We start from the raw sequence: 72089 nt of genomic DNA on the forward strand, positions 1-72089 counted from the left end.
CCTAAAATCCAGTAATCACTTCAATTTTCAGCCACCGAACCTAAATTTGTACCCTCCAAGCCCCTTTTAAGTGAGTTTATAAGTGTGGTTTCCATTCTTAAAATTTTGGTGAAGATCCAAGAAGGCGGTGTAGTGTTTTTGGTGCTTTTCGAGTGATGATTCTTGTAGTAGAGATCCAATCTCCCTTCCTCATTCTTTCTCCTAGAAATTCATCATATTTACAGAGGTATAAATGGTTTCTTTTACCATCCATCTCTATTTTTAAGTCCTTGTCTTTATCCTTGAAATATTTCGCGATGTTTGTCAAAAGTTAGAAATATGGATAGAACTGTTGATTTGTTTTGAGAGGGTCGTAGAGTGAAATCTGGTTGTTTTAGTACATGTATGATAACATCCTGTTTGGACATGTAGATTGTATTTTACACTCAAAACACTAAACAAGGGTCGGGTTGTGAAACTTCAAAAATATGAAACTTAGACTTTGTTTTCTGTTTTGATTGCTTGTTTCTAATTGGGCTTTTGTGCAACCTTTTAGGTTGCTTAGTGGTCTCTTGGAGAGTGTATTCCTCAATTAATTGTTTTCCATAACTTGTATTTGAGGTGATTCTTTCTTGTGGTTGTTTTAGTACATGTATGGAAAATTTGCATGCTTTTTTACAAGTGTATGGTCTAGATTATTGTATGTGATGTTATAATCTGAGTTTTATGTGATGTGTGGGTTATGGATTTGTGATGAATTGTAGTAACAGATAAATTAGATGAGCTTTTGTATGCTAGATCCCTTAATATGGTGTGCTTAAAAAGAGTGGTAGGTTCATGCTAACAGTTAGGATTTTATTTGATGTTAGAGTGTGAAGTTATGTATGTCATGATTATGTTATAACATGTTCCATGTGGAATTAGGGAATGCGTGATAGAAAGTATGATGCTAAAAGGTGTATCTCTTTACATGCTTATGTGTGTTGATATGTGGTGAATTTGAATATATGCCTTTGTAGTATGTCATGTGATGTAATATGGTTTGAATTAATAATTAGAATACAAAAATGATTAGATAATATGGAATAGAGAGGTGTGTGTATGACCCATGAGAGAGAAATTAATTAATCATAAAATTAATTAAAAAGGGGAATACATGTAGTAGGGCAAAAATGGTAGTAGCCTAAACTTAGGTGCATGCCCTATTAGATGTCGCGGTGTAAGGATATAGTTGGAGAAAAGAGCTTAATCCAAGTCGATGTCGAGTGGTTTTCTAGGTAACCATTTCGATACATGGTACCGGTGTATGTTAGTGTATAGGGACTAGAGTGATGTTGGCTACTTGGAGACGCCGGATCAAGTATCACGTTTGGGTAGTGGTATACGTATGGAAGTATGATTGTACCAACCTTGAATGATAATGCATCATGTTCGTACATGCAAAGTCGGAGTAGTTAACAAAGAGAACCATAGACAACGTACTGGTGGGACTCTTTTAGGTACAGGTAGCATGATTTGATGTCCTAGTGAGGTTGGGACTCTTTTGGGTGGTTACTTATAATATTACCTTAGTGATGATACCGGATTCAGACTTGTCGATGGGATTTCTTTCACACTTGTTTTGGTATCAGTTTTACAAACTTTAATTTTGATGGGTTGATTTTGAAAGATTTTAATTAAGCAACGTTGGTGTTTTTTTTCTAATGAATCAATTAATACTTTCATTTCTATAATATGTTAAATGATGTTAAACAAAAAAAATTGAAGTGAAAAATCACGACGTTACATCTCAAGTGTCAACCTTTTTTCCTTGCTCCAGACTTTTGTAAGTATTCAAGCTCAAAGATTTATGCTACATGCCTTGTATATCTAGTATTTGGAGCTTTTTTTTGGTCCCTTTAAGGGTTTTCTAATGGATTTTGGAGAACTCCAGGTTTAAAGGTTGGGGTTTTGGATCTTTTGGACCTATTGTTGTGTTATGAAGTGACCCTTACACTTCCTTTTAAACCATGTATGGTTTTGGTTATGATTTGCTACCACTTTGACCAATATTTGGGAGTTTAGAGTCGTAAAAATGGATAAAGTTGCAAACTTTATCCATTAGAATCATATTTTGTTGCATTGTGGAAGTTTTGAGCCTTGGTCTTAAAGGATTAATACTTGAGTGAAAAGTTGGTTGAGTCATCGAGAATCATGGCATGAGATTTAAGGTGCCGCAACGTAAGTCATGATGGCCAGTCGTGAGTGTTTTTTTTGTTTTTTTTTGTTGTTTTGTTAGCAGCGTGACCAAGAAGAGGGTTGCGACACATTGACCTTTGACAATTAACTTTGACCAACTTTGAATTTTGATCAAATATTGAAGAATGAGATTTAGTATGAGGGTTGTCCCTTTTTTATCTAGATGGTTCATGAGGCTGATCCTTGTGTGTTCGAGTGTGTAACTGTGTTTTCATCAGTTTTCAATTCTGGTGAGTTTTCTCACTATAGTGTGTAGGACACTAGGTGTTATGGTATATTAGATTGTGTTTGTGACCTTTTGTATGAAAGACTATAGGGGTCATAACACTTATATGAAAGACTATATGGGATATAGTACATACATGAAAGACTATGATGAGATCATACCATGAAAGACTGTAGTGAGACTGTAACAACGAAAGTGATTGTAAGACTATGGTGGATCATAACATTCACCTAGGTATATGGTATTTCGGGAAGTCACAAAGCTTTGCGCTTATTGGTTTAAGTTTAAACGTTTCAAGTTGTTTCAGCAACAAAGGGAAGGTAACAACATGATTTCATTGCATCCATGGATATATTTTGGATGCTTCAACACCTTTGATTTCACTATTTTTTATTACTCTTTTTTCTTATTATTGTTTGTGAAACTTGAACAAATGGTTATTTATCTATCTTTTGTGAATGAAATTGGAATGATTGTTTTTAATTAAAAATTAAAATATTTGTTTGAAATTTGGGACGTAAACCATTCTACAAAATGTATTACATACTTAATTTCCTTTCCACAAATTTGGAAATTTTAAGGGATACATATGTTGTTCGTGGTCGATAAAATCTCCTCTAATTACAACGTCTTCAAATTCTAATTACAACAACTTGAAGACGGTCATATTCTATCCAAAGACTATCAATCTCCATATTCGAACCTCAAATCCATTTCTCAACTTCTTTGATTTTTTCTATGTATCAAGCACCTATTTTTCTTTTTTCATTCACTTATTTTGCAAGAACAACTAAACATTGATTAAGTAACTGACTTATTTCTGAGTCCCTTTAATTGGCTTCTTCAGTGTCTATCATTGTATCAAAATTTTCATCATGCATTTTATATAGGAGTAGGAAATTTAGGTGTGACATCCCTCATTTTTCACCATTTTACTTTTAAAGAAAAGTGTCATAATGTATTATTTTCATAAAACAATTCACATCGAATAAAAGGCATATTGAATTAAATTAATGAAGATCTTTCTTGATAAAAAGTGGGAATTTTAAACTCTTTGGGATGTCCAACCATAAATATCAAATCATAAGCAAAGTCGAATATCATCGTACACCATCAAAAGATAACAAAGTGTGCGCATTACACCACAATAAGCACCAAACATCAAAATTTAAAATTAACAAACAACTTCCAAGCATCATCATATCACCAACTTCTTACACCTAAGACATATATCAAAATAATATGTAAGACTTGGGGCCTTGTGAGATATACATGTTTAAGACTCTTAATAAAATAAATTAAAGAAAATAAGCTTATCACACCATTAGTTTTAATGGGTTCATCTTTAGTACATATTTAATAGTCTTACATCTTTTATTCTCCCAAGTCCTCTTCCAATCGTAATTCTTACTCATTGGTTTTGGCGGTACATGGATGAATAAATCATTCACCTTGGCCTCTTGGTGGCATAACGGAGGATGAAAAAATCGGTCCGCTAATTGCCATCATGGTGGAAAAGAGCGACTTACATTATAGAATGTGCTACTTGCCTGAGTCACTAACAGATAATTATTTCATTTGTGGCCCAATGTGTGATCAATACCGAGTCTTTTTCATGTTAAGCTATGTGATAGGACCTCTCAAAGTCACCCATTCCCTTCCCATTAGTATACACATTTGTACTTTATTATTATAAATAACATTTTTTCAATCATTCAAAATACACATAAATATCATAATGTTCATAATGCATCATCATCACAGCATATATTAGGACATAAAACCATGGTATGATATCTCTGATGGGTTTTGAGCATTCTAACACTCTTATGGTGTATATGCAACCCTAGATGCTTTGGATCTATGTTTTCTCTATTATACATGCAAACTTTCATTTTTCCAAAGCATCATCCTAACTAGCATATTATGGAGTATATACAATGCAAAAAAACTAGTTGAATGACATACCTTTTGTTGTAGCTTTAAATCTTACACCTTTAAGAGCATAGCACCCCAAATGTGATGCCTCAAATACTTCACACAACAACACCAACAATGGAAGGACTTGAGTAGGATTATCTTGCACCAAATTTAACTATAGCTCTCCAAGAACACTTAGGTGCCGATTTTGGTAGCCTAGGGACTTCTTATATATTGTGGCCAAACTAGGGTTACACCATGCAAACCCTAATGTGCATGACCTTCCATATTCCTCATGCTCCATGGGTTTAAACCTCCATGGACCATCCATGGGTTATGACATTTGTTTAGCCCAACTTGAAGAACTATGGATCATTTGCCCACTTTATAAGAATCAATGATTTACCAAATCAATCCCTATATATTTAATTAGTCTCCTATGATCACAAAATTAATTCCAAACTAATTCTTGATCAATACTAATTAAATAATATGATTTCATATTAATATATTAGAACTTATAATATATTAATAAATGATAAGTAAATTCTTCTCAAAAATCCATCCTTCAGATTGTTCTGGTGCCATGCAACCCAAATGGACCATGCTACTCTCGAGTCAAGTACATACCAAATATAGTCATGGACTTCAACACCTTATCTAACAGTCTCCCACTTGGATAAGTCTAATAATTATAGTTGTAAGTATAACTTCAGGATCCGACTAGCAATCGTGGCTCTTAAATGCCTTTGTCGAACTTAGACATACCATTTTAGATAAGTAATCATATAATCCTTTGTTCTCAAGATATCCGCTAGAAAAATGCATGGAACAACGTCATACTTATTGTCCAACAATTTGTTCCCCGATTTCCGATTTGTTTGACATAGAACTTAATTGAACACATCAATTTAGTTCTAACCGGGCCCGACACATAAGTCAAAACAAAATCATCGAGGGGCCCAAGATATCGATTTTAATCCTCCAAGGACTAAAAGGAACATATAAACTTCGACTCATATGCTTGTACTAACTATTCGTTAAATTGTAAACAACAACACGTTTTATAGCATCAAGTTACTAAAGTGGTTTCGTACTATCAGTGCACAACCAATGCATAGTCAACAACTCATATCTCTTGGTTTGAAGACTTATATGATATTATCGTCTCATGATCACTCGAGATAAATTCCATGAAGTGATACAAGTGAGTATGGGCTTAATCTAATACTCAGACCTTATGAGCACTCATAAATGTTATGTCTAAACCATTCTGACATCTACAAGCCAGATTCATGACAGTCTTGCCTCAATACCTACTTCCAAAGTATGATCCACTACGGGTGGTTTGAATAATTTAATTATCCTGGAAGTCAAAACATGCAAAGTGAAATAATAGTAAACAATTGACATAAGACAGTACCATACTAGTAAATAAAAGCACCTTTTATTTAAGCCTCAAATGTCAACTACAGTCTATCTATTACAAGTTTTAAAACAACTATCTGATCATTAAAACTAATATCATCCTTCAGCCCAATGTGCTTCGCATGCTGTAAATGCTTAACCCTACTCAGTCCCTTCGTGAGGGGATCTTCCGGGTTCTCATCTGATGATACCCTCTTTGCCATGATGAGTCCTTCTTCTATTCAGTGTCTAATGAAGTGATATTTTCTGTTGATGTTTTTGGATCTGCCATGATCCCTTGGTTCCTTGGCTAAGGCAACCACACTTTCGCTGTCACAGAAAATCTACATAGGCTCCTTTATAGCTGGCACAACTCCAAGGTCTCTGATGAAGTTCTTCAGCCATATCGTCTCCTTCGTTGCCTCGCTTCACTGCTATGTACTATGATTCGCATGTTGAATCACCTACTGTCTCCTACTTGGAACTTTTCCAAGTTATTGCTCTTCCATTCAAGGTAGATACCTAGCTCGACTAAGAGCGAAAATTATCTATGTCAGTCTAAGAGCTGGCGTCACTATACCCCATCACTCTCAAGTCATCACTCCCTCCGAAGGTAAGGACCCAGTCCTTAGTCCTCTGCAGGTACTTGAGAATGTTCTTCACCTGGGTCCAGTGAGCTTTGCCAGGATTCCCTTGATATCTGCTGACCATGCTCAAAGAAAAGGCCACATCAGGGAGGGTACAAGTCATAGCATACATGATTGAGCCAACTGCGGAAGCATATGGTATTCAACTCATCTCAGCTATCTCAACCTGTATACTCGGACTCTGAGTTTTACTCTGTTTGGCATTGCTCTGGATCGGTAAGTCACGTTTCTTGGAATCCTGCATGATGAATCTTTTCAATAACTTATCTAAGTAGGTACTTTGACCAAGTCCAGTTAGTCTCTTACTCTTGTCTCTCAATATCCTTATTCCCAGAATATAGGCAGCTTCCCCAACGTCCTTCATAGCGAAACACTTCCCAAGCTAGGCCTTAACCTCTTGCAAAGTCGGGATGTCGTTTCCTATGAGAAGTATGTTTTCCACATACAACACCAGAAAGCTAACTATACTTCCACTAGCCTTGACATATACATAGGACTCATCCTTGCTTATCGAAAATCCAAACTCTTTGACTTGCTCATCGAAACAAAGATTCCATCTACGAGATGCTAGTTTCAACCCATAAATAGATTTCTCAAGTTTACACACTATTAGGCTACTTTGCATTGACAAAACCCTTTGGCTGATTCATCTAATAGACTTAATCTTCGCTACTGGTGAGAATGTATCAGAATAGTCAACTTGTAACGACCAAAAAATTCCAACCAATTTAAATTTTTCAAAAACAACCCGATTTCATTAAATTATTACAAAAACGTTTTCAATACAATTTATTTAGAGTATTCCCAGAATCACATCACAACATAAACATGAGGAACGGTACGATCACGCCTTTGCCTTGCCACGGTCTCCTGAAGAACCTGAAAAACATAAAACCACAACTGTAATCCCGAAAGCTTAGTGAGATATCCCCAAAATACCAACCACATATACCATACACGCATAACATGCCATATCATATCCGATCACAGAACAGCCATGCACTTCGGGTCTACTGTGTGACTGGTCCGCCGCACCGGCCAATAGTCCACCTGGTCCACCCTCCGAGTCTAGCCATATACATCGAGTCTACAGTGTGATTGGTCCGCCCGCACCGGGCCTTCAATCCACCTGGTCCACTATCTGAGTCTACAGTATGACTGGTCCGCCCGCACCGGGCCTTCAGTCGGCCTGGTCCACTCTCCGAGTCTCGGCACGTCTGGTCCGTCCTCTTGGGGCCTACAGCCTATCCAGACCGCTCGCTGGGTCTTCGGGACAACCGGTCTGCCCTGGGTATCTTGGCCTACAGCACAAAGCAGGACCCGCCTCAACCCAACTCCAGTCCAAACAACCATGTGCACATAAACAAACAATCATATAACAATTCGCAGTCAACAAGCCGATCAAACAGATCACATAGCATATCATCATTCTAATCAGGATACCAACCTAACCGATCACTAGCATAGCATCACCCTACATATCAGGTTAGCGACCTCAACCAGGTCTCTATCATACACCATCCTAGCTACCAGGATCCAAACATATCAAAGCAATAACATAACAACAATACCCGGATCTCAATCCGATAAAGGGTCGGCCTTGGTGCCTTAGACCCTGTTGATATAGTGAGGATAACTCACCTCGCACTGCTGAAACTCTGAACTGAAGAAGCAGATTCTCGAATCACCGACTCACCGAAAATCCCGAACTAGACAACATAGCACAAATAAACATTAGGCCAAGCACAATACTCTTCCAAGGGTAAATTGACCATTTTACCCCTAACTCAATCCGGCCCAACACTAGGTAAGGTCCCAAGCCCACCAATGGCCCAAAGTCCAAAAGTCCGAAGCAAAGCCCACTATTGGCCCAATTTACTAAATTGGGCCCACCTCACCAAATGGGCCTAGACTCATGATCCATAACAACCAATGGGCCCACAACACTCTAACCATAATGTCCAGTCACGACCCAAAATCCAGCAGCCCAAATAACAGCCCAAACCCTAAGGCCCAAAATGAAAACCCAACAGAGGGAGTTCGCTGGGCATACCCTCCTTGGTACGCTGGGCGTACACGCCGATTCGCAACAGGGGATCGGGGCACTGACTCGCTACGCGGGGCGTACTCACATGTTACACGGGGCGTAACTTCGCTACTCATTAAGTCCTCATAACTTCTTAATGGCTTAAGCTCTTAAGCCCAAACTTCAGATCCCTAGGCTAAATATGCCTAGGATTCATAAAGTCTCAAACTTTATCACTTGGGACGTCCATAAAGCTCTTAATCCATTAAGACCTACATATCTCACACATGGAACAACCACAGCCCTTGGGACCTCATTTTTCTCACTCAAGACCTCTCCAAAGGTCTGAAAGGACAGATAATCTTGGCCAACTCAAAGCATGCATCAAGATGAGGAATTTTGGGACAAAAATGGTGTCAAAGCTTCACAACACATAGATCTACACAATATGAATGTCAAGCAAGAAGCTTTTTACCTCAAATAGGCTCCAAAGGATGATGTCTTCCCAGATCTATAAGCTCCAGCCGTTCCTATCCTTCTTTGACAACTTCTTCTTTCCTCCTTTATGCTCTCCTTTGCTAATCCAAGCTTTCCAAAACCAAACACACCCAACCAAGGAGGTGGGACAGCTATCTTAGGGTTTCTGAGGTTAAGGGAGAGCTTATGGAGGCTAGGGTATGAACCAACATGTTCCTTATATAGTGGCTGACCCTAATTTTAGGGTTTTAGAACTCTGAGAGTACACTGGGCGTACTCAGCCTTGCACCCGCGTCCATATACGCCTTTACACTGGGCGTAATCCCAGCTTACGCTGGGCGTACTCGAAGAGTCCCCAAATTTCATACTTGTCCCTCATTTTCCACTTTTCCCACAAGATGACCAAAATACCATTTCTCTTAAATCCCGGGGACTCACAATTAGGTACTCTTAGGAACGGGGCGTTACAATTATCCCCCACTTAAATTAGGCTTCGCCCTCGAAGCCTGCGGCAACTCGACTCCAGAACTTCTCCCGCAACGCACCACCTGGCATTAACCAGACCAGGTTCCTCAAGACACAACCATCGAAACTCGAAACTCACTTTCTCCTTTCTCGCGGTGTCCTGACCACCGTCTCAAGCCGGCCACCGGCTTCACCCTCTGATAACCGAACCTATCAGGCTCCACACTTATCAACCGAGTACCACTCCATGGCACTTTTCTCGATCCTGATCACAACAATCACTTGGCTCTTACGAGCTAGATATAACCCTAAACCACCGGGTTCCCGATCCGAGTCCAACTCTATCTATCCCATGCTGACAGAATAACACATTCTTCGGCCTCAGAGCAACTCCCATGAGTTCTCCTCTTGCGATCGCATGCACATGCTGCACTAGCTCTAACACCCTCGTGTTAGGAAAACCCGCCACACTGACGACACCTCCAAACATCCCCCAGGATGAACCACGACTACATACACAATTCCTCGATCGGAATCAAACTGGGAGTCCAAGACTCCATCCCTGCATCCTTTCCGAGCCTCTTGGCTCTACACCCGCGGATTTCCTTCCGTGACCTCAGTATACATCCAAACCGGTTGTGATCCCATACCACTACCGCAATCACGCTGCTCAATGACCATAATTGGACCACTCCAATCATAACTCTGCACTGCTGCTTTCACTTCCGTGAATTTACACTCCCTCTCGGAGCTACATTCCTCTCTCTTTCCTTACCAAGGAAATCCACTTGGCCGCCTTGTCACTGCGAAAAGTGCCACGGTGCTCGCCCAACGCTACACCACTCCCTTATAGCATAAACGCTATCCATGCAACACACATGCTCTGAATCTGCTCGCAAGGACTCTCGAGTCCATGCACCATCTCCACTAATCAAGATCAATACCCGGGGCCATACCTTCTAATGCTAATACATCGCAACATACTCAATCCATTTCCTCGAACCGGTCTAACAATACCTGCATAGTCTTCAGCATGACTGGACCGCCTTACCAGGCCTTCAGCCAATCTGGACCACTCTCAGAACTTTCAGCCAATCCGGACCGCCCTCCAGGGCCTTCAGTCTGGCTGGACCGTTCTCCGAGCCTTCGGCCTGACTGGTATGCCTACCGGCCTTTAGTCTATCCGGACCGCTCAACCAGCATTCATCATTCCGAGTTATCTCTCCGGGAAATCCTTCCATGCATACTGTTCTAGCCCTCTAGGGGTTTCGAACTCTATCTCCATCATACATACTCAATCCGGCCTGATCCCAGGCCCTCCACAATCAAATACCCATGGTCTGTATCCCGCCCCGCATGCCTGCCACTTACTCATACCAGCCTATGCTCCTGGCTAACAGAACACTGCTGAATCCCAAACAGCTAAACAACCTCACATGCTCATCGATCTTCCGGAGAATCTTCCAATTCTCCCCCACTTATAGCATTGACTATCAATCACCGGTCGCCATCACCGACCTCCCTCAACAACCTTACACAACACAACACTTACACGCGAACTGTGTCCCGCAAGCATAAACAACCTTCACAAAATCACATATTAACATTGATCATCCCGAGCTCAAAAGAAATTCAATCTGCAGCTAACCACTCCTCAGAAAGAAGAGGCTACCCGGCATTCAGACCAACGGCATATTTCCACTAATAACCCTCATGAATGATAACCAACGAAATTCCCATCACTAACCCATAACCAAACCATAACCCTCAAAGAACAACGAATACCCACCACAAAACACACAATGAGACTAGCAGATAAACAATACTCCATAATAACCACAAGATAATCAAGACATCAAGAAAGAAACATACCCGCGGCTGCATCCGGCACTGCTCTGACCTCCTCTGCTGTAAGCTGAAAAGCACGACCCTGAGCCCTTAGGGGCTCCGCTCCACCCTGACCTCCACTCGTGATCCTCAAAGAGGCCGGTGCTGGAGCCTGCACCGGTCCTGCTGCAAGCTGTGGACAGTTGACCCTCAAGTGCCCAACCTGATGAAATTAATAACAAATCCTCAAAACCCGAACCGGCGCTGACTGCCGACAATCCCTCGCATAGTGCGCCTCCTTTCTGCACTTGCGGCATGCACCACCGGACCTACAAACTCCGATGTGACCCCTCCCACACTTCCCACAAGCGTGGCTGCTCTGATCTCCCACCCTAGAATCAACGGTCTTGGACCGTTTCGGCGCCGGCTGCGACTGCACCAGAGCCTGCCTCAGCTCACGCAACTGCAACTCAATCTCTAACTCACGCCGCCTGGCGGCCTCCTGCAACTCCAACAAAGTCTCGCACCTATGCGTAGACACAAACTGTCTGATATCCCTCTTGAGCATGCTCAGATATCGAGACATTTGAGCCTGCTCCGAAGCGAACTCAGGGCAGAACATCGCCCTCTCAATGAACATCCTGGTGATCTCAGTCACCGACTCCGAACCCTGCTTTAGCTCCAAGAACTCCCGAGCCAATCTCTCTCTCTCTCTCTCTCTCTCTCTCAACCCGCAGAACATAACGAGTGCTGAACATCTCTCTGAACTGATCCCATGAAACCGCAGCCCTCTGCGCATCCAAATATGAACCTGTGGTCAATCTCCACCAATCCTTCGCCCCGAGCCTCAACAGGTTTAGAGCACACCTCACCCTCTGATCAACAGGGCATGAACACGTGAAAAAACACCCCTCCATGTCCGATAACCATCTCATAGCAACAATCAGGTCCTGAACTCCATCAAAGGTGGGAGGCTTCATATTATCGAAGTCCCGATACTGAAAACCCCGACCAGCTCCACCCCCTGCTGCTGCTACAGCTGCTGTAGCCGCCGCGGCAGCCGTCTCTGTGAGAGCTGCATAACGCTCATCAAAATACTCAACCATAGCGGTCTTGATCGACCCAAACAGTTCCGACAACTCAGCCCGGAACAACGCAACAATCTCATCATGCAGGATCTCACGAATCCTCGCATCCAACTCGCACGTGCTCATCTGACCAATAACCTCGGGCGGTACTGACCCGCCTGGAACTCCCTCTCCTGCTCCCGATCCTGACCCGGATCCACTCCCAGCATGCCTCGGAATCTCCATACTGAAAAACACCATAAAATCTCAGACACTTCCCACCAACCGGGGAACCAACTCTCAACCTAACCCTAGAGGTCATGGTTTCCCTGATTCGCGTATAGGTCCTGTGCTTTCAGTAGTACGGGCCCATACTACCTTCCACACCTACCCATATTTGTATGAAGTACTACCACAACACCCTAGTGAAAATATACAAAACAAGCGCTCAACCCTCACTACTAGAGGAACACTGGAAATCTCCCACAAGGAAACCCTAGGCTAACAGGCATCATAAATCAGGCAACATTATCATGAATTCCTGAAGATCCCTAGCCTAACACTAGCATGCTGTTCTATCAATGCTCAAAACAAATATCATGTATGGTATTTTGAGGTTACTTACTGGCTCCGGCTGATCGTACCTCCGCGTCCTCCTTTACTCATTTTGAAAACCATTTTAAATTCTCTTTTGAAAACCCTCCTCGATTTGAGACTGGAGTCACACGAGTGTTCCTCCAATTCACTCAAACCAAGGCTCTGATACCAACTTGTAACGACCGAAAAATTCCAACCAATTTAAATTTTTCAAAAACAACCCGATTTCATTAAATTATTACAAAAAGGTTTTCAATACAATTTATTTAGAGTATTCCCAGAATCACATCACAACATAAACATGAGGAACGGTACGATCACGCATTTGCCTTGCCACGATCTCCTGAAGAACCTGAAAAACATAAAACCACAATTGTAATCCCGAAAGCTTAGTGAGATATCCTCAAAATACCAACCACATATACCATACACGCATAACATGCCATATCATATCCGATCACAGAACAGCCATGCACTTCGGGTCTACTGTGTAACTGGTCCGCCGCACCGGCCAACAGTCCACCCGGTCCACCCTCTAAGTCTAGCCATATAAATCGAGTCTACAGTGTGATTGGTCCGCCCATACCGGGCCTTCAATCCACCTGTTCCACTCTCTCAGTCTACAATATAACTGGTCCGCCCGCACCGGGCCTTCAGTCGGCCTGGTCCACTCTCCGAGCCTCGGCACGTCTGGTCCGCCCTCTTGGGGCCTACAGCCTATCCGGACCGCTCGCTGGGCCTTCGGGACAACCGGTCCATGCTGGGTATCTTGGCCTACAACACAAAGCAGGACCCCGCCTCAACCCAACTCCAGTCCAAACAACCATGTGCACATAAACAAACAATCATATAACAATTCGCAGTCAACAAGCCGATCAAACAGATCACATAGCATATCATCATCCTAATCAGGATACCGAGCTAACCGGTCACTAGCATAGCATCACCCTACATATCAGGTTACCGACCTCAACCAGGTCTCTATCATACACCATCCTAGCTACCAAGATGCAAACATATCAAAGCAATAACATAACAACAATACCCGGATCTCAATCCGATAAAGGGTCGGCCTTGGTGCCTTAGACCCTGTTGATATAGTGAGGATAACTCACCTCGCACTGCCGAAACTCTGAACTGAAGAAGCAGATTCTCGAATCACCGACTCACCGAAAATCCCGAACTAGACAACATAGCACAAATAAACATTAGGCCACGCACAATACTCTTCCAAGGGTAAATTGACCATTTTACCCATAACTCAATCCGGCCCAACACTAGGTAAGCTTCCAAGCCCACCAATGGCCCAAAGTCCAAAAGTCCGAAGCAAAGCCCACTATTGGCCCAATTTACTAAATTAGGCCCACCTCACCAAATGGGCCTAAACTCATGATCCATAACAACCAATGGGCCCACAACACTCTAACCATAATGTCCAGTCATGGCCCAAAATCCAGCAGCCCAAACCCTAAGGCCCAAAATGAAAACCCAACAGAGGGAGTATGCTGGGCGTACCCTCCTTGGTATGCTGGGCGTACACGACGATTCGCAACAGGGGATCGGGGCACTGTCTCGCTACGCAGGGCGTACTCACATGTTACGTGGGGCGTTACTTCGCTCCTCATTAAGTCCTCATAACTTCTTAATGGCTTAAGATCTTAAGCCCAAACTTCAGATCCCTAGGCCAAATATGCCTAGGATTCATAAAGTCTCAAACTTTATCACTTGGGACGTCCATAAAGCTCTTAATCCAAGGTCTTAATCCATTAAGACCTACATATCTCACACATGGAACAACCACAGCCCTTGGGACCTCATTTTTCTCACTCAAGACCTCTCCAAAGGTCTGAAAGGACAGATAATCTCGGCCAACTCAAAGCATGCATCAAGATGAGGACTTTTGGGACAAAAATGGTGTCAAAGCTTCACAACACATAGATCTACACAATATGAATGTCAAGCAAGAAGCTTTTTACCTCAAATAGGCTCCAAAGGATGATGTCTTCCCAGATCTATAAGCTCCAGCCGTTCCTATCCTTCTTTGACAACTTCTTCTTTCCTCTTTTATGCTCTCCTTTGCTAATCCAAGCTTTCCAAAACCAAACACACCCAACCAAGGAGGTGGGACGGCTATCTTAGGGTTTCTGAGGTTAAGGGAGAGCTTATGGGGGCTAGGGTATGAACCAACATGTTCCTTATATAGTGGCTGACCCTAATTTTAGGGTTTTAGAACTCTGAGAGTACACTGGGCGTACTCAGCCTTGCACCCGCGTCCATATACGCCTTTACGCTGGGCGTAATCCCAGCTTACGCTGGGCGTACTCGATGAGTCCCCAAATTTCATACTTGTCCCTCATTTTCCACTTTTCCCACAATATGACCAAAATACCATTTCTCTTAAATCCCGGGGACTCACAATTAGGTACTCTTAGGAACGGGGCGTTATAATTCTCCCCCACTTAAATTAGGCTTTGCCCTCGAAGCCTGCGGCAACTCGACTCCAGAACTTCTCCCGCAACGCACCACCTGGCATTTACCAGACCAGGTTCCTCAAGACACAACCATTGAAACTCGAAACTCACTTTCTCCTTTCTCGCGGTGTCCTGACCACCGTCTCAAGCCGGCCACCGGCTTCACCCTCTGATAACCACACCTATCAGGCTCCACACTTATCAACCGAGTACCAGTCCATGGCACTTTTCTCCATCCTGATCACAACAATCACTTGGCTCTTACGAGCTAGATATAACCCTAAACCACCGGGTTCCCGATCCGAGTCCAACTCTATCCATCCCATGCTGACAGAATAACACATTCTTCGGCCTCAGAGCAACTCCCATGAGTTCTCCTCTTGCGATCACATGCACATGCTGCACTAGCTCTAACACCCTCGTGTTAGGAAAACCCGCCACACTGACGACACCTCCAAACATCCCCCAGGATGAACCACGACTACATACACAATTCCTCGATCAGAATCAAACTGGGAGTCCAAGACTCCATCCCTGCATCCTTTCCGAGCCTCTTGGCTCTACACCCGCGGAATTCCTTTCGTGACCTCAGTATACATCCAAACCGGTTGTGATCCCATACCACTACCGCAATCACGCTGCTCAATGACCATAATTGGACCACTCCAATCATAACTCTGCACTGCTGCTTTCACTTCCGTGAATTTACACTCCCTCTCGGAGCTACATTCCTCTCTCTTTCCTTACCAAGGAAATCCACTTGGCCGCCTTGTCACTGCGACAAGTGCCACGGTGCTCGCCCAACGCTACACCACTCCCTTATAGCATAATCGCTATCCATGCAACACACATGCTCTGAATCTGCTCGCAAGGACTCTCGAGTCCATGCTCCATCTCCACTAATCAAGATCAATACCTGGGGCCATACCTTCTAATGCTAATACATCGCAACATACTCAATCCATTTCCTCGAACCGGTCTAACAATACCTGCATAGTCTTCAGCATGACTGGACCGCCTTACCAGGCCTTCAGCCAATCTGGACCACTCTCAGAACTTTCAGCCAATCCGGACCGCCCTCCAGGGCCTTCAGTCTGGCTGGACCGTTCTCCGAGCCTTCGGCCTGACTGGTATGCCTACCGGCCTTTAGTCTATCCGGACCGCTCAACCAGCATTCATCATTCCGAGTTATCTCTCCGGGAAATCCTTCCATGCATACTGTTCTAGCCCTCTAGGGGTTTCGAACTCTATCTCCATCATACATACTCAATCCGGCCTGATCCCAGGCCCTCCACAATCAAATACCCATGGTCTGTATCCCGCCCCGCATGCCTGCCACTTACTCATACCAGCCTATGCTCCTGGCTAACAGAACACTGCTGAATCCCAAACAGCTAAACAACCTCACATGCTCATCGATCTTCCGGAGAATCTTCCAATTCTCCCCCACTTATAGCATTGACTATCAATCACCGGTCGCCATCACCGACCTCCCTCAACAACCTTACACAACACAACACTTACACGCGAACTGTGTCCCGCAAGCATAAACAACCTTCACAAAATCACATATTAACATTGATCATCCCGAGCTCAAAAGAAATTCAATCTGCAGCTAACCACTCCTCAGAAAGAAGAGGCTACCCGGCATTCAGACCAACGGCATATTTCCACTAATAACCCTCATGAATGATAACCAACGAAATTCCCATCACTAACCCATAACCAAACCATAACCCTCAAAGAACAACGAATACCGCACCACAAAACACACAATGAGACTAGCAGATAAACAATACTCCATAATAACCACAAGATAATCAAGACATCAAGAAAGAAACATACCCGCGGCTGCATCCGGCACTGCTCTGACCTCCTCTGCTGTAAGCTGAAAAGCACGACCCTGAGCCCTTAGGGGCTCCGCTCCACCCTGACCTCCACTCGTGATCCTCAAAGTGGCCGGTGCTGGAGCCTGCACCGATCCTGCTGCAAGCTGTGGACAGTTGACCCTCAAGTGCCCAACCTGATGAAATTAATAACAAATCCTCAAATCCCGAATCGGCGCTGACTGCCGACAATCCCTCACATAGTGCCCCTCCTTTCTGCACTTGCGGCATGCACCACCGGACCTACAAACTCCGATGTGACCCCTCCCACACTTCCCACAAGCGTGGCTGCTCTGATCTCCCACCCTAGAATCAACGGTCTTGGACCGTTTCGGCGCCGGCTGCGACTGCACCAGAGCCTGCCTCAGCTCACGCAACTGCAACTCAATCTCTAACTCACGCCGCCTGGCGGCCTCCTGCAAATCCAACAAAGTATCGCACCTATGCGTAGACACAAACTTTCTGATATCCCTCTTGAGCATGCTCAGATATCGAGACATTTGAGCCTGCTCCGAAGCGAACTCAGGGCAGAACATCGCCCTCTCAATGAACATCCTGGTGATCTCAGTCACCGACTCCGAACCCTGCTTTAGCTCCAAGAACTCCCGAGCCAATCTCTCTCTCTCTCTCTCTCTCTCTCTCTCAACCCGCGGAACATAACGAGTGCTGAACATCTCTCTGAACTGATCCCATGAAACCGCAGCCCTCTGCGCATCCAAATATGAACCTGTGGTCAATTTCCACCAATCCTTCGCCCCGAGCCTCAACAGGTTTAGAGCACACCTCACCCTCTGATCAACAGGGCATGAACACGTGAAAAAACACCCCTCCATGTCCGATAACCATCTCATAGCAACAATCAGGTCCTGAACTCCATCAAAGGTGGGAGGCTTCATTTTATCGAAGTCCCGATACTGAAAACCCCGACCAGCTCCTCCTCCTGCCGCTGCTACAGCTGCTGTAGCCGCCGCGGCAGCCGTCTCTGTGAGAGCTGCATAACGCTCATCAAAATACTCAACCATAGCGGTCTTGATCGACCCAAACAGTTCCGACAACTCAGCCCGGAACAACGCAACAATCTCATCATGCAGGATCTCACGAATCCTCGCATCCAACTCACACGTGCTCATTTGACCAATAACCTCGGGCGGTACTGACCCGCCTGGAACTCCCTCTCCTGCTCCCGATCCTGACCCGGATCCACTCCCAGCATGCCTCGGAATCTCCATACTGAAAAACACCATAAAATCTCAGACACTTCCCACCAACCGGGGAACCAACTCTCAACCTAACCCTAGAGGTCATGGTTTCCCTGATTCGCGTATGGGTCCTGTGTTTTCAGTAGTACGGGCCCATACTACCTTCCACACCTACCCATATTTGTATGAAGTACTACCACAACACCCTAGTGAAAATATACAAAACAAGCGCTCAACCCTCACTACTAGAGGAACACTGGAAATCTCCCACAAGGAAACCCTAGGCTAACAGGCATCATAAATCAGGCAACATTATCATGAATTCCTGAAGATCCCTAGCCTAACACTAGCATGCTGTTCTATCAATGCTCAAAACAAATATCATGTATGGTATTTTGAGGTTACTTACTGGCTCCGGCTGATCGTACCTCCGCGTCCTCCTTTACTCATTTTGAAAACCATTTTAAATTATCTTTTGAAAACCCTCCTCGATTTGAGACTGGAGTCACACGAGTGTTCCTCCAATTCACTCAAACCAAGGCTCTGATACCAACTTGTAACGACCGAAAAATTCCAACCAATTTAAATTTTTCAAAAACAACCCGATTTCATTAAATTATTACAAAAAGGTTTTCAATACAATTTATTTAGAGTATTCCCAGAATCACATCATAACATAAACATCAGGAACGGTACGATCACGCCTGTGCCTTGCCACGGTCTCCTGAAGAACCTGAAAAAGATAAAGCCACAATTGTAAGCCCGAAAGCTTAGTGAGATATCCCCAAAATACCAACCACATATACCATACACGCATAACATGCCATATCATATCCAATCACAGAACAACCATGCACTTCGGGTCTCCTATGTGACTGGTCCGCCGCACCGGCCAACAGTCCACCCGGTCCACCCTCTGAGTCTAGCCATATACATCGAGTCTACAGTGTGATTGGTCCGCCCACACCGGGCCTTCAATCCACCTGTTCCACTCTCTCAGTCTACAATATAACTGGTCCGCCCGCACCGGGCCTTCAGTCGGCCTGGTCCACTCTCCGAGCCTCGGCACGTCTGGTCCGCCCTCTTGGGGCCTACAGCCTATCCGGACCGCTCGCTGGGCCTTCGGGACAACCGGTCCATGCTGGGTATCTTGGCCTACAACACAAAGTAGGACCCCGCCTCAACCCAACTCCAGTCCAAACAACCATGTGCACATAAACAAACAATCATATAACAATTCGCAGTTAACAAGCCGATCAAACAGATCACATAGCATATCATCATCCTAATCAGGATACCGACCTAACCGGTCACTAGCATAGCATCACCCTACATATCAGGTTACCGACCTCAACCAGGTCTCTATCATACACCATCCTAGCTACTAAGATGCAAACATATCAAAGCAATAACATAACAACAATACCCGGATCTCAATCCGATAAAGGGTCGGCCTTGGTGCCTTAGACCCTGTTGATATAGTGAGGATAACTCACCTCGCACTGCCGAAACTCTGAACTGAAGAAGCAGATTCTCGAATCACCGACTCACCGAAAATCCCGAACTAGACAACATAGCACAAATAAACATTAGGCCACGCACAATACTCTTCCAAGGGTAAATTGACCATTTTACCCCTAACTCAATCCGGCCCAACACTAGGTAAGCTTCCAAGCCCACCAATGGCCCAAAGTCCAAAAGTCCGAAGCAAAGCCCAATATTGGCCCAATTTACTAAATTGGGCCCACCTCACCAAATGGGCCTAGAATCATGATCCATAACAACCAATGGGCCCACAACACTCTAACCATAATGTCCAGTCACGGCCCAAAATCCAGCAGCCCAAACCCTAAGGCCCAAAATGAAAACCCAACAGAGGGAGTATGCTGGGCGTACCCTCCTTGGTATCCTGGGCGTACACGACGATTCGCAACAGGGGATCGGGGCACTGACTCGCTACGCAGGGCGTACTCACATGTTACGCGGGGCGTTACTTCGCTCCTCATTAAGTCCTCATAACTTCTTAATGGCTTAAGATCTTAAGCCCAAACTTCAGATCCCTAGGCCAAATATGCCTAGGATTCATAAAGTCTCAAACTTTATCACTTGGGACGTCCATAAAGCTCTTAATCCAAGGTCTTAATCCATTAAGACCTACATATCTCACACATGGAACAACCACAGCCCTTGGGACCTCATTTTTCTCACTCAAGACCTCTCCAAAGGTCTGAAAGGACAGATAATCTCGGCCAACTCAAAGCATGCATCAAGATGAGGACTTTTGGGACAAAAATGGTGTCAAAGCTTCACAACACATAGATCTACACAATATGAATGTCAAGCAAGAAGCTTTTTACCTCAAATAGGCTCCAAAGGATGATGTCTTCCCAGATCTATAAGCTCCAGCCGTTCCTATCCTTCTTTGACAACTTCTTCTTTCCTCTTTTATGCTCTCCTTTGCTAATCCAAGCTTTCCAAAACCAAACACACCCAACCAAGGAGGTGGGACGGCTATCTTAGGGTTTCTGAGGTTAAGGGAGAGCTTATGGGGGCTAGGGTATGAACCAACATGTTCCTTATATAGTGGCTGACCCTAATTTTAGGGTTTTAGAACTCTGAGAGTACACTGGGCGTACTCAGCCTTGCACCCGCGTCCATATACGCCTTTACGCTGGGCGTAATCCCAGCTTACGCTGGGCGTACTCGATGAGTCCCCAAATTTCATACTTGTCCCTCATTTTCCACTTTTCCCACAAGATGACCAAAATACCATTTCTCTTAAATCCCGAGACTCACAATTAGGTACTCTTAGGAACGGGGCGTTACAATTCTCCCCCACTTAAATTAGGCTTTGCCCTCGAAGCCTGCGGCAACTCGACTCCAGAACTTCTCCCGCAACGCACCACCTGGCATTAACCAAACCAGGTTCCTCAAGACACAAACATTGAAACTCGAAACTCACTTTCTCCTTTCTCGCGGTGTCCTGACCACCGTCTCAAGCCGGCCACCGGCTTCACCCTCTGATAACCACACCTATCAGGCTCCACACTTATCAACCGAGTACCACTCCATGGCACTTTTCTCAATTCTGAGCACAACAATCACTTGGCTCTTACGAGCTAGATATAACCCTAAACCACCGGGTTCCCGATCCGAGTCCAACTCTATCCATCCCATGCTGACAGAATAACACATTCTTCGGCCTCAGAGCAACTCCCATGAGTTCTCCTCTTGCGATCACATGCACATGCTGCACTAGCTCTAACACCCTCGTGTTAGGAAAACCCGCCACACTGACAACACCTCTAAAGATCCCCTAGGATGAACCACGACTACATACACAATTCCTCGATCAGAATCAAACTGGGAGTCCAAGACTCCATCCCTGCATCCTTTCCGAGCCTCTTGGCTCTACACCCGCGGAATTCCTTCCGTGACCTCAGTATACATCCAAACCGGTTGTGATCCCATACCACTGCCGCAATCACGCTGCTCAATGACCATAATTGGACCACTCCAATCATAACTCTGCACTGCTGCTTTCACTTCCGTGAATTTACACTCCCTCTCGGAGCTACATTCTTATCTCTTTCCTTACCAAGGAAATCCACTTGGCCGCCTTGTGACTACGACAAGTGCCACGGTGCTCGCCCAACGCTACACCACTCCCTTATAGAATAACCGCTATCCATGCAACACACATGCTCTGAATCTGCTCGCAAGGACTCTCGAGTCCATGCACCATCTCCACTAATCAAGATCAATACCCGTGGCCAGACCTTCTAATGCTAATAAATGACAACATACTCAATCCATTTCCTCGAACCGGTCTAACAATACATGCATAGTCTTCAGCATGACTGGACCGCCTTACCAGGCCTTCAGCCAATCTGGACCACTCTCAGAACCTTCAGCCAATCCGGACCGCCCTCCAGGGCCTTCAGTCTGGCTGGACCGTTCTCCGAGCCTTCGGCCTGACTGGTACGCCTACCGGCCTTTAGTCTATCCGGACCGCTCAACCAGCATTCATCATTCCGAGTTATCTCTCCGGGAAATCCTTCCATGCATACTGTTCTAGCCCTCTAGGGGTTTCGAACTCTATCTCCATCATACATACTCAATCCGGCCTGATCCCAGGCCCTCCACAATCAAATACCCATGGTCTGTATCCCGCCCCGCATGCCTGCCACTTACTCATACCAGCCTATGCTCCTGGCTAACAGAACACTGCTGAATCCCAAACAGCTAAACAACCTTACATGCTCATCGATCTTCCGGAGAATCTTCCAATTATCCCCCACTTATAGCATTGACTATCAATCACCGGTCGCCATCACCGACCTCCCTCAACAACCTTACACAACACAACACTTACACGCGAACTGTGTCCCGCAAGCATAAACAACCTTCACAAAATCACATATTAACATTGATCATCCCGAGCTCAAAAGAAATTCAATCTGCAGCTAACCACTCCTCAGAAAGTAGAGGCTACCCGGCATTCAGACCAACGGCATATTTCCACTAATAACCCTCATGAATGATAACCAACGAAATTCCCATCACTAACCCATAACCAAACCATAACCCTCAAAGAACAACGAATACCGCACCACAAACCACACAATGAGACTAGCAGATAAACAATACTCCATAATAACCACAAGATAATCAAGACATCAAGAAAGAAACATACCCGCGGCTGCATCCGGCACTGCTCTGACCTCCTCTGCTGTAAGCTGAAAAGCACGACCCTGAGCCCTTAGGGGCTCCGCTCCACCCTGACCTCCACTCGTGATCCTCAAAGTGGCCGGTGCTGGAGCCTGCACCGGTCCTGCTGCAATCTGTGGACAGTTGACCCTCAAGTGCCCAACCTGATGAAATTAATAACAAATCCTCAAATCCCGAACCGGTGCTGACTGCCGACAATCCCTCGCATAGTGCCCCCTCCTTTCTGCACTTGCGGCATGCACCACCGGACCTACAAACTCCGGTGTGACCCCTCCCACACTTCCCACAAGCGTGGCTTCTCTGATCTCCCACCCTAGAATCAACGGTCTTGGACCGTTTCGGCGTCGGCTGCGACTGCACTGGAGCCTGCCTCAGCTCACGCAACTGCAACTCAATCTCTAACTCACGTCGCCTGGCGGCCTCCTGTAACTCCAACAAAGTCTCGCACCTCTGTGTAGACACAAACTGTCTGATATCCCTCTTGAGCATACTTAGATATCGAGACATTTGAGCCTGCTCCGAAGCGAACTCAGGTCCTGAACTCCATCAAAGGTGGGAGGCTTCGTATTATCGAAGTCCTGATACTGAAAACCCCGACCAGCTCCTCCCCCTGCCGCTGCTACAGCTGCTGTAGCCGCGGCGGCAGCCGTCTCTTTGAGAGCTGCATAGCGCTCATTAAAATACTCAACCATGGCGGTCTTGATCGACCCAAACAGTTCCGACAACTCAGCCCGGAACAACGCAACAATCTCATCATGCAGGATCTCACGAATCCTCGCATCCAACTCGCACGTGCTCATCTGACCAATAACCTCGGGCGGTACTGACCCGCCTGGAACTCCCTCTCCTGCTCCCGATCCTGACCTGGATCCACTCCCAGCATGCCTCGGAATCTCCATACTGAAAAACACCATAAAATCTCAGACACTTCCCACCAACCCGGGAACCAACTCTCAACCTAACCCTAGAGGTCATGGTTTCCCTGATTCGCGAATGGGTCCTGTGCTTTCAGTAGTACGGGCCCATAACACCTTCCACACCTACCCATATTTGTATGAAGTACTACCACAATACCCTAGTGAAAATATACAAAACAAGCGCTCAACCCTCACTACTAGAGGAACACTGGAAATCTCCCACAAGGAAACCCTAGGCTAACAGGCATCATAAATCAGGCAACATTATCATGAATTCCTGAAGATCCCTAGCCTAACACTAGCATGCTGTTCTATCAATGCTCAAAACAAATATCATGTATGGTATTTTGAGGTTACTTACTGGCTCTGGCTGATCGTACCTCCGCGTCCTCCTTTACTCATTTTGAAAACCATTTTAAATTCTCTTTTGAAAACCCTCCTCGATTTGAGACTGGAGTCACACGAGTGTTCCTCCAATTCACTCAAACCAAGGCTCTGATACCAACTTGTAACGACCGAAAAATTCCAACCAATTTAAATTTTTCAAAAACAACCCGATTTCATTAAATTATTACAAAAAGGTTTTCAATACAATTTATTTAGAGTATTCCCAGAATCACATCATAACATAAACATCAGGAACGGTACGATCACGCCTGTGCCTTGCCACGGTCTCCTGAAGAACCTGAAAAAGATAAAGCCACAATTGTAAGCCCGAAAGCTTAGTGAGATATCCCCAAAATACCAACCACATATACCATACACGCATAACATGCCATATCATATCCAATCACAGAACAACCATGCACTTCGGGTCTCCTATGTGACTGGTCCGCCGCACCGGCCAACAGTCCACCCGGTCCACCCTCTGAGTCTAGCCATATACATCGAGTCTACAGTGTGATTGGTCCACCCGCACCGGGCCTTCAATCCACCTGGTCCACTCTCTGAGTCTACAGTATGACTGGTCCGCTTGCACCGGGCCTTCAGTCGGCCTGGTCCACTCTCCGAGCCTCGACATGTCTGGTCCGCCCTCTTGGGGCCTACAGCCTATCCGGACCGCTCGCTGGGCCTTCGGGACAACCGGTCCGCCCTGGGTATCTTGCCATACATCACAAAGCAGGACCCGCCTCAACCCAACTCCAGTCCAAACAACCATGTGCACATAAACAAACAATCATACAACAATTCGCAGTCAACAAGCCGATCAAACAGATCACATAGCATATCATCATCCTAATCAGGATACCGACCTAACCGGTCACTAGCATAGCATCAACCTACATATCAGGTTACCGACCTCAACCAGGTCTCTATCATACACCATCCTAGGTACCAGGATGCAAACATATCAAAGCAATAACATAACAACAATACGCGGATCTCAATCCGATAAAGGGCCGCCCTTGGTGCCTTAGACCCTGTTGATATAGTGAGGATAACTCACCTCGCACTGCCGAAACTCTGAACTGAAGAAGCAGATTCTCGAATCACCGACTCACCGAAAATCCCGAACTAGCTAACATAGCACAAATGAACATTAGGCCAATCACAATACTCTTCCAAGGGTAAATTGACCATTTTACCCCTAACTTAATTCGGCCCAACACTAGGTAAGCTCCCAAGCCCACCAATGGCCCAAAGTCCAAAAGTCCGAAGCAAAGCCCACTATTGGCCCAATTTACTAAATTAGGCCCACCTCACCAAATGGGCCTAAACTCATGATCCATAACAACCAATGGGCCCACAACACTCTAACCATAATGTCCAATCACGGCCCAAAATCCAGCAGCCCAAATAGCAACCCAAACCCTAAGGCCCAAAATGAAAACCCAACAGAGGGAGTACGCTGGGCGTACCCTCCTTGGTACGCTGGGCGTACACGCTGATTCGCAACAGGGGATCGGGGCACTGACTCGCTATGCGGGGCGTACTCACATGTTATGTGGGGCTTAACTTCGCTACTCATTAAGTCCTCATAACTTCTTAATAGTTTAAGCTTTTAAGCCCAAACTTCAGATCCCTAGGCCAAATATGCCTAGGATTCATAAAGTCTCAAACTTTATCACTTGGGACGTCCATAAAGCTCTTAATCCAAGGTCTTAATCCATTAAGACCTACATATCTCACACATGGAACAACCACAACCCTTGGGACCTTATTTTTCTCACTTAAGACCTCTCCAAAGGTCTGAAAGGACAAATAATCTCGGCCAACTCAAAGCATGAATCAAGATGAGGACTTTTGGGACAAAAATGGTGTCAAAGCTTCACAACACATAGATCTACACAATATGAATGTCAAGCAAGAAGCTTTTTACCTCAAATAGGCTCCGAAGGATGATGTCTTCCCAGATCTATATGCTCCAGCTGTTCCTCTCCTTCTTTGACAACTTCTTCTTTCCTCCTTTATGCTCTCCTTTGCTAATCCAAGCTTTCCGAGACCAAACACACCCAACCAAGGAGGTGGGACGGCTATCTTAGGGTTTCTGAGGTTAAGGGAGATCTTATGGAGGCTAGGGTATGAACCAACATGTTCCTTATATAGTGGCTGACCCTAATTTTAGGGTTTTAGAACTCTGAGAGTACGTTGGGCGTACCTCTAGTACGCTGGGCGTACTCAGCCTTGCACCCGCGTCCATATACGCCTTTACGCTGGGCGTAATCCCAGCTTACGCTGGGCGTACTCAACGAGTCCCGAAATTTCATACTTGTCCCTCATTTTCCACTTTTCCCATAAGATGACCAAAATACCATTTCTCTTAAATCCCGGGGACTCACAATTAGGTACTCTTAGGAACGGGGCGTTACACAACTCCCGGAGTTTGATTGAAGCCCTTCGCAACCAGTCGCGCCTTATATGTGTGTACTTTCCTATCCATGTCGGTCTTCTTCTTGAAGATCCATTTGCACCTCGACTGTCTTATGACCCGGTACATTGTCAGCCAAGTTCGAAGCTTGATTGCTAGGTTCATCAAAATTTACCAGTGTGCTATCGCTGATAAATGTGTCCCCCTCAGATGTTATGTGGAAACCACATAACACAGGTGGAACACTAACTCCACTGGAACGCCTTAGAGGTACGGACTTGTCAATCGACTCAACATAACTTTCCTCCTCAGGTTGATCTCTAGTGTTTGAGGTTCCTTCACGACTCAACTCTTGAAGTTCTTCAAGGTCGATTTGCCTCCCACCGTCCCCTTGGCATATGAGCTCTCTCTCACTAAATACTCCTTTCCTCGCAACGAAAACAAAATTGTCACCCGGTCTATAGAATAGATAACCAAAGGATTTATGTGGGTAATCAATGAAAATACAACGCTCACTCCAAGGTTTGAGCTTATCGTGAGTCTCACGCCTCACGAAAGCCTCGCAACCCCAAATGTTGATATGTGCTAATGAGGGAGCTTTCCTTGTCCACATCTCGTGAGGTGTTCTGTCAACCTTCTTAGTTGGGACTAGGTTAAGGATATGGACGGAAGTTGTGACAACCTGAAAATTTTTGCCTTATAGGTCCAGCCAATCAATCGAGGGTCAGACTAAATTCAGTTGCCTTTTAGTCTTGTTAAGGATCATTCTAATGAGTTCTATGCCTAGCACACTTATGGAATGGAACTTGACATGAGTTAAATTAGTATTGGAAGAATGAAATCGATCCAGAAAACCCAACACATGGGGTTTAAGTCTGTAAACTCTACGTACGGCCGTAAACACCCTCTTGGCCGTAAACTACCCTCTATGTATATTACTTTGCTTCATTTTTCTTCATTTCTTCTTCCCTTGGCCGAAAACTCCCATTCTCTCTCAACTATCATCCAAAAAATTCCTCCTTGTCTTCAAAAGTGGTAAGCAATTCATCCATCATCCTTTATATCCTCTTTAGTTTGTTAAGCATCCTATGATTCATCCATGAAATCCACCCTTTTGTCTAGATATTCATAATCATCATCCATTTGAGTCGAAAACTCCTCAAGGACCTTCAAAGTGTGAGTACCTCTTATATCATTTAGTTAAGCATGTGTAACACTTGATTTTCTAGCCTTTAAACAACATCTAACCACATAAAATTCAAGAGTTTACGGCCGTAAACTCTTGGTTATGGCCGTAAACACTTTTTTGATCATGTTTTGAGCCTTAAACACTTCTAGGTACTTGCTATCCATTAGAACACTTGAACCTTTGAAACCCCTTTGATTTAAGACCCGAAATGACTCCATTTGGAGTGTTTACGGCCATACACACTTGGTGTGGCCGTAAACACCTTAAAACCTTCCAAAAGGTTAGTTTTGCTCATCCTCTTGTTGATCAATAGTCCTAAAAGCTTCCCTATCATTCAATCACCCTATTGTGCACATTTTACCATGAGTTTATGGCCATACACTCCATGGCCGTAAACACCAATTGGTGGCCATAAACATCCCCTTGATCAATCACATGTGATTCTACACTTTACTGCAAGTGTTCCTCAGTCCCTTGGAGTGTTTCCTTGCATGATAGTTGATTTAAATACTGAATTCATGCCATTATATGCCATTATATGTCATTTAGGAATCGTTTGTGTCTCAGGAACTCATTCGTGGAACTTCTCACCCTTACACGAATCTGCGATTGAATCACCCACATAAGGTGAGTTCATACCCCTATAATCAATCTTTTAACTATTTTAAATGATTTTAAGGGGGGAATACAAGTTGAACACAATGTTAATTGTGTAATTGTTTTGTTATAAAAATCTTTTAAAGGATTGCCTATGTACTTATAAGTGATCAAAACATTTCAAAAACACTTTTAAAGTTATGTTACTTTATAGTTTGCAAAACTCTGCTTTCAAAGAACAATCATAACTAAGTAGATAAATGATTCTTTTATTCAAGCCAGTAAAAGTTCAAAACAAACATACTAGTACACTATAATAGGTATGTTCTAGGGGTTTAAAACATACTATAATGAGAAACAGGGAGGAACATACTACACACTAGATGTCACACCCCCAAAACAGAACGGCGGAATCGTTCGAGGGCAGATGACTTCATGTAGTATCATAATAGTTGAATACATAGTAAAGAAAGTAAAACAACCATCATATATATAATTTAAAAGTTACATTGTTGAATGATACTTGTTCAAAATAAATTACAATATGATGACAAAAATGAGTTTTAAACTAAAGCCTTAGCGTCCCTTCTCCAAAAGTTGGGGTTTAACCTGTATTACTGAATCCCTGAGAAATACTAGTGTAACACCCCGAACCTCAGGTATTAATTAATTAAGAATTTATGGATAAAGCTCTACTCGACAAGTTGGTCGACCTACTCGTCGAGTAGCAGCATGGTGAGACCGCGTGTTTAGTGACCTACTCGGCGAGTCCACTATAGGGACCCGACGAGTAGGAGCTGGCGGATGAAACCCTAAATCCCGGGGTTTGCACCCCTATTTAAAGGAGCCTCAGCCTCCTTTGCAACTACTTACAATCTTTGAGAGCCCTTGAAACCCTAATTCGTGTGTGTGTGCCTTGGTGTGGGTTTGAAGCTTGGAGAAGAGGATCTTGGAGTAAGGAAGCTAAGAGTGCAAAAGAAATTGAAGCAACAAAGGAGTGGGAAGCGGGTTTGGCCTAAGATAGAATCATTTGAAGGTATCAAATTACCATTCTTACTTCCTTTTCTTCCCTTTGGTTGATTCTAGGGCTTTTATGGATTTTCAAGTTGGGATGTTGAGCTATGGGCTAGATTAGAAGTTGTAACTTCAGATCTAGACCCTCCTTGGATGCTAGAGTCATAAAGTTGCTGTATTCGTTGTGGTTGGAGTCCCTCATGGACTAGAAGCTCCATTCAGAACTTAAAATAGACATTTGGAGCCTTTATAACCATGCATGCACGTAAAGTTTGCAACTTTACATGGTAAGTATGCCCTAGAAGCTTGGATCTGTGATTTGGACCCGCTGCATGGATCAAAGCAAGTCTGTATGGAAAGAGGACTGGATGGACTCGGCGAGTCGCAAGAGTGAACTCGGCGAGTCACGTGAAGATGGTCATTGAACTCGACGAGTTGGATGAACAACTCGGCGAGTCCGATGAAGACCACCATAGAACTCGACGAGTTAAAGAACAACTCAGCGAGTCAGATGGCTTTTCCCTAGGATATGTATGCATGTGTACCCATCGAGTGGCAAGGGGGAAACTCGAAGGGTGGCCTTAAAGATTGATCAGGATTCGAAGGAACTCGACGAGTCACTCCGATGACTCGGCGAGTTGGAATGTGTTCCATGGACTCGGCGAGTGGCCGAGTGTACTCGGCGAGTTGAGGTCAACATGGACTGTTGACCTTGACTAAGGATTTTGACCTTGATTAGGAATCACTAAGAGGTTATGGGGTGTCTCATAAGAGTGATAACTTATGAGTATTTGGTGCTATGGTTGTAGGTGGTGGAGCCGGTGTCATGTGATCCGATAGTTGGAGTTTGCTTTTCGAATCGACATCTACAAGGTGAGTTATCCTCTCTATATCAATAGGGTCTACGGCACCAAGGCCGGCCCTTTATGATTTACATCCCGGTTTAGGATGGTTACTTTGTTATTGCCATGTTAGATTCATCCTGGTTTAGGATGGGTGTTATGTTATTGCTATGTTAGAATTCATCTTGTTTAGGATGGTTGTTATGCTAGAGATCGTTTGGATCGGTTGTCATGGTATGCTACATATGATTCTGATCTGTTATATCGAAGTTAGGATAGACAGTATGTTATGTTTTTATGATCCATAAGGATTGGTATGATAGTTACATGTTTGGTCGATGCTTTATTTACGAGTGAAACTCTACGATTGATGGTAAATGAGATATATATGTTTGCTATGTGTATGTGCTAGTATATGATAGTGTGCGTACATGGTTAGTTGCCTGTTGGTTGGGTTGAGGCGGTCCTGCTTTGTGCTGAAGGCCAACACACCCTCTGAGCGGTCCGGGGAGACTGCTGGCCCACGCGTCGGACTAGTCATGCCGAAGGCTCGGGATAGATTCAGATAGACTGTAGGCCCAAGAGGGTGGACCAGTCCGGCCGATGGCCCAGTATGTATGCTGTTTGATTGATCGTTATGGCTATGGTGTCTGTCAGTGTGGTGTTGGTATTATGGGGGTAGCTCACTAAGCCCTCGGGAGAGCGAGGGAAGGCAAAGGCGTGACCGTACCGCTCCTCATCCTCATGATCTATTTTGGGACACTCTGATGATAAAAGAATTGGAAATCTTTTGTAAAAACAATTACTATTTGACTCTTTTGTTAGTATTAAAAGTCTAAAATTCAGCGTAAATTTTATGGATGTTACAAGCTGGTATCAGAGCCTTGGTTTGAATGAATTGGAAGAATACTCATGTGAATCCAGTCTCAAATCAAGGAGATTTTTGGAAAATAAGTTTTAAAACGGTTTCCAAAATAAAGGATGGAGGATGCAGAGGGTACGATCAGCCGGAGCCTGTAAGTAAGCCCCAAAATAGGATACAGTTATTTGATATTCTGATATGTTAGAACAACATGCTAGTGCTAGGCTAGGTATTTTCAGGAATCACATGATAGGTTGGCCTGATTGTATGATACCTATTAACCTAGGGTTTCTTGTATATGGGATTGACATCATAACTGTAGATGTTTAGTGTATGCACCACGACTGTGGGTAGTCAAGATCTTATCGCCTGAGAATGTCCGATTCGACCTTAATGTAAGATCGGATAATCGAAAGTCTATCGGGTCCAACGCTATGTGCAACCAGTGCACACTAGCACTGCAGGGGATGATGGAAGTTTCATGGATGTGTGAGTGGTGCGGAACTGCAGGATCAGTTACTAGTTAGGCGATGTCCCTTGTTAGTGGGGGTTGAGCGCATATTATGTTAAATACCGTTTATAGTGTTGTGGTGATACTTGAGACAAATAAGGGTAGGTGTGGAAGGTAGTAGGGGCCCATACTACTGAAAGCACAGGACCCATACGCGTATCAAGGAAGTCACAACCCCTAGGGATTGAGGGTAATTGGTCTTCCGTCATTATATGATTTGTCTGAGTCATTGAGTGTGTTTACAGTATGGTGGTGACGAGACATGTTGCTTCGGGATCCGGATCAGGATCAAGATCAGGATCAGGGTCAGGAGACGGAGGATTGGAGGTGCCGGTAGCACCTGAGTCTGTGGTTCAGATAGGGACTGAGGAGTTAGATGCCCAGATTCTGGAGATCATGCACGATGAGATTGCTACTGTGTTCCTAGCGCAGTTGCCAGAGATGTTTGGGTCGATTAAGACCGCGATGGTCGAGTATTTTGATGAGCGGTATGCCGTTCTTGCAGAGACTGCTGCCGCTGCAGCCACTTTGGTTGTAACTGCTGCAGGGGTTGGAGGAGAAGGAGCCTGCAGGGGTTTCCAGTACCGGGACTTCGACAATACGAAGCCCCCGACATTTGATGGTACACAGGATGCTATTCGGGCTATGAGGTGCTTATCTGCGTGGAGGGATGTTTCTTCACGTGTTCATGCCCTGCTGGCCAGAAGGTCAAGGTGTGCCCTGAACCTGCTGAGGCTTGGGGCGAAGGACTGGTGGAGGCTGATGACGGGTTTGTATACTGATGATTAGAGGGCTGCTATTACCTGGGAGCAGTTCCGGGATATGTTTCGCACCCGCTACGTTCTGCGCATGGAACGAGAGCGGCTTGCTCAGGAGTTTTTGACCTTGAGACAGGATGGGGAGTCAGTGATGGAGATTACCCAGATGTTCACGGAGAGGGATATGTTTTTCCCGGAGTTTGCGTCGGAGCAATCTCAAATGACCCGTTATCTGAGTATGCTTAAGACGGATATACGACAGTTTGTGGCTACACAGCGTTGCGATACCCTTCTAGATCTTCAGGAAGCCGCGCGGCAGCGTGAGTTGGAGATAAAGCTACAGCTGAAGGAGCAGTGTCAGGCACCGACACAGTCTCAGTCGGCACCTAAGCGGTCTAAAACCGCTGATACATGGTCCGGGGGTCATCAGAGCCGCACTTGTGGAAAGTGTGGCAAGGCTCATTCAGGGGTTTGTCGAGCAGGAGGTGGGTGCCACAAATGTGGCTAAGAGGGGCACTATGCCAGGGACTGTCGTCAGTCCGCCCCTCCAATAGATATGAGGATTTGCTTCCATTATCATCAGGTTGGTCATGTGAAGACCAACTGTCCGCAGCTCGCCGCCAAGCCAGCGCAGGGTGTCGCGCCAGCTACTGCGAGGATTGGAGATGGGAGGCCAGTCGCCTCCGAAGGCTCAAGGTCGCGCCTTCCAGCTCATGGCCGAGGAGGCTAAGGCAGCACCGGATGTGGTTGCTGGTATGTTTCTATTCTCTATCTCAGTTATTGTATTTGTACTATGCTTATTGGTTGTGCCTATGATTAGGTACATTTTTAGTAAATTCTTTGCCTGCTTTGGTTTTATTTGACTCGGGGGCGAGTCGGTTGTTCGTTTCTCAGACCTTCTCTAGAGGGTTCAGTGTGCTGATAGATGATCTTGAGTGTCCGTTGCGAGTTTCAATTGCCAACAAGCACGGGGTTTCCGCATCTTTGGTCTACCGAGGATGCGAGTTGGAGATTTTCGGGGTGTCTTTCCCGATAGATTTGATTCCTATCCCCATGGGGGATGTATGCGTGATTATAGGAATGGATTGTCTTATCCGTTTTGGCGCCATGATCGACTGCGAGGGACAGCGGGTAGTGGTTCGAACCCCAAGTGGGGGAGAACTGGTAGTATATGGTGAGGGCACCAGGTCGGGATCAGGGTTTTGTTCGGCGGCCAGGGCTCGACAGTATATTCAGCACGGGTGTGCCGATTATTTGGCGTATATGGTAGATACGCGGGTTAGGGAGCAACTCTCTGTTTTAGAGGTCCCTGTGGTTAGAGAGTTTGCTGATGTGTTTCCGGAGAAGTTACCTGGAGTGCCTTCGGTGAGGCAGGTTGAGTTTAGGATTGATCTAGTGCCAGGTGCGGCCGCAATTGCCAAGGCACCGTACCATTTGGCACCGCCAGAGATGCAGGAGCTATCATCTCAGCTGCAGGAACTGCTGGGTAAGCAGTTCATTCGACCGAGTAGCTCACTCTGGGGAGCACTGATCCTCTTCATGAGGAAGAAGGATGGTTCGCACAGGATGTGCATTGACTATAAGAAGCTGAATAAGTTAACGGTGAAGAACCGTTATCCGCTCCCGAGGATAGATGATCTTTTCGACCAGTTGCAGGGAGCATCTTGGTTTTCCAAGATCGATTTGAGATCAGGATACCACCAGGTTACGATAAGGGAGGAATACGTAGAGAAGACTATGTTCTGGACTCTTTATGGTCATTACGAGTTCGTGGTGATGCCGTTTGGACTCACCAACGCACCAGCAGTATTCATGGATCTGATGAACCGAGTCTGCAGACCGATGCTCGATCACTCGGTCATTGTGTTTATAGATGACATCTTGGTGTATTCCAAGACCCGAGAGCAGCATGAGGAGCACCTTAGGGAGCTGTTGGAGGTGCTACGACGAGAACGGCTTTATGACAAGTTCTCGAGGTGTAAGTTCTGGTTGCGAGAGGTTCAGTTCCTTGGACATCTCGTTAACCAGGATGGGATTTTGGTCGATCCGGCCAAGGTGGAGGCGGTTATGCAATGGGAGACCCCGTGATCTCCCTCAGACATTAGGAGTTTTCTGGGATTAGCAGGGTATTATCAGAGATTCATTCATGATTTCTCCAAGGTTGTCATACCCCTCACTCGTCTAACGAGGAAGGGAGTGGATTTCCGATGGGGCCTGGAGCAGCAGAGGGCGTTTGAGACCCTCCGGCAGCGGCTATGCGAGGCACCGGTGTTGACACTCCCCGAGGGAGTGAAGGATTTAGTGATATATTGTGATGCATCCATCATAGGCTTAGGGGAAGTCCTCATGCAGAGGGGTCGAGTGATAGCTTATGCATCGCGATAGTTGAAGCCGCATGAGACGAGATACCCCACGCACGATCTTGAGCTGGGAGCGGTGGTCTTCGCTCTCAAGGTTTGGAGGCACTATTTGTACGGGGTCCGTTGTACCATATACACGGATCACAAGAGTTTGTGTCACATACTGGATCAGCCGAACATGAATATGAGGCAGCACAGGTGGCTGGATGTAGTCAAGGACTATGATTGTTAGATCCTTTACCATCCTGGGAAAGCGAATGTGCTTGCGGACGCTCTAAGCCGCAAGTCAGCTGGGTCTTCTACCCCAGCCAGATGTTTGAGGATAGCGGTGGATTCCCCGCTGGTGGGTTTGGTCAGGGATACTCAGATCGAGGGTATGAAACTGGAGAACTGGAAATTAGAAAGGATTAAGGGTGAAAGCGCCCGGTTTGTTCAGGATAGCTACAGGCTATTGACCCGATATGGTCGGGTTTGGGTTCCGATGACCGGAGGAGTTAGGCAGACAGTGATGGAGGAGGCTCATAAGTCTTGTTTTTCTATTCACCCGGGGGCTACCAAGATGTATCGAGATTTGAGTTTGAGTTATTGGTGGCATGGTATGAAGCGAGATATCGCTTGGTACGTTGAGAGGTGCTTGACCTGCAGGATGTTCAAGGCCGAGCAACAGAGGGAGCATGGTAAGCTGCAGCCTCTGGAGATTCCCATGTGGAAGTGTGAACGGATCGCGATGGATTTCATCATGAAATTGCCAAGAACGGTAAGGGGATTCGACGCTATATGTTGCCAGGGTTGGCAAGGTGGCTTATAGGCTAGAGCTTCCGGAGGAACTTAGCCGGATCCACAGCACATTTCATGTTTCGCAATTGCGAAAGTGCATCATGGACCAGGAGGCGGTGGTACCGTTGGATGACATTCAGGTCGATGAGCGCCTAAACTATGTGGAGAGGCATGTAGCTATTTTGGAAAGGAAGAAGAAGATCCTTTGGAACAAGGAAATACCTTTAGTAAAGGTGCAGTGGGAACATCGGAGGAGATCCGAGTGGACGTGGGAGCCGGAAGCGGAAATGCGCGAGCATTACCCGACATTGTTTTCTTCAGCGGACTTCGAGGACGAAGTCTAGTTCAAGTGGGGGAGAATTGTAACGCCCCGATTCTCAGGTATTAATTAATTAACTATTTATGGATAAAGCTCTACTTGTCGAGTTGGTCGACCTACTCGTCGAGTAGAAGCGGGGTGAGAACGCGTGTTTGGTGACCTACTCGGCAAGTCCACTATTGGGACTCGGCGAATAGAAGTTGGCAGATAAAACCCTAAATCCCGGGGTTTGCACCCCTATTTAAAGGAGCCTCAGTCTCCTTTGGAATCCTTATAGTCTTTGAGAGCCCTTGAAACCCTAATTCGTGTGTGTGTGCTTTGGTGTGGGTTTGAAGCTTAGAAAAGAGGATCTTAGAGGAAGGAAGCTAAGAGTGCAAAAGAAATTGAAGCAAGAAAGGAGTGGGAAGCGGGTTTTGCCTCAGCTAGCATCGTTTGAAGGTATCAAATTACCATTCTTACTTCCTTTTCTTCCCTTTGGTTGATTCTAGGGATTTTATGGATTTTCAAGTTGGGATGTTGAGCTATGGGCTAGATTAGAAGTTGTAACTTCAGATCTAGACCCTCCTTGGATGCTAGAGTCATAAAGTTGCTGTATTCGTTGTGGTTGGAGTCCCTCATGGACTAGAAGCTCCATTCAGAACTTAAAATAGACATTTGGAGCCTTTATAACCATGCATGCACGTAAAGTTTGCAACTTTACATGGTAAGTATGCCCTAGAAGCTTGGATCTGTGATTTGGACCCGCTGCATGGATCAAAGCAAGTCTGTATGGAAAGAGGACTGGATGGACTCGGCGAGTCGCAAGAGTGAACTCGGCGAGTCACGTGAAGATGGTCATTGAACTCGACGAGTTGGATGAACAACTCGGCGAGTCCGATGAAGACCACCATAGAACTCGACGAGTTAAAGAACAACTCAGCGAGTCAGATGGCTTTTCCCTAGGATATGTATGCATGTTTACCCATCGAGTGGCAAGGGGGAAACTCGAAGGGTGGCCTTAAAGATTGATCAGGATTCGAAGGAACTCGACGAGTCACTCCGATGACTCGGCGAGTTGGAATGTGTTCCATGGACTCGGCGAGTGGCCGAGTGTACTCGGCGAGTTGAGGTCAACATGGACTGTTGACCTTGACTAAGGATTTTGACCTTGATTAGGAATCACTAAGAGGTTATGGGTTGTCTCATAAGAGTGATAACTTATGAGTATTTGGTGCTATGGTTATAGGTGGTGGAGCCGGTGTCATGTGATCCGATAGTTGGAGTTTGCTTTTCGAATCGACATCTACAAGGTGAGTTATCCTCTCTATATCAATAGGGTCTACGGCACCAAGGCCGGCCCTTTATGATTTACATCCCGGTTTAGGATGGTTACTTTGTTATTGCCATGTTAGATTCATCCTGGTTTAGGATGGGTGTTATGTTATTGCTATGTTAGAATTCATCTTGTTTAGGATGGTTGTTATGCTAGAGATCGTTTGGATCGGTTGTCATGGTATGCTACATATGATTCTGATCTGTTATATCGAAGTTAGGATAGATAGTATGTTATGCTTTTATGATCCGTAAGGATTGGTATGATAGTTACCTGTTTGGTCGATGCTCTATTTACAAGTGAAACTCTATGATTGATGGTAAATGAGATAGATATGTTTGCTATGTGTATGCGCCAGTATATATGATAGTGTGTGTACATGGTTAGTTGCTTGTTGGTTGGGTTGAGGCGGTCCTGCTTTGTGCTGAAGGCCAACACACCCTCTGAGCGGTCCGGGAAGACTGCAGGCCCACGCGGCGGACCAGTCATGCCGAAGGCTCGGGATAGATTCAGATAGACTGTAGGCCCAGGAGGGCGGACCAGTCTGGCTGATGGCCCAATATATATGTTGTTTGATTGATCGTTATGGCTATGGTTTCTGTTAGTGTGGTGTTGGTATTTTGGAGGTAGCTCACTTAGCCCTCGGGCTTACAGTTTTCAGTTTATTGTTTTAGGTACTTCAGGAGAGCGAGGGAAGGCAAAGGCGTGACCGTACCGCTCCTCATCCTCATGATCTATTTTGGAACACTCTGATGATAAAATAATTGGAAATGTTTTGTAAAAACAATTATTATTTGACTCTTTTGTTAGTATTAAAAGTTTAAAATTTAGCGTAAATTTTATGGATGTTACAACAAGTAGTTTTGAAAGAGTGTCAACAATTAAGTTGGTGAGTTCATAAGCGTTTATGTATAAAATTTGTAAGTTTGGTATAAAATCACTGAGTTTATTTCCGAAAAATCCATTATTAGTAGTTTTTCATGTCTAGAATAACAGATTTAAGTATGTATAAAATTACTAAGACATTTGATAACCCCGTAAGTCATCGTGTTTTTAGTACTCCATGTGAGTTTTATTTCCATGCTATTGACCTAGACTGCCTGTAACAATGTTCTTCAGGAGTTGGAATGTTATGACATTTGTCACCCCATACCTTCCAGTCTAACTGTAGCTAACAGTTTAGGTGCGGGATTTTCAATCCCGTATAGATCTATACACAAATATCACGCTCTCCCTACAAGAGATTATGGTATATAATACAGGACTTTAACTGCATACTTGAAAGTACGTGAAGTTGAATGTCTCACAAAACTTAGTATCAAATAGATTTATGTATGAAAAGTCCATTTGTTCTTGTATATGAAATTATTTCCTTGATATAGTACGTATAGTATGTAAAATCTCATGAATATCTAGTAAACTATACGTATTATAGTTTTTCCAAAAGTATGTTTCGTTTGTATGGTAAACCCTAGAGTAGTGTCGACCTTGTATGTAAAGTATAACATTATTGAACATTTATACTCAAAATATAAATAAAGTGTTTGATATTTATATAACAACATGTTTCATTCCAAAAAGACAAAGTGTTATCATGATATATTGTATGAGAATCTTTTCGTATGGTAGTTATAAATCACATATGATTGATTATAACAAAAAGTAAAGCAAGAGATTGATGTTTTTCACACGAGGATGATTGTGTGTTTAATTGTATTCCCCCCCCCCCTTAAAAGTGTATAAAAGAATTTACAAAGCATTTGAAAACATAGTTATAGGGGTATGAACTCACCTGATAGAGAGAAGATGGTCAGATGAAAACCGAACAAAACTTTGGCAGGAGAAAGCGGATTTCTCAGGATTTTCGGGAATCTCAGGAGCGTAAAACTTCCTTCGGGACTTGGGTATGAAAACCGAGTCTTCGGGATATTTCTTGCACGCAAAACAGAGTAAAAACGCAGGAGAAGGAAAGAAAATGAGCAATTTTGCCCGGAACCCTCGCATCCCTTTTATAGGGGGGCTGAACTGCCTCGGTACGCTGGGCGTACGAGGTTAAGCGGGGCGTAGTGGGACGTAATTTCTTACACCCTTCAGATGGGAGGGCTTCGGTCCGATGGGAGAGCCTGTGGCCGATGGGACGAGGCTCTTATCCTCTGGTACGCGGGGCGTAATCCTTTATGCGGGGCGTAAATGGATTTTTTCCAACTTCTAAATTGCATAACTTTTGTGTACAAGCTCTGTTTTTCATGTTCTTTATATCCACACGTAGGTGAGAATGTACTCTAAAACTTTCATTTAGACTCCGTCGGCTAATTCTGAATTTATTTTAATTATATTATTTTTAACAGGCCGAGACACGAAAGGTCCGTTAAAAATCCGTAACTTCTTTATCCGATGTTTGTTTTCAACAGACTTTTTACCGTTGTACTAAGATTGTTGAGGTCTTTGATTCTCATTTAGATTGTTTCGGTCAAAAATCCCTCGATCTCTATTTCGAGTTTTTAGCTGTCTACTGCTACATCCGGAACTTCGAAAAATTATAACTTCCCGATATGAAGTCAGATTTGGGCGTTTTTTTTGTATGTTCACGGTTTAATGATGTCTATGATTTTCAGTTAGATACTTAAGGTTAAAAAGTATTTTATTAAAACTTCGTGTTTTACGTTTAATCGTATTGACGGTTTTGTTGTGAATCTTAGGTTGGTCATAACTTCTTCGTTATAACTCGGATTTTAGTGTTCTTTATATTTATGAAAACCTTGACATGATAACTATCATTTATGAAATCCAGTAGATGAATTTTGAACATTTTATTTTTGACAATAATTACATTATATTAAAAGAGGTTACAATTCTTGACTTCTTAGGTCATTACATTGATTCGAAATATTGGGTTGTCACATCATCCCCCCGTTAGAGGGAATTTCGTCCCAAAATTTAATGTAAGATAAATATTTGTGGATTAGGGAAAGAGACGCGGATACTTTTGTTTTATTTGATCTTCGCGCTCCCAAGTGTATTCAGGTCCCCGTTTTGCATTCCAGCGGACCTTCACAATGGGTATGCGACTTTGCTTTGTTCTTTTAATTTCCCTATCCATGACCTCAATTGGTTCCTTTATAAAGTGGAGACTCTCACTGATTTTAATTTCATCTATAGGGACGACGAGGGTCTCATCAGACAAACATTACTTCAAGTTTGACACGTGAAATGTAGGATGTACGTTATTGAGTTCCTGCGGTAGTCGAAGTTTGTATGCTACCGGACCGATCCTTGAAAGGATCTCGAATGGTTCGATATACCTTGGGTTTAGTTTCCCACGTTTTCTGAAACGTATTAACCCTTTCTAGGGCGAGACCTTTAATAGCAGTTGGTCTCTGACATGAAATTCTAAGGGCTTCCGTCTTTTGTCCGCATAACTCTTTTGTCCGTCTCTTAAAGCCTTTAGTCGTTCCTGAATCTGAACAATCTTCTCAATTGTTTCTCTTATGATTTCCAGGCCTGTGAGAGCGTTGTCGGGTACTTGTCCCTTGGCTAGTTGTGTGTCGCCCACTTCAGCCCAACACAGTGGTGATCTGCACTTGCGGCCATAAAGGGCTTCGAATGGAGCAATTTTAATGCTGGAGTGATAGCTATTGTTGTATGAGAATTCGACTAGTGGTAAATGGGTATCCCATGATTTACCAAACTTGATTACACAAGCTCTTAGCATATCTTCCAAGGTTTGTATGTTCCTCTCACTTTGACCATCGGGTTGTGGATGGTAAGCGGTACTCATGTCTAGCCTCGTTCCTAGAGACTTTTGCAGCGACTGCCAAAATCGCGAGGTGAACCTACTATCTCTGTCGGAGATGATGGATATTGTTACACCGTGTAGTCGTACAATCTCTTGGATGTACGTTCAAGCTAGCTTCTCCATCTTGTCGGTTTCCTTTATGGGTAGGAAGTGTGCGGATTTTGTTAATCTATCAACGATTACCCAGATGGTGTCTAGTCCACCTGTTGTTTTGGGTAATTTGGTTATGAAATCCATGGTTATCCGCTCCCACTTCCACTCGGGTATTTCGGGTTGTTGTAGTAATCCTGATGGCTTTTGGTACTCTACCTTGACTTTGGCACAAGTTAGACACTTTCCCACATAGGTAGCGATCTCTGCTTTCATGTTCGGCCACCAATACAGTTTCTTGAGGTCCAGATACATCTTGTCTGAACCTGGATGCACTGAGTATCAAGTTTTATGAGCTTCGTTCATGACAACGTCTCTTAATCAACCATACTTCGGTGTCCAGATCCGATCCATGAAGTAACGAACTCCGTCGCCCTTGATCTCAAGATTCTTATCCATTCCCCTTAAGGCTTCACTCATCACATTCTCTGATTTCAAGGCTTCTGTATGAGCTTCCTTGATTTGCATGGACAGGTGTGAATGGATCATCATGGTTAAGAATTTCACTCGGCGGCCCAAGTATTCCTTTCGACTAAGAGCGTCAGTCACCACATTTGCTTTTCCTGGATGATAACGAATTTCACATTCGTAGTCATTCAACAGTTCGACCCATCATCTTTGTCTCATGTTGAGTTCCTTTTGATTGAGAATGTGTTGAAGGCTCTTGTGATTATTAAAGATTATGCATTTTGTGCCGTAGAGATAGTGTCTCCATATCTTTAAGGCGAAAACGACTGCTCCCAGTTCGAGGTCGTGTGTAGTGTAGTTGATTAGATGCATCACAGTAGACCACGAAGTCTTCTATTCCTTCTGGCAAGGACAATATAGGCGCGCTGCATAGTGCCTGCTTCAGTGTTTGGAATGTAGCATCTTGTCTTTCTACCCAATTGAAAATTACACTCTTCTGCGTCAAGGTGGTAAGTGGTTTAGCAATTTTTGAGAAGTTTTGTATAAATCTTCGGTAATAGCCAGCAAGGCCCAAGAATTGTCGGGTTTCCGTTGGGGTTCTTGGTGCTGACGAGTTCTCTATTGCCTTGATTTTGGAAGGGTCCACGTGTATCCCGTATTTGCTAACCACGTGACCTAGGAAATCTACTTTTCGAATCCAAAATTCGCACTTTGAAAATTTTACGTATAACTTCTCTTTTCTTAGAGTTTCCAAGATTTCTCGGAGGTGTTAACCATGTTCCTCTTTACTCTTTGAATAAATGAGTATATTGTCTATGAAAACGATCACAAATTTATCCCGGAATGAACGATACACTCGGTTCATTAAGTCCATGAACACTGCCGGTGCGTTTGTTAATCCAAAGGGCATCACTACAAACTCGTAGTGACCATAACGAGTTTGAGAGGCTGTTTTGGGAACATCTCCTTCCAAGACTCGTAGCTGATGATACCCGGATCTCAAATCGATCTTTGAGAAATAACTCGCTCCTTGGAGTTGGTCGAACAAGTCGTCAACGCATGGTAGGGGATATCTGTTCTTGATAGTGAGCTTGTTGAGTTCCTGGTAATCGATACACATGCGGAAAGATCCATCCTTCTTCTTTACGAACAGGATGGTGCTCCCCAAGGTGAAAAGCTCGGTCAAATGAATCCTTTGTTGAGTAGTTCGTTTAATTGGCTGGATAATTCTTGCATCTCAGTTGGCGCTAGACGATATGGTGACTTAGCTACTGGGGTAGCTTCGGGGATTAAATCGATTCTAAACTCGACTTGTCGTGCTAGTGGGACTCCTGGAAGATCTTCAGGGAAGACATCGGGAAAATTGCAGACCTTTGGAATGTCTTTGAGGTCTTTCTCTTCTTTTTCCTTATCTACTACGTGGGCTAAGAAGGCATGGTACTCCTTACGCAGGTATTTTTGGGCTTTGACGCAAGAGATGATTTGTAAATTGATACCAGGTTTATTACCATAAATGACAAGAGTTTCGCCGTTTGGCAGATTTAGGCGAACGACCCTTTCTTGACAGAGTAAATCGGCATGGTGTAGGCTTAACCAATCCATACCGATGATGACATCAAAGCTCTTTATAGTGATCGGCATTAGATCGATTTGAAATGAATGTTTGTTTAGAGTTAGCGCGCAGCCTATGTACATATCGTATGTGCTTTCTGTTCTACCATTTTCCATTTCTACTGTAAATATCTTATTGAGTGATTATGGATTCTGTTTTAGTGTGTGTTTGAATTTATGACTCATGAAACTCCTCTCCACACCACAATTAAAGAGTATGCATGCATAAGCGTTATTGAGGAGAAATGTACCCGTAACCACCGTTAGATCAGCTATTGCCTCATTCTGCCCTATTGCCAGCACTATTCCTATGCCGCCAGCATTCCTTGCCTTAGGATAGTCCCTCTTGTAGTGTCCAACCTCCCCACACCCATAACATGCCTGACCCACACCGACTCCAGGGACTTGGATGATTGGTCGTGCCGGTGCCTTACAGAAACGGGCAATGTGCCCTTTCTTGTTGTAGTGCATCTCCCGACAATTTCCGTTGTGATGGAAATTGCATTTGCTGCACTTCGGTAGGTTCCCAGCGTATTGCCTTGCTGGTGCAGTGGTAACAGGAGCAGCAATGGGGGTAGTAGCGGCATGGACTACCACTATTTGTTGCTTCTTGGAAGGTTCCTGTGAAAACTGACTCTTCCTCTTGTTCCAAAACTTCTTCTTGCTATTGTTGTTGGTACTGTTGTTGTTGTTGTTGTTGTTGTTGTTTCCTATGGTCTGCTCTGGGACAGAAGTTGCAAGGCCTTGACAGATTCCATGGTCAACTAGAGCATGTGCCAACTGTTTGGCGCTATCGAAAGTGACTGGTTTGGAAGCTAGTACACTTCCTCGAATCTGGGGTGACAGTCCCCAGATGTATCTTTCGATCTTCTTGCTCTCTAGAGCAACCATTCATGGGCAAAGGATTGCCAAATCACTAAACCTGTTGGTATAGGTTGTGATGTCCTAGCCTACCATAGTAAGGCCCTAAAGTTCCTACTCTAGCTTTTGTACTTCGCCCCTTGGACAGTACTCTTGCATTAGCATTTGCTTTAGATTCTCCCAGCCCATAGAATTTGCCACTACCAGAGTTAATGACTTGACGTGGCCATTCCACCATGTCAGAGCTCTCTCGGAGAATGTACAAACGACAAATTTTACCTTGCTCACTTCCAGATATGCGCAGATCTCGAAAACCGCTTATGTTTTCTCTATCCATTGTGATAGTGACATTATCCCTCCGGATCCGTTAAAAGTTATGGGCTTGCTATTGGTGAAGTCCTTGAAAGTAAAATCCCCAGAGCGACCCTGGTGTTGGCCATTCGTAGAGCTATTTACCCCACTTCCGGACCCATTATTACTCATCTGTGCCATTGCTGCTATCATTGCAGCTGTTACAACAGCTATCAAAGCGGCATTATCCGTTGATGGAGGTGGTGGTGGTGGAGGTGTTGCGTTGTTGACACGGCGTGTAGATATACGGGGCGGCATCATGCTGCTAAGGAAATAGAATGAAGAACGTAAGTTTTTAATGATTGGAAGTTGTGTGTTAATAAATTTGTTATATTATCAATTTATAAATTCGACTGTTCTACCCAAGGTTTAGAGCTTGACTCGTAACAAAAGTTTGCATAGTGATAGATAAACTTATGACTCCGAATGGTATTCAAAGAATTAACACACAAAGGAATTTCTTCATATATATTAAACATAAGTTGAGTTACATTTGAAGTTAGGAAAATTTCGACCCTTCTAAGAATCTCCAATATAGAAGTTAAAGAAAAGTAAGACTTTTTGCCGAGTTCCTATAACAAAATTTTGGGATTTGGGCAAGTTCTACTTGCAACGTAGGTTGCGCTTGGAGCTCGACTCCGTGTCTGATTACTTTGCTTCCATAAGGTGCCTATCGAAGGCGGCTTGTTGTTCCCTTATCTCAAAGAGGGCTGCAATCAGTTGTGCTTGGAATGTGTCGGCGCGGAGCTAGGCGTCATCCTGCAACCTGTCCAGTCGACGGATGTCGGAAGTGTGAACTTGTACTTCCACGTTGACTTTATGAATCCGGTTTGCTTGGACTCCGGATTGATAGGACTGGTTGGCTAGTTTGCCTACCATGACTGGGAGTGCTCGGTCGGCTGAACCTCCATCCCTGACATTGTAGAAGTCCCGACACATACCGTAAGGAGGACGTACTCCTTGTTGTTGGCTCTAATGGTGAAGGTGACTTCCCCAAATGGGAGTTGGTGTTGGGTTTTGAGCATTCTAACACTCCTAAGTGTACATGCAACCCTAAATACCTTGGATCTATGTTTTCTCTATTATACATGCAAATAAGAACTTTCCAAGGCTTTAATCCTAACTAGCATAGTATGAAGTTCTTATACTACAAAGTACTAGTTAGATGACATACCTTTTGATGTAGCTTGATGTCTTCAAGCTTTAAGAGCTTAGCCCCAATAGTGTGGAAGCCTCAAGTGGAATCACAAATCACCAAGACACCTTGGAAGACTTTAGAGAATATGAATACTTGGTTCTATCTAGTGAAATCGGCTAGCCCTCTTAGTGTATCCACACTAGTGCCAATTTCACCAACCAAGGACATCTTTATATAGTGTGGAGGATTAGGGTTAAACCCTAATACCCATGACCTTTCATTTCCTAGGATCCATGGGTTAAACACTCCATGGACTATCCATGAAAGCTTAGCCCAACCTAAATGAACTTGGCCCATTCCATATATATAAGAGTCCATATTTAATTAGTTCCTTTTGATCACTTAATTAATTATAAATTAATTCTTGATCAATAATAATTAAATAATATGATTCCATATTAATATATTAGAACTTATAATATATTAATATTAATCATAAACATACTATTCTCAAAAGATTATCCATATAAATTGTGTCGGTGAAGTGCAACCCAAATGGACCATGTCGGGTCGGGTCAAGTACATACCAAATATAGTTATGGACTTAGACATTAATCCAACAGTCTCCCACTTGGATAAGTCTAAAACTATTATTGCGTATGACTTCAAACCTAACTGGCAATCGTAGCTCTTAAAGCCGCTGTCGAACTCTGATCTTGTCAACGAACTTGTCCATTAGATAAGGGATCATATATTCCTCCATTCTAGATATCATATGGACTGAGACATGGATTAAAATCATTCTCTCTGTCCATTTGTTGTTTCCCGATTTCCGATTTATGACGACTGACTAATTGAACAAATCAAATCAGTCCTGGCCAGGCCGAGCACTTCCATTTGTCATCATCAAATCATCGAGGGGCCCACAGATATCGCTTTTATCCTGAAGGTAAAAGGAATGGATAAACTTCAACTCATATGGCTTGTTCTACTATTTGTTGAATCATACACAAAGACACGTTTTATAGCACCGAGTTACCAAATGCGTTTTCGTGCAATCAATGTACTATCAACTCATAGTAACAACTCATATCTCTAGGTTTGAAGAATATAAGATATTATCGTCTCATGATCACTCGTGATAAAATCCATGAAGTGATTCCAATGAGCGTGGGTTGAATCCAATACTCAGAACTTATGAGCACTCATGAGTGTTGTAGCCCTTTGTCCAACACCTTAGACCTCTACAAGCCAACCCATGACAGTCTTAATTCATATCTACTTCCAACATATGACCGACTATGGATGGTTTGAATAACTTAGTCATTCCGGAAGAATAACCTAGTTTATTCGGGAAGTCAAAACATGCAAAATGAAACACAAGAATAATTGAATCCAATATGGTATCAAAACCTATGAACATAAATAAAATACCTTTTATTTATCACCATATGATTACCCATTATTCATTGTATACTGTTTCAGCTATCAACTTTATTCTTGAATTTAAAACAATAGTTGTCCCATGCTCCAAGCATGTACACTATGTTTTCTAAACACTAGTCATGCCACACACCAAGTATGCACACTATGTTTGTCTATGATCTTTACTTTGTGAACTAGATCAATTGAACATAACTTCAATGATTCTCTTTTCACACTCCCAAATCCTTACTGCAAATGCAAGAATTCCAAATTCATGCCATTTACTGAAATCTGTCAGATTCTAAACTTATATGCATTGAACCTCTTGTAATGATTATGCACAAAGTCAGAAGGACTTGACAATAACCATTACAGACCATTCCAAAGGAGATCAGCTCCTTGGGAACATCCTTCTTGCATTAAGTTTCCTAATCTTAAATAGATTGAAAATTCTAACTTTGAAACATTTCCAGATTCCATTTTGACTATCACTTCTGAACAAGAGTTGCCTCCTTACAGATTATGTCAATATGGTCCTTCCAGAATTATCACTATACTTCCAACTGTCCTTGAGCAACCAATCTTTGGTAAACCTTAGATTGTCCCCGACAATTGTTTAATGCTTTTAGTCATATCCAGTTTTAAACCTTTTCCCTTCTTAATGCCCCAGGCATTTGGAAAATTTTAGAAAGGATGAATATAATACATATAATCGATCCTATATCCGAAGCATATGGGAAACGATTCATGATGTCTCACATAAAGACTGAACTAGTCTTTTGGTATACTATTACCATTTCAATTTGCCAAGTTCTCATAATTCAGATTATGAAAAGGGATGCCGTAATCATAATCGAATTTTAGAACACAAATAATGGACCCATATACAGAATTTCCTTATGTTGAGCCATTCCAACATGAAATTCATATATATATATATATCCTTGACTAAATGATTAAAACCTCACGATCTAAGCTTATAGATTTGAGATGAAGTATAATTTCATCTCCCTTAATTATAGCAAAACAACTCTTTCTCAATTGAAACTTTTGTTTTCTATAATTAACATTGCTAACTTGCAATACTTGTCATAATTATCATGCTCCCACTAACATGATGAATATTAGCATAACACTTATGCTCCCACTAGCTTTGACATGTACTCAGAAATCAACTGGACTTCTAGAAATCAATACTTCATTGACTTTCTTACCAAAGTTCAGATTTCTGATACTAGATTGTTTTGATAAGACTTTATCAAAATCACACACATTCCCTTAGATAGCACACTTGTGTATCTAAACAATTATGAAGAGGGATGCCGTAATCATAATGGTTAGACCTTTTTGCCACTTCTCACAAGTCCAAGTTAGTGTGCCGGTAAACCACACACGCCCCACTAACAACTTTGAGAATGCAAATATCACAATTGCTATCTAAGCTAAAATCTACTTAGTGAAAGTGTTTCCTCACCATCATTTTCATGAATCGGAGAGAAACCTTATGACACTTAGATTTAATGGTGTATGTGTTCTTATCCATGTGAATTATCAAAACCATAGTCGCAAGATAAGGATAATGACAAATCCAAAACTCATATGGACTGAACTCAATCTTAATTTCTTGCCACCTGGCAGCTCAAGGGTCTGCCATTGCTTCCAAGTTGTTGTGCAACAAATTGAGAACTCTAAGAACTCATATGCAAAGCCAACTTTAACTGGAATAGGCACAGAATATGTCAACACGATAGGTTATAAACCTCAAGTCGTGTGCTAGTGAAAAACTTCAGGTTTTATTCTTGATTAGTTCTTGAGACTTTCAAGACCTTTAAGACTCCCACTGTCCTCTTGACATATAAGACTCCCATGTCAAACATCCAAGAGATAGTGTAGATTCTAATCAAGACAAACACTTCACACAATTGGCCTTAGTTGGTCTTTGTTTTATCCAAAACATCACAACTTACCAATTTCAAATGTACAAGAGTAGAAAACTTTTACTCTTACATTTAACAAGTGTTTTAAACCTTCTTTAAGACATGTCATTCAAGTTACAATCTTGGAGTATGAATCTAAGACTTGTATTGGAACGAAGTATGACTCATCTTCTTGATTTAACCACTTCAACAATTCATAGCTCCTCTTCTTAGCTATCAGAATGCACTTAGAGGATGAATTGTGATTAGGTCTCTAAATCATTAAGATGATCATAAAAACTGATACGAAGGTACTCTCCCATTTTTTTTTCAGATTTGAGAAACTTCTATCCTTCTGCCTAATTTGATTCTTCTTATTCGCTCTGCCTTACATTGGAACCTTTTTCAATGTCTCAGAATTACACTTAAGCTTGTAAGTATAATCATATTTACTGAGCTTTAGTAAACTATGACGAATAGTCTTATCAACCTTTTGTGGTGGACTTAATCAGTGCACAAGAATTGTGTACTCGATCCCTTAGTCCTTTACTTGAATCACACATCCATGTGACCGAGTAATTAGTCTTAATTTTTCCAATACTTGAAAGTTCTCATTCATCATGCTATACAACTTGCATGATTCCAAGTTCCGGTCCAGTTGAAACTTGGGTGATGAGAATCTTTCCTTATTTGGTAAATTTAGACATTACCACAAATGAAAGAATAAATTTCATATTTCCACTCTTGCTATTAATGGAATCATATAAGCAACAATTTGTCCTCAAATGCCATTGTAAGGATATTTTAAAATAAATAAAATAAAAAATTTCCTTTTTATTTTAAAACTTTGCGGAAAAACTATCCTTACGATGCAAAAGAGCATGAAAACTTTGTTGTTATCTATTCCTAAGGAATATATCATAACTCCTAAGAAGTAGCTCAAGAATCCGATCTTCAAACTATGCGATAGAAATCCATCTACGCGATCAGATTCAGTGTGACATCCCCAAAATCTCGGCCAGAAAAGACCGTTTTTCATTTATGCTTTTAAAATATTTTCAGAGTAAATCCTTTTGATTTGAAAGAGTTGCGGAATTTGTTCCCAAAAACAAAACATGATAAAACAATGTTTACCAAAGCATTTCATAAAAGAAATGTATTTTTCATTATATAATCAAAACTCGGGGTGTCATGTTCCGATACAGACCAATAAGCATAAACGATAACATTACAAGTCATTCAACAAATATATACATATACAGACTTGCAATCAAAACAACTGATGGTTCATCCATCTCATGCCCTCGCGCCACTTCCTGTAATACAATTAAAACTGAGTGGGTCGGGCTTGGGAGCCTGGTGAGCATATAGGGTTTTCAACCCACAATAAATAATCATATTTAATTTTCGCCAACCAAAAATAACCCAATTACCCATTCCCGTTATTCTCACTTTATGTCCCTAAAACAGCTAACACAAGGGACCTAGTCTAAGAATATTTCATCGGGGCGACAACACATGCTTCGGGGGTACCTCAGCAATATAAGTCAAATAAGGCAACCATGAGGGGGATGGAGTACAACAAATGAACACCCGAGTTCATTAACACCTACAGGTGGCGAACATGCTAATGTTTCCACAAGACTGTCTAGAATAGCCAGTGGTCGTCATCTAAACTCCGCTAGATGACTAAATCAAACAACAACGAGGCCTCTCATCTGTTTATTACACACCAACTATCTACCCATGTTCTACCCACCATATTAGTAGATAAAATATACATTTTTATACATAGTTTTGAAAACTTGTATAACATGCTTTAATCAACACATAATCCACATAACAGATGAGGCACACACACACATAGCACATATCTCATAGAGAATAAATCATATCTATGAGATAGAAGAGAGTGAATACACATTCACACATAACACAACCAAATATATACACATAGCACGTATTTTATTTAAAATACTTAATATTTATGTGTTAGAAGAAGATAACTACACACTCACACTTATAAACAACAATATACTTAATACACTCGAACCAAACTTGTATTATTATCGTGTTTATGAAAGGTAGTATACACTCACTTGATCAGAAGATGATCGGACAGCACTACGACTTGCAGAAGTAGTGATCCTCAGCAGATCTGGAAGATCTTCACAAAAATCGAACTTCTCGCAGATAGAGCTTCGGCTCGGGAACCGCACTTCTCGGGATCTTCGGGATCTCGGGACTTGCCTCGGGGCTCGAGTATGATACCGGGGCTTCGGGGTATTTTTGGCACGCAAAACGATGCAAAACGGGAGAGAGAAGAGAAGAAATTGGCAATTGGGTCGGCTGCCTTCGGTTCCAATTTATAGGAGGCTGGAGCCTCGGAGTACGCGGGGCGTACTGCCCAAAACGTCATTGCTTACGTATCCGAAGTGCTCGAGTGCGAGTGTCGACATCCCTCGGAGTACGCGGGGCGTACCTCAGATCAGATCGGTGACTCGCCTTCGGATAAGGCTTCCGAATTTTGATTTAAATTTAAATACAAAATGATTAATAAACTTCGAAAATTCATAACTTCTTCATACGTACTCCGTTTTCGACGTTATTTATATCCACGGAAAGGTGAGACTACGCTCTACGACTTTCGTTTAGACTCCGTCGGCTAATTTTGAATTTATTTTTATTATTTATTTTTAATAGGCCGCGACAGAAAAACTTCGTTATAAATTCATAACTTCTTCGTTTGACGTCCGTTCTCGCCTAACTTTTTATCGCTTCGATACCAACAACGAGACCTTCAATCCTCGTTTAGATTGCTTCGGCTAAAAACCGCTCGATCTCAAATCGAGTATTTCAGGTTGCATACTGCTAAGCCGAAACTTCGATAAATCATAACTTCCTCATACGATGTCAGATTTGGGCGTTCTATATATATTCGGAAACCTCGTTTCAACTACTACAACATAAATCAAAGTTATTAAGTTTATTTCACACTTAAATTTTGACGCTTATTTTTATTCTTAATTAATCAAACCACATAATTAAGCAATTAAGCACAAAACACAAAATACTCAAATAATACGATCTTATTACTTCAAAATGGGTTACAAAGGTTAACCTAGACTATTCAATTGCTAAAAGTGGCAAGCCCGGAAACACAGGCGTTACATTCAGCATATTCTTTCTTTAAGTTTCTTTACTTTTCTTTGATTCTTAAAACATGAACATGTGACCCAGTCACATCATATATCAAGAATCTCATAATAGAAACTTAGCAGAGTTAGATATTGGATTTTACCTGAAGTAGAGTCAAACATCCTTAGGTAAAATTAGGCAGCTTCGCAACTAATGCCCCTTTCTTTGGCAATTTAACATATGGACCTTTTGATAATGGTACACGGGACTATCACAGACTTAGCTTTTCTCTTTACCATTTGGTCAACCGAGTTGACTATGGCCGATCCCTTTCCATTGGGAAGAGAATGCTTTCCTGGATTTCCTGTGTCACTATTGTCAATGTCCATCAAGTTTTAAGGAAGTTGATCTTAACAAATAGATCAGATCATTAAGGGTCTTGTCATAGTCTGTTTCATAGGTATCCCAAAGGAACTCACTATGTGGCTTAGAAAGTGATTGAACCACCAACTTTCTCAAGACTTTGACACCCAACTCTCCCGTCTTGTCAATATGTGACTACATCTCCAAGACGTGACCACACCTAGACCTTGCCTTGCCAATTGGGCTTGAGTGACCTTAAACTTGTGGGTTAGGGAGAATAATTGGAGGAGGTGAAAGAATTATGATTTCCATGGGACATCATCTTCATTTAGGAAAGCTTGTTTCAAGAGATTTGGGAAGATCATAAATGTCTCAACCAGACATGTTTTGGGAGATATTCAAGATAGTTGATCTAAAATCCTTAATATGACACCCAATATGAAATATTAAGGCTAGGACCCAACAAACTATTTTATAACTTAGAAGAGGGATGTCGTAATCCAAGATATAAAATATTTGAAGGTAGGTGAATGACGATTCACTAATTTCCACCAAGATAAACGAAATAATAATTAGGTTTTTAATTGGTTTTGAAACTCCTAGATCTTTGAGATTCATTGAACTGTTCAATGGCATGTTTCAATCTCGAGTGTGCCCTTTAGGTTTTGTGACTGGGATGCCGAGGATCACAAAACAAGGTGTGAAGTAACCATGCAAATTACTTGGTACCCTTAAGTGTTTACCCCTCAATCGATGTGCCGGTTAACCACACACGCTCCATCGATACTATGATAAACATTAAGTTACCCTTTGCCTACCTTGTTAAATACGAGTTAGTGTGCCGGTTAACCACACACGCTCCATTAACCGACATAAACAAAGTGCAAAGTGTAATTTCATGGATTAGCACCTTATTCACATTTTCCTAAGTAACTAAGATTGGGTATTATTAAGAGTTTAGTTACTTAGTATTTATCATTAATACTTTTAATGAAGGGAGAATTATAGTCCTGTCAAACCCGTTCGGCTAACGACCCTCCACCAGTCAAGCAAGCGGTGGGTGAGAGTGGATACCCACTAAGTTGCCATTTTATAGGCAACAACCTTATTCCCATCTTATAGACCGGCTGCGTGAATGAGGCGTACTAGCGGTAAGACTGACTTTACTCTTATACATATATATATTATTAACTTATAATATTATTAAGTATAAGGGTTGAATTTTAACTCTTTAAAATTCTAAGGGCTAACTAAGAATTAAAGTATTCATAAGAGAAAACTTTACAAATTCCAAAACTTGAGGGCAAGTTTTGAAACTATTCAAAACTAATTAATTCCATAACTTATGTGTTTAAAATAGTTTTAATCCAAAAACTCTTCAAGTTCCATAACTTGAGGACAAGTTATGGAAGACTTTAAACTAATAAAAGAATTAACTTTTCTTTATTTTATAACTTATGGAATTAATTAAGGTTACACTTTTTTTATTTATTATTTAATGAAGAGACTCTTGGTCCTCCATAACTTGAGGACAAGTTATGAAGTCATAAACCCATTTAATTAGAACTAGACTCTTCATTTTTGTAACCTTTGCCAACTATTATGAGTTTTATGAAACATAAATGTGACTTTTCATATAACTTGAGGACAAGTTACAAAAACACATTTTAGAATCAACTCTTAGATTAATTTGGATTGAAAACAACTATTTCACTCAACTTTTCTATTAATCTAAGCAACTCATAAGAACAAGATAATTCAAATCAAACTTTTTCATGTAATTAGTCTAAACCTTAAACTAATACAAAACATGAATCTATTGACAATTATCTTTGAAATTAGATTAGCATGAACATTACCACATCAAAAACAAGTTTATAAGTTCAAAAACATCTTAGGGTAATGTTCCTAGTCCAATTCCAGCCAAAAAAGTCGAATTTATGCTGTCTGGGGGTCCAACTCGTCGAGTGCACGAACCAACTCGGCGAGTTGGATGCTTTTTGCCTTGGACTCGGCAAGTCCATTCATGGACTCGGCGAGTCTACTGGGCAGACAGCATTATGAAGTTCTTATACTACAAAGTACTAGTTAGATGACATGCCTTTTGATGTAGCTTGATGTCTTCAAGCTTTAAGAGCTTAGCCCCAATAGTGTGGAAGCCTCAAGTGGAATCACAAATCACCAAGACACCTTGGAAGACTTTAGAGAATATGAATACTTGGTTCTATCTAGTGAAATCGGTTAGCCCTCTTAGTGTATCCACACTAGTGCCAATTTCACTAACCAAGGACATCTTTATATAGTGTGGAGGATTAGGGTTAAACCCTAATACCCATGACCTTTCATTTCCTAGGATCCATGGGTTAAACACTCCATGGACTATCCATGAAAGTTTAGCCCAACCTAAATGATCTTGGCCCATTCCATATATATAAGAGTCCATATTTAATTAGTTCATTTTGATCACTTAATTAATTATAAATTAATTCTTGATCAATACTAATTAAATAATATGATTCCATATTAATATATTAGAACTTATAATATATTAATATTAATCATAAACATACTATTCTCAAAAGATTATCCATATAAATTGTGTCGGTGAAGTGCAACCCAAATGGACCATGCCGGGTCGGGTCAAGTACATACCAAATATAGTTATGGACTTAGACATTAATCCAACAGTTGGTTCCTGAAAGTTCCTCCTAACTACGGGAGATTGGGCGACTGGTGGGTTGATTACTTTTGGTTCCGAGTCTGTCCCAGAGTCATCCCCTTCTTCCAACTCTACGGGTTCTTCATCCTCTTCGGGGTCCTCCTCTACCCATCATCCATTTCCCTGATTCGGGTAGTAGGGGTCCCCTGGTGGGTGGAATCCAACCATTGTGTCTGTGCGAGAATAGAGATATGAGAATTGTCTAGAATTTAAAACATGTACATCTAAATACGTAAGTTAAACTATTGTATTTACCAAATACTCCTATAGTATTTAAGTTTGTATGTTTGATACTAGTGTTATTTTGGTAAGTTTTGACTTGTTGCTCACTACGACCATTCCTCGACGTACATTAGTCCGATTTCGGATAAATATAGTTGATCAGGCTATATTCGTCCCAAATCTGATTACATATTCCGAGGCCTAGTCGTAGTGTCCAACTTGTCTTAGTACTTCTTGTATAGTTCTAACTATGAAAATGACTCGTTGTATGCATGTATTTGTGTTTTTACGACCCGAATAACTTAAGCTAAATGAAATGCAGTTTAGGTGTAAAAACGTTTTGTCAGAGAGTTTTAGTCCTTATGCATTTATAGTTTGTATATCTTATGTGGGTCGATATACTTAGTTCACTATAAACAATGCTCTGATACCAATTTGTCACACCCCCAAACCAGAATGGCGGAATCGTTCGAGGACGGATGACTTCATGTAGTATCGTAAAAGTTGAATACATAGTAAGGAAGGTAAAACAACCATCATATATATAATTTAAAAGTTACATTGTTGAATGATACTTGCTCAAAATAAATTACAATATGATGACAAAAATGAGTTTTAAACTAACGCTTAGCGTCCCTTCTCCAAAAGCTGGGGTTTAACATGTATTACTGAATCCCTGAGAAATACAAGTAGTTTTGAAAGAGTGTCAACAATTAAGTTGGTGAGTTCATAAGCTTTATGTATAAAATTTTGTAAGTTTGGCATAAAATCACTGAGTTTATTTCCAAAAAATCCAATATTTTTCCATGAGTGTGTGGCAGTTTAAAAGTTCCAAAACTGTAATGCATTAGTAGTTTTTCATGTCTAGAATAACAGATTTAAGTATGTATAAAATTACTAAGACATTTGATAACCCCGTAAATCATCGTGTTTTTAATACTCCATGTGAGTTTTATTTCCATGCTATTGACCTAGACTGCCTGTAACAACGTTCTTCAGGCGTTGGAATGTTATGACGTTTGTCACCCCAGACCTGCCGGTCTAACTGTAGCCAAATGTTTAGGTGCGGGATTTTCAATCCCATATAGATCAATACACAAATATCACACTCTCCCTACAAGAGATTATGGTATATAATACAGGACTTTAACTGCATACTTGAAAGTACGTGAAGTTGAATGTCTCACAAAACTTAGTATCAAATAGATTTATGTATGAAAAGTCCATTTGTTCTTGTATATGAAAGTATTTCCTTGATATAGTACGTATAGTATGTAAAATCTCATGAATATCTAGTAAACTATACGTATTATAGTTTTTCCAAAAGTATGTTTCGTTTGTATGGTAAACCCTAGAGTAGTGTCGAACTTGTATGTAAAGTATAACATTATTGAACATTTATACTCAAAATATAAATAAAGTGTTTGATATTTATATAACAACATGTTTCATTCCAAAAAGACAAAGTGTTATCATGATATATTGTATGAGAATGTTTTCATATGGTAGTTATAAATCACATATGATTGAATATAACAAAAAGTATAGCAAGAGATTGATGTTTTTCACACGAGGTTGATTGTGTGTTTACTTGTATCCCCCCCCCCCCTAAAAGTGAATAAAAGAATTTACAAAGCATTTGAAAACATAGTTATAGGGGTATGAACTCACCTGATAGAGTGAAGATGGTGAGATGAAAACTGAAAAGAACTTTGGCAGGAGAAAGCGGATTTCTCAGGATTTTTGGGAATCTCAGGAGCGTAAAACTTCCTTCAGGACTTGGGTATGAAAACCGAGGATTCGGGATATTTCTTGCACGCAAAACGGAGTAAAAACGTAGGAGAAGGAGAGAAAATGAGAAATTTTGCCCGGAACCCTCACATCTCTTTTATAGGGGGCTGAACCGCCTCGGTACGCTGGGCGTACGAGGTTATGCGGCGCGTAGTGGGACGTAATTTCTTACTCACTTCGGATGGGAGGGCTTCTTTCCAATGGGAGAGCCTGTGGCCGATGGGACGAGGCTCCTATCCTTTGGTACGTGGGGCGTAATCCTTTATGCGGGGCATAAATGGATTTTTTCCAACTTCTAAATTACATAACTTTTGCGTACGAGCTCTGTTTTTCATGTTATTTATATCCATGCGTAGGTGAGAATGTACTCTAAAACTTTCATTTAGACTACGTCGGTTATTTCTGAATTTATTTTAATTATATTATTTTTAACAGGCCGAGACACAAAAGGTCCGTTAAAAATCCGTAACTTCTTTATCCGATATCTGTTTTCGACAGACTTTTTACCGTTGTACTAAGATTGTTGAGGTCTTCGATTCTCATTTAGATTGTTTTGGTCAAAAAAATCCCTCGATCTCTATTTCAAGTTTTTAGCTGTCTACTGCTACGTCAGGAACTTCGAAAAATCATAACTTCCCAATACGAAGTCAGATTTGGGCGTTCTTTTTATGTATGTCCAGTGTTCATGGTTTAATGATGTCTATGATTTTCAGTTAGATACTTTAGGTTAAAAAGTATTTTATTAAAACTTCTCGTTTTACGTTTAATCGTATTGACGGTTTTGTTGTGAATCTTAGGTTGGTCATAACTTCTTCGTTATAACTCGGATTTTAGTGTTCTTTATATTTCTGAAAACCTTGACATGATAACTATCATTTATGAAATCCAGTATATGACTTTTGAACATTTTATTTTCGACAGTAATTACATTATATTAAAATAGGTTACAATTCTTGACTTCTTAGGTCATTACATTGATTTGAAATATCGGGTTGTCACACTAGAACAGAAGGAACATACTAAAACAGGAACAAGATAACATTTATGTGAGACTACTTCACGAATTAGAAATTTACTTGCTAGGTTGCGTTTTGTAACCAGAGTCTCTTGGAATCAGATCATGAGTTTGTGTATAGATCTATACGGGATTGACAGCCCACACCTTGTTGATAGCTATAGTAGGACTTCACGTCCAAGGATGACAAATATCACATTTTGCGTTCACTACTTTAGGTCGTCAAGTTCATCACGTTTCGTATCAGTGGTTACAACCACATCACATTTTAACCTTAATTAACAAACTGGTTTTAAGGTAGTTAGTGCTCAGTAGTCACTTTTTACAAACATTACTGAATACTCTCATTTTTACAACAAACAAACAGTTTAGTCGAGTCTTAGTACATTCACTTAGAAAGGGGCCTATAATGCTAACTTTATGATCCCTTGGTGCATACATTAGGGATATATATTATTCGAGTCCGATAGATAGTAGAGTATTCGCTTTTCTCTTCATTTCCTGTTCCTTGTTTGGTTGTGGGCTTAGAGCAGATGCACCCAGTCTACTATCTATCCGATTTTAGTTATATATATATATATATATATATATATATATATATATATATATATATATATCATATACACCAAGTAATCATAAAGGAGTGTCAGGTATGGGTCAGGTTAATTCCAAGTCTACCAAGTCTCGGAAACCACCGCGTTTTGGTGTCCAGATCCGGTTCATGAAATATAAGGCTCCGCCACCCTTGGCTTCTAGGTTTTTATCCATTCCTCTAAGTGATTCACTCGTCACGTTTTCAGGTTGCATAGCTTCAAGCTGGGCCGTCTGAATTTGCTTAGAAAAGTGCGAATGGATAGTCATTGTCAATGACTTGACTCTTCGACCAGAATATTCTTTCCGACTTAGGGCGTCTGCCACTACGTTGGCTTTACTCGGATGATAACGAATTTCGCATTCGTAGTCACTGAGTAGCTCGACCCACCGTCGTTGTCTCATGTTGAGCTCTTTCTGATCGAATATGTGTTGTAAACTCTTGTGGTCGGTAAAGATAGTGCTTTTCGTTCCGTACAAGTAATGTCTCTAGATCTTCAGAGCAAACACAACTGCCCCTAGTTCAAGATCATGGGTCGTGTAGTTAACTTTGTGTGTCTTCAACTGTCTCGAGGCGTAGGCGATGACCTTACCTCGCTGCATTAGAACACACCCGAGCCCTTGATTTGATGCATCGCAATAGACTACGAAGTCTTCTATCCCTTCGGGGAGGGATAGTATTGGTGCGGTGCATAAGGCTCGCTTGAGCGTTTGGAACGCTCTCTCCTGTTTCTCTTCCCAATCGAAGGCCACACCTTTCTGGGTCAGTGTTGTAAGAGGTTTCACAATTCGGGAGAAGTTCTGTATGAACCTGCGGTAGTAGCCAGCGAGACCTAGAAACTATCGAATTTATATAGGCGTCTTCGGTGCTGACCAGTTCTCAATGGCTTTAATTTTGGATGGGTCCACGTGGATTCCCTCTTCACTTACCACGTGTCCTAAGAATTCGACTCTTCGCATCCAAAATTCACATTTAGAGAACTTCGCATAGAGTTTCTCCGTTCGTAAAGTTCCTAGAACTTGTCGCAGATGATCGCCATGCTCTTCCCTACTTCGGGAGTAGATCAGGATGTCATCAATGAATACTATGACGAACTGATCCAAGTAAGGTCGGCATACTCTATTCATCAGATCCATGAAGACTGCGGGCGCATTGTCAATCTGAATAGCATCACTACGAACTCGTAGTGTCCGTAACGAGTTCGGAAGGCTGTCTTCAGAACATCCTCCTCTAGCACTCGTAACAGGTGATATCCGGATCTCAGATCAATTTTGGAAAAGTAGTTCGCCCCTTGCAGTTGGTCAAATAGATCGTCTATGCGAGGCAGAGGGTAACGATTATTGACCGTTAGTTTGTTGAGTTCTCTATAGTCGATACACATACGGAATGATCCGTCTTTCTTCTTAACGAACAAGACCGGTGCTCCCCAAGGTGAGAAACTTGGTCTTATAAAGCCCTTGTTGAGCAGTTCGTTAAGTTGACCAGATAGTTTATGCATCTCTGCTGGTGCTAATCGGTAGGGCGACTTGGCTACTGGGGTAGCTCCTGGGACTAAGTAGATTCTGAACTCGACCTGTCGTTGCGGAGGTAATCCTGGTAGCTCTTCTGGGAAGATGTCGGGAAAGTCGCTCACTACTGGAATGCTCTTTAGTTCCTTCGTTTCGAGGCTCATATCGACGACGTGAGCAAGGAATGCATGGTATTCTTTACGTAGATACTTCTGTGCTTGAATACTTGATATAATACGAAGACTCGCACCGGGTTTGTCGCCGTAGACGATAAGAGTTTCGTTAGACTGGATCAAGAACTCACTCTGGTAGTTCTCGTCGCCGATAGATTCTCATCGACTTCTCTCTTTTGGATATAACCTAGTTATGTAAAACTCTGGTCTAATTCCCTATCTTTGTAAATCATAGGCCTATTAGGTCTTGGTTAGGTTGTAATTCTGCCAAAATTTTCCCATTTTGGTTGATGTAAGGCCTCCTTCTGTTGACCTTTTTCCCGAACTTGTTACATCTGTAATTCCAGTAATATTGACAGGTACCTAATCTTATGGGAGTTATTATCCAAATGTGACCATCTATTAGTTCTAGATCTACATTCAATCGTATTGTTGGGCTATGAAGAGTTAGTCGATGAGTCATTCACATCAATTCTTCCATTAAATTCTTATCAATGTTTTCATCTTCATAAACTTATAGATCAAAGATGCCGCCTCGCATAAATCCAAGGAGAAACCCTAATAACGAAACACCACCTCCTCCACCCCCTCAACCACCTACTCCTCAGTTCAACAAGACAGCCCTAAATGCTGTTGTAGCTGCAGCTGTGGCTACAGCCATGGCTCAATATCATTCATCTGGTTCCACTGGAGGAGGAACCCATGTCCTGTCTACTCATGGTGAAATCCCGGTGCGCTTGAAAGAGTTCTCATACAAGGACTTCACCAACTGCAAGCCATTGTCCTTCAAGGGGACTGGTACAGTCATTGCCCTCTCACAATGGTTCGAGAAAACCGAATCGGTTTTCGAAATCTGCCCTTGTCCCGAGGAGAGCAAGGTGAAGTTTGCTGCTTGCACCTTCGAAATAAAAGCCCTAACATGGTGGAACAACCATGTTAAGTCACTATCTATTATAGTGGCTAATGCTATGGGCTGGGAAGCTTTAAAAGACCTCATGATTGAGGAGTACTGCCCGAGGGGCGAGATCCAGAAACTGGAGGAAGAACTGTGGAGCCTAACCATGAAGGGCTCCAACGTAGTCGCCTACACCGCCAGATTCTGCGAGCTGGTGGCCCTCTGTCTCAACATGATTCCTTCAGAGGGAAAGAAAATCGAGAGATACATACGAGGGCTGGTGCCACCATACCAGGGAAATGTTTTGGCATCACACCCCACTATATTTGATAGTGCCAAACGATTGGCACAACGGCTCATAGACCATGGGGTTCGTACCCCGGCCGCAACAACTACCCTGGCCATCTCAGAACCTGCAAGAACCTCTGATTCCAAGCGGAAGTTTTGGGATGACAAGAAGAAGGTTAAGGTTGCCAAAAAGCAGCAGGTCGTGGCAGTACATGCTGCGAAAGCACCTGCCGCTGCTGTTCCGGTAAAGCAGTACGCTGGAAGTTTGCCTAAGTGCACCAAGTGCAACTTCCATCACGTCGGCGCCTGCCGGGAGATGCAGTGCCTGAACTGCAATGGGAAGGGGCACACTGCCTGTTTCTGTAAAGCTCCGGCGAAGCCAATCAACCAATCCCCCGGTGCTAGAGTGGGCCAAACTTGCTACGGATGTGGCGAGGTAGGCCACTTCAAAAGAAACTTCCCGAAGGCAGGGTTTGCCGGTGGAGCGGCAAGAGTTCTGGCCATAAGCCATGAGGAAGCGGTTGCCGACCCCATAGTGGTCACGGGTACGTTCCTCCTCGATAACTCTTATGCATGCATTCTATTTGATAGTGGAGCGGAGAGGAGTTTTGTGAACCAAAAATTTGCTCATTTACTTAAGCAAAAATCACAAGCACTTAATGAACCGTTCACTATAGAAATGGCTAATGGAAAGCAGAGAGCACTAGCAGTATATTCATAGGGTGTACCCTAACTTTAGATAGCCATTCATTTTCGATCGATCTCATGCCGGTCTCAATTAAAAGTTTCGACGTCATTATCGGCATGGATTGGTTGAGTCTTCATCGTGCCGATATCATGTGTTACAAAAAATTTGTTTGCCTTAATCTGCTCTCTGGCGAAACCTTAGTAGTTTATGGCGACAAACCCGACACGAACCTTCGTATCATCTCGAGCATCCAAGCTCAGAAATTCTTGCGAAAGGAATGTCGTGCATTCCTTGCTCATGTGGTCGATGTGAGCCAAGAAATGAAGGACATTCAGAACATTCCAGTAATATGCGACTTTCCCGACATCTTTCCAGAAGAACTCCCAGGATTACCTCTGCAAGGTCAAGTCGAGTTCCGAATCGACTTAGTTCCAGGGGCTACCCCCGTAGCCAAATCGCCCTATCGTCTAGCACCTGCAGAGATGCAAGAACTGTCCAGTCAACTTAACAAACTGCTCAGCAAGGGCTTTATAAGACCAAGCTTCTCACCCTGGGGAGCTCCAGTCTTGTTTGTCAAGAAGAAAGACGGATCGTTTAGTATGTGCATCGACCATAGGGAGCTCAACAAACTGACCGTCAAAAATCGTTATCCGTTGCCTCGAATTAACGATTTATTTGACCAACTTCAAGGGGCGAACTTCTTTTCAAAAATCGACTTGAGATCCGGATATCACCAACTACGAGTGCTAGGGGAGGATGTTCCGAAGACAGCCTTCCGGACTCGCTAAGGGCACTACGAATTCATAGTGATGCCGTTCGGATTGACAAACGTGCCCGCTATATTCATGGACTTAATGAATAGGGTTTGTCGTCCTTACTTGGATAAGTTCGTCATCGTCTTCATCGATGACATACTTATCTACTCTCGAAGTAAGGAGGAGCATAGTCAACATCTGCGTCAAGTCCTCGAAACATTACGTTCGGAGAAGCTCTACGTGAAGTTCTCAAAATGCGAATTTTGGATTCGACGAGTCGAATTCTTAGGGCACGTGGTTAGCAAAGAGGGTATACACGTGGACCCTTCCAAAATCAAGGCCATTGAGAACTGGTCAGCATCGAAGACGCCTACAGAAATTTGTCAATTTCTAGGCCTCGCTGGCTACTATCGCAGGTTCATTTAGAACTTCTCCCGTATTGTGAAACCTCTTACAACACTGACCCAGAAGGGCGTGGCCTTTGACTGGGAAGAGAAGCAGGAAAGAGCATTTCAAACGCTCAAACGAGCCTTGTGCACCGCACCAATACTATCCCTTCTCGAAGGAATAGAAGACTTCGTTGTCTATTGCGATGCGTCGAATCAAGGACTCGGATTTTGATGCAGCGAGGTAAGGTCATCGCCTATGCCTCGAGACAGCTGAAGACACATGAGGTCAAATAAACGACCCAAGATCTTGAACTAGGATCAGTTGTGTTTGCTCTGAAGATCTAGAGACATTACTTGTACGGAACGAAAAGCACTATCTTTACAGACCACAAAAGCTTACAACACATATTCAACCAGAAGGAGCTCAACATGAGACAATGACGGTGGGTCGAGCTACTCAGTGATTACGTATGCGAAATTCATTATCATCCGGGTAAAGCCAATGTAGTAGCTGACGCCCTAAGTCGGAAGGAATATTCTAGTCATAGAGTCAAATCATTGACTATGACTATCCATTCACACTTGTCCACACAAATTAAGGTAGCTCAGCTCGACGCTTTGAAGCCTGAAAATGTGGCAGGTGAATCCATGATAGGGATGGATAAGAACTTGGAGGTTAATGGTGGCGGAGCTTATTATTTCATGGACCGGATCTGGACCCTGAAACTCGGTGGTTTCAAAGACTTGGTCATGAACGAGGCGCACAACACTCGTTATTCCATGCACCCGGGATCAAATAAGATGTATCTGGATCTTAAAAAGTTATACTAGTGGCCTAACATGAAAGCAGAGATTGCTACCTTCGTGAGTAAATGCCTTACTTGCGCAAAGGTCAAGGTCGAATACCAGAAACCCTCCAGTCTATTACAACAGCCTCAGATACCAGAATGGAAGTGGGAGTGGATAACTATGGATTTCATAACCAAGTTTCCCAAGACAACGGGTAGACTTGATACCATATGGGTCATCATGGATAGATTAACCAAGTCTGCACACTTCCTGCCGATCAAAGAAACAAACAGGATGGAGAAACTTACAAGAACTTACATTAGGGAGATTGTACGACTGCACAGTGTTCCCTTATCCATTATCTCGGACAGAGATAGTAGATTCACTTCGAGGTTCTGGCAGTCGTTACAAAGTTCCTTAGGAACTAGGCTGGACATGAGTACAGCCTACCATCCACAGACCGAAGGCCAAAGTGAGAGAACTATCCAAACCTTGGAAGATATGTTGCGAGCCTGTGTGATCGACTTTGGGAAAGCATGGGATACTCATTTACCCCTTGTCGAATCTTCCTACAACAACAGTTATCACACGAGCATAAAGGTTGCTCCATTCGAGGCCCTCTATGGCCGAAAGTGCAGATCCCCCTTGTGCTGGGCTGAGGTGGGTGATACCCAGTTAGCTAAAGGACGAGTTCCTGAAAGCACTCTCACAGGTCCGGAGATCATACGGGAAACAACGGAGAAGATCGTTCAGATCCGTGAATGATTGAAAGCCTCCAGAGACCGACAGAAAAGCTACGCTGATAAACGTAGGAAACCGTTGGAATTCTAGGTGGGTGGCCGTATTTTATTGAAGGTCTCACCCTGGAAGGGCTTGATATGCTTCGGAAAGCGTGGAAAGCTAAATCCTAGGTACATTGGGCCTTTCAAAATTCTCACAAGAATCGGCCTTGTAGCTTACAAACTTAACTTACCGCGCGAACTCAGTAACGTACATTCTACCTTCCATATTTCGAACTTGAAAAAGTGTCTGTCCGACGAGACTCTTGTTATTCCACTCGACGAGATCGAGATCAACGAGAGCCTCAAATTCATGGAGGAACCATTAGAGATCATGGACCGAGAGGTCGAGCAAACAAAACAAAGCCGTATCCCGATAGTGAAGGTTCGCTGGAACGCCAAGCGAGGACCGGAATTCACTTGGGAGCGTGAGGATTAGATGAAACTGAAATATCCTCGTCTTTTTACTTAGTTATTTGTAACTACTTATTTACTTAAATTCTAATTTCGGGACGAAATTCCTTCTAAGGAGGGGATGATGTGACAACCCGAAATTTCTATTCTATACAAATGTATCAAGTCAATAGAAGTCAGAACAGTTGCTGTTAATTTTCAGACTTTTTAGAATAAGTTTGAGTATTTCAGGATTTACACTTTAGAGATATCAGGAGAGAGGATGCACTAGGGTTATTGTGCAACACTGTTATTCCAAAACTCTAAGAAATTAGAGTTTACTGGCTGAATAAAATTTTTTCTGCCAAAAACCCTAAATTTGGGAGTATATATATGAGAACTTGTCATTATTTACACTTTTTCCAAAAACTCAAGATCCAAACCCATTTCTCTCTCAAGTATCATCCAAAAGATTCTCAAGATCTTCAAACTACTAAGTGATTCTAGCTTTCTTAAGTGATTATATGGCTTAATCTAGTGTTTTAACACTCTTCTAACCGTGAAATCATTCCAAAAGGTTGATTCTTCCATTTTCACCAAGAACACACACTAGTGTTCTTGGACTTTTAGCTCATTTCAAGCTTCCATATAGTAAGTACTTCTATCCTAGAGTCTTATAAAGCTTGTTATACATCTTTACATCAAGAAAATGTCCCAAGAACACCAAGAACAAGGTGTTCACGGTTCAAGAAGTTCTTGAACCGTAAACACCAAGTAAAGGTGCCAAAGTGTGTTTAGTCCTTTCCTATGCCTTAGTAACTAACGAGGATCCATTCTTTGATGAGCTAAGGACTTGAAAACCCCCAAAATACCATAAACCTTATGATTTTATGGTAGTAAACTCAAAGGAAAATGGTTTAGGAACCGTAAACTCCAAATACGAGTGAAATGGTGCCCTAGTTCCTTCCTTAGTCACATACTTCAAGTAGAAACGCTTCTAGGGACTTTTAAGGCTTCAAACAACAAATGGTCAAAAAGTGTGTGAGATTACGGCCGTAAAATCAAGGGTTTACGACCGTAAACTCTTTTGGTTGTGACCACAAAACCGTAAACTCCCTATTGGAGTTTTCCTTGAACCCTAAGCAAACTAGCCTTTCCCTACAACACTTAGATGCAATCCTTGGGACTTATAACACTTGTATAAAGTGTTTATCATGTCCTAGGGTGTCTTGACTTTTTTATTATTTGTTTAAAGACTAATTGGATGCATATATGTGATATTATATGTTAACTAGGATCATAGAGTGTGTTCAAGATTTCACTTGACACCTAGCAATCCTACATCTTCAATTCTTCCGTACCACTCACTACAGGTGAGTTCATACCCCTTAATCAATGGTTTAAATGTTTTTAAATGCTTTTATGGGGGGAATACAACTTGAATACTTATAGCTATTATATCAATCACATGTGATTAATAACTACCAAACCAGTAGTTTGCTTACTGTTTCAAACTGTTTATCAAACTGTTTTGCTTCAAACTGTTTTTACAAACTCTTTTACTTGTCAAATACTTTTACTTAAACTCTTTTATACCTATTATCAAATGCATTCCTATGTATGTATAGTTATATAAGTAATGTTTAAAGGGCTTAGGAAGGCCAGCTTGCTTTATCTCCTTTTCCTCGTTGGGATGTGGCTTTAGGGCATCGGCTATCCGTCCGAAGGTCGTCTATCTATTAGTTATATATTATGTATACATATATAGACATAAAAGTTCTTTCAATCAGTTCCATACCTTTGGGTAGCAAGGGTCTACAATCATGATCATACATTACTAGTAAGCTACCAAAGGGGTAGCACAGGAAGATACTAATACTATTACTAGAACAATGAAACATACAATGAGTCAGTTCATTCATGAATCAATACGAGTAGTACACACAGTACATTACTATACATGCTAGATAGAGAGAGAGAACACACATTACAGCTAGCACACGCAGAACATTATAGTACACACAGGCTAGACAGAGAAAGAGTACACTTTACAGTTAGCACATTCATTACATGTATATTCATGCAGTTATGTGAATCGTTAAACGGGGCATGACACTACCTGCCATGACCGTTTTTATATCCAGAATCTCCTTAATTGGGAAGCGTATGAGTTTGCGTATAGATCTATACTGGATTGACTATCCTACACCTTGCTGCTCGCTACAGTGGGACTTGCAAGTCTACGGGTGCCAAATGTCATTTCTTACGACGTCTTACATCGTCGTTTTACTAGTGTCGGTGGTAGGATACAGGTCGATCACATGTTACTTTAAACGCCTTTTTTTAAGGTAGATAGTACAACAGTAGTCACTTATTATAAATACTACAGTACTATGATATTTTCCCATTACATTCACTTCGTGAATATTCACACAATTTACGGCAATGTAAAAACTACATTTTTGGTTAATGATAGTCGGATTTGGGAAAATACACACTCTTACAAGAGACATACACACAAACACTAGATGCCTTGGTAGAAGGCTACCATTAGTAGGAAACATAGGGTTTTCTAGGAGAGTTCAAACATTTTACAAAACCTTGTACAAAACATCTCACAAAATTAACATCTTACAAATGCTTTCATACAAACACAGACATTAATATACTTATGATCTCACCAGCTTTAAGCTGATACTCGCTTTCAAAATAACTTGTATTCTCAGGTCACCAATAGACAGGTACAGGTGCTAGGTTTTGAGAAGATGGAGTTCGTTCAAGACTCATTTTTTATTTTGATATGTATATTTTGGTGTCTATATAACTTGACAAAACACACATGTATGAAATTATATTATTAATGCAATGGATGATATTGTTGCTTGTTTACTATTATTCATTGTTGTGATACTGTACATGATGTCCTCCGCCCCAGAACGTTTCCGCCGTTCATGGTTTTGGGGTGTGACAAACCGTTGCAAGGATGAGTCTTTTACTCGAAGGATTATCTGAACCATTCGTTGTGGTGGGTGCTCAACACTAAGATATAGTAGTAAGAAGTATCTAGTGAGTACTGGCAGTAATGACCCGCACTGGAAATAGCAGGAGTAATGGATTCGGTGAAGGATAGGTCCTTCACGGTGACAGGGGAAGTAGTTGGTTATGGAACGTTTCTTTGGGAAGGCCAGTAAATACGCAAGGAAAAGGAGGTGAACCCTAGGATGTCCAGCATAAGTACTCGGGGAGTACCGGAAGGATCGTCGGTTGAAAGAGTTGTATTCGCGGGATTGTTATTTGCAAGGTCAAGTGTCATTCTGAATGACCGGGCGGGAGGCCAATGGAATTGGTCAGCGGGTGTTAGGCTTTTCAAGCAGAGTGTTGAAAGCAGATTGCAGGGCGTTTGGCCATAGAGAAACTTCGAGGATGAAGTTTAGTTTAAGTGGGGGAGAGTTGTAACACTCAAAATCAGAAAGACCAAGAAAGGTAAGGAAAACCCTAAGTCAAGGGGGTCAACTCATCGAGTCCATATATGAACTCGACGAATTACAGCTGGTGCCGTGTCGGGATATAAGTGACCAACTCGGCGAGTCGGCAAGTGGACTCGGCGAGTCGGCGAGTCTAGTCTGAATGAGAAAAGCCCTAATCTGAGGGTTTACACCCTATTTAAAGGACCTTATGTCCTCTCCTCAGTCCCCCTTTTCGGCCAGAAGCTGCTATACACAATTCCAAACCCTAAATTGAGTGAGAGAAGGGAGAAAGTGAGTTTGGGGTTTTTGCAAGAGGAAGATTTGGAGGATTTGACCACTAAGGAGCTAGAGGATCCAACCCTTGTGTTGTGAGCATCATTTTGAAGGTAACAATCTGTCACCTTACCTTTGTTGCTTCTAGATTTTTCTTGGTTGAGGTTTTGGGGCCATTTTGGCATGATAAGGAACCATTTCGAGTTAGAAGTCCGGATATGAGGTTGCTACTTCGGATCTAGGATGGTCTTGTCCCAGAAACCCATAAAGTATCAGTCCTTGGTGTGTTGATGAAGCATGCTTGTCTCAAACCCTAGCCTTAGAGAGTTTTAAGACGATAGCTCCTTGGTTCCGTAAAGTTTGCAACTTTACATGAAGGATGGGCCCTAGAAGAGTGGATATACAGTTTGGGGCCCCTACATGGTTCGAAAAGCCACTGTATGGATTAAGAACCGAAGCTACTCGGTGAGTCTGTTCTTTGACTCGACGAGTTGTATGAAGATAGGCAGGAACTCGACGATTTGAAGAACAACTCGGCGAGTCTTTTGAAGATTGTCGTGAACTCGACGAGTCTGTTCATGGACTCGACGAGTTGGATCTCAGAACCTCAACCTTTTCTGGTTATGACTTAGATCATTGAGTTGAGTGGTAACTCAGTGAGTTGGTCAGGATGGGACTCGGAGATCGTTGAATTCGACGAGTCGACGGGGTGACTCGACGAGTTGAGGTGTATTGTGAGATTTTCTGAGTATAAGGACTTGACGAGTCAACAGGTTAACTCGGCGAGTAGAGTCAGTCAGGAAGGTTGACTTTGTCAAGAGTGGACTTAGTTGGCTTCTAGAGTTCAGTTTGGATCTAAGTGATATATATATTTTGATATTGGTAGCTCGGGGAGCTAATGGAGCAGCAGTTCAGAGAATTATCGGACAGCAGCCAGAGGGTTACCAATAAAGTTCAGCAGTGCAGGTGAGTATTCCCTTTGTGTGAATGGGTCTACGGCCATAATGTCGGCCCATGTAGTTATGAGTAGGAAGACCCGGGGGTTAGCCCTAAGCACTGTTTTCTATTATGAGATTCAGGGCCAAGGTCCAATGTCGGGCGAGTGCCTAAGGAGTGGTTTGCATGATATAGTATACTTGTTGTCTGTGTTGATACATGTATATGCCTGGTAGGGAGGTGAGTGTGGGCGAGGTCCCGTATCCCACCAATAGCAGAGTATGGACGGTGTTCCATATCTCATTAGTAGCAGAGCAGGGGCGAGGCCCGAGATAGGTATGGAGTGAGTGTGAGCCGGGGGGGGGGGGGTATCTCACTTACAGTAGGAGTTTGGACGGGGTTCCATGACTCACTAGTAACAGGATAGGGGCGAGGCCCAAGACAGGCGAGACCTTAGGACAGGAATACAGTAGGGTATGTTCAGTTATGTGTTATATGCTATTTTGTATTGTGTTGTTAGCGGGCGGGGCCTAAAAGAAACAGATATGTATCCGGGCGGGGCTCGAAGCCAGGTGGGCCGTTGTAGCGAGCAAGGCACGAGGTAGGGGCGAGGACAGAAATAGCGGGCGTGGCCCAGTATGTGCTATATGTGTTTCGTTGGGTATGTGGTAGGTTAGGGAACTCACTAAGCTTTGTGCTTACGGTTTTTAGTTTTGGTTCCAGGTACTTCCGGTAGCGGATGGAATAGCTCGGGGTGATCGCATGGCACACACCATTAATTAGACAGCCTGGGATGTTTTACTCTGATAATGAGAATGTGTTTTGAATTAATACTCTGAATATATGTTATGAATTATGACATGGCTTTTATAAATATGGTTTTTAGTAATGTTTAAAGAAAATTTTCAGTCGTGATTTTTGGGATGTTACATCCATATTCCTCATGCTCCATGGGTTTAAACCTCCATGGACCATCCATGGGTTATGACATTTGTTTAGCCTAACTTGAAGAACTATGGATCATTAGCCCACTTTATAAGAATCAATGATTTACCAAATCAATCTCTATATATTTAATTAGTCTCCTATGATCACAAAATTAATTCCAAACTAATTCTTGATCAATACTAATTAAATAATATGATTTCATATTAATATATTAGAAATTATAATATATTAATAAATCATAAATAACCTCTTCTCAAAAGTCCATCCTTCAGATTGTTTCGGTGCCATGCAACCTAAACGGACCATGCTACTCTCGAGTCAAGTACATACCAAATATAGTTATGGACTTAGGCACCTTATCCAACAATCTCATCATATAATCATGTAAACAATACACATATTATATAGACACAAAAAATATAATTTTTCTTTAAAGATGTATGCTCAAAAAATCCTATATACTCACCTTTGCCTTATTGACCCCTTTCTTTTACTTCAAATCTTATAGCTTCTTGATGGTATGAAGGAAATCCTATACACATAAATTATAAATATCATAATATTAACAAGTGTTTTATGATTTATTGGATAATCCAAAAAATTGTTTTAACATAAATATTAATTGCACATTTTATTGTTTAGTTTTTAGAATTTTCCATCCCTAACCCTTGTTTAGTGTTTTAATCATAACTCGAGCTATATAATTCCAAATGACATAGACTCAGACTTTCTGGAAACTAGACACATTTTACTGCAACTTTGTCTCTCTTGATGTTTCCCAATTTTTCATCAACTGTTCAATATATAACTTACAAGTTCAGTGAATGTTGTTGTCTTTTTATTTGTAACATCTTTTATACCCGTATTTCACCTTGTTACACT

This window comes from Lactuca serriola, chromosome 4, assembly GCF_051521515.1.
Source record: "Lactuca serriola cultivar US96UC23 chromosome 4, Lser_US96UC23_V15, whole genome shotgun sequence".
NCBI classification, from domain to species: Eukaryota; Viridiplantae; Streptophyta; class Magnoliopsida; order Asterales; family Asteraceae; genus Lactuca; species Lactuca serriola.